The sequence below is a fragment of the Magnolia sinica genome, chromosome 4, assembly GCF_029962835.1.
Source record: "Magnolia sinica isolate HGM2019 chromosome 4, MsV1, whole genome shotgun sequence".
NCBI classification, from domain to species: Eukaryota; Viridiplantae; Streptophyta; class Magnoliopsida; order Magnoliales; family Magnoliaceae; genus Magnolia; species Magnolia sinica.
The window spans coordinates 79,154,971-79,227,059 of NC_080576.1; the positions used below are offsets into that span (position 1 = coordinate 79,154,971).

At 38.6% G+C, this 72,089-nt stretch overlaps 1 protein-coding gene across 7 annotated transcripts; it reads left to right on the forward strand.

Annotated features, from left to right (window-relative positions):
* The first annotated feature begins 8,778 nt into the window (after window positions 1–8,778).
* LOC131243264 (protein ACTIVITY OF BC1 COMPLEX KINASE 8, chloroplastic) lies at window positions 8,779–56,947 on the forward strand. 7 transcript variants are annotated; one of them, XM_058242474.1, is made up of 23 exons: window positions 8,780–9,401; window positions 11,115–11,250; window positions 14,135–14,301; window positions 19,021–19,141; window positions 19,298–19,398; window positions 19,745–19,843; window positions 22,560–22,670; window positions 22,768–22,847; window positions 22,990–23,059; window positions 23,757–23,830; window positions 23,953–24,022; window positions 36,455–36,543; window positions 36,681–36,805; window positions 37,003–37,083; window positions 37,172–37,232; window positions 37,360–37,414; window positions 37,517–37,616; window positions 37,746–37,835; window positions 50,441–50,500; window positions 50,599–50,722; window positions 55,928–55,964; window positions 56,166–56,366; window positions 56,494–56,947. In XM_058242474.1, the coding sequence occupies exons 1-17, from the start codon at window positions 8,916–8,918 to the stop codon at window positions 37,559–37,561; spliced, it is 1,971 nt and encodes a 656-aa protein (XP_058098457.1). In that variant the 5' UTR covers window positions 8,780–8,915; the 3' UTR covers window positions 37,562–37,616; window positions 37,746–37,835; window positions 50,441–50,500; window positions 50,599–50,722; window positions 55,928–55,964; window positions 56,166–56,366; window positions 56,494–56,947. The 7 variants fall into 7 exon arrangements, with proteins under 7 accessions (XP_058098460.1, XP_058098457.1, XP_058098456.1 ...); XM_058242473.1 differs by lacking the exon at window positions 55,928–55,964 and having other exon boundaries at window positions 56,227–56,366; XM_058242475.1 differs by lacking the exon at window positions 55,928–55,964 and having other exon boundaries at window positions 56,243–56,366.
* The last annotated feature ends 15,142 nt before the right edge of the window (window positions 56,948–72,089 follow it).

A 72,089-nucleotide genomic window follows, 5' to 3' on the forward strand; every position in this document is an offset into this window, starting at 1 on the left:
ATGAATAGTTAAAGAAATGTATTAAAAGATAGAAAAATATTTTTATATACTTATATATACATATTTACTAATTATGTATCAGCGACAAATGTGAGGGGGAAAACTTTTCCTTTTACGGGCAAAAAATCTGCCAGACTGCCGCCTGCAGTAGTGCCGCGGGGGTCTCGCCTTTTTCTTTTTCTTTTTTTCGTGGAATCCTGTTGTTTTTGTGGGTCCCATCATGAGGTCTGTGTTATATCCAAACCGTCCATCTATTTGGCGAGCTCAAATTAAGGCTTAAGACGAAAAATAAGACAGATATAACTATCAAGTGGACCACACAGTAAAAGGCAGTGGGGAATTGAACGTCTACCATTGAAACCTTTTTAGGGGTTACAGAAGTTTTGGATCATTATAAAATTTGTTTTTCCTTTTCATCCAGGTCTTTGTGACCTTACGAAGAGATCTGATGGAAAATAAATGTCATGGTGGGCCCTACAAAATTTTTAGCGGTGAAAACCAATTTTACTACTGCTCTTTGTGATGTGGTCCAGTTGATCTTTGGATATAAATTTTTTTTTTTTTTTTTTGTATAATGCTCCGAAATGATCTCAAAATATGGATGAACGTTGAGGATATAATAAATACATAACTGTGGGCCATGTGACTTTGATTTCTTTTGAACCGTTCGTACAACTCGGAGTTCAAGGAGCGTCAGCGAGCACCAGCCGATCCGTTGAAGGAAAGGCAGGGGCATTTTCGACCTAAAAAAGTTGTCCGTACAGAGGGGGCTTGTTCTCGGGAGCTAAAAATAAGCGGGCTAAAAAGTGAAATGGGCCATAGGTCGTACAGTTGGAAATTTCTCACCCTTCAATCTCCACGTTCTTCTTGAGAAAAACTTTTATGCTCTGGCGGTTAATGATGGATGATACGCATACACTTACAAATTGCATACGTTGGATTCAGTTAATCCAAATTAAACCGTTCGAATCATACGCAACAGTTTAGATACATCATGAGCCCGAAATTACATTTATTTCATTGCATGACCATTGTATTAGTAGACATTTATTGGACGGCTGAAACTGAAAAATATCCAATGGCTTATAGATTATCAGAGGTAATTATTCTTCAACCACTCTGATTTTTGTGACTGTAACTTAGATAAAGTGGGATCCACAACTTAGTCTGTTTACTATAGCACGTATACAGTTCTGAGTCCCTGAGTATCAACCGTCGTCCACCGCCAGAGTATCAAATTACTCCCATTTTTTATTTTCGCAAAAAGTGCCGAAATAATCCCTTCGAGAAATTTACGACTGTGGGCGCCACCTTTTATCCATTGGATATTCCTGAGACAATACAAACTTAACATACGCACTTAGACCTCTTCGTACGGACGAAAAATTTCAGGACGAAAATACCCCTCCCTTTCACGGAAACGGATTGGGTACGCCTGCTGCCACCGCCAATGGCGGATCATCAGTGGTATGTGGGCCCCACCATGATGTTTGCTTTTCATCCATGCCTTCCATATATTTTTTCAGATCATTTGATGGTATGAGACCAAAAATGAGGTATATCCAAGTCTCAAGTGTACCACATTATAGAAACAGTGTTGAATGAGCGTCAGCCATTAGAAACTCAGGTGGAGTGCATTGTGATGTTTGCGAGAAATCCTCCCTGTCTAAGTTCATTCATAGGGTCACAAAGACATGGGTGAAGAGGAAAAACAAATTTCATCATGATCCAAAACTTCTGTAACCCCTGAAAGGGTTTCAATAGTAGACGGTCAATTCCCCACTGTCTTTTACAGTGTTTTCCACTTGATAGTTAGATCTATTTTATTTTTCGTCTCAAGCCTTAATATGAGCTCGCCAAATAGATGGACGGTTTGGATATAACACAGGCCTCATGATGGGACCTACAAAAGCAACACATAAAAAAGAAAAAGAAAAAAATAACAAAGACTGCCGCAGCACTGCCGCGGCAGTTTGGCAGATTTATTTATTTTTTTATTGGGAGAACTTTTTCTCCCTTACATTTTTCTCTAATACATAATTATATAAATATGTATATATGTATATAAAAATATTTTTTTAATCTTTTAATTCATTTCTTTGTCCATGTATTCAACAAGCATATCTCCTAAACTACAATGATTTGTTTTTTTTTTTACACACGCACACACACCTCCACACACTCACACTAGTGGAATTTCACCACCTATGGATACTTGAACGCTTGACTGGGTGTTGAAACTCCTAAGAGTCTACCACTCGAGTAAGAGTAAGGATCCAAACTAGAATGATTTGCTTAACGTACCATATATGATTTTAGGGTAGGAGAAGCTAATTTAGCGGGGCAAGCATGAAATTCAGCGGGGCAAACATGAAAATGAGCAGGGCAAATTGAAATATGAGCGGGGCAAACTAGAAAAACAGCAGGGCAAACTAGAAAATCAGCAGGGGAAACATGAAAAGCAACGGGGCAAACTAGAAAATCAGTGGGGGAAACATAAAAAGTAGCGGGGCAAACTAGAAAAACAGCAGGGCAAACTGAAATATGAACGGAGCAAACTATAAAATCAGAGGGGGAAACATGAAAAGCAGCGGGCCAAACTAGAAAATCAGCGGGGGAAACATGAAAAGCAGCAGGGCAAACTAGAAAAAAAGCAGGGTAAACTGAAATATGAGCGGGGCAAATTAGAAAATCAACGAGGGAAACATGAAAATCAGCGGGGCAAACTAGAAAAATCAGCGGGGGAAACCTGAAAATCAGTGGGGGAAACTAGAAAATCAGCGGGGGAAACATGAAAAGCAGCGGGGCAAACTAGAAAAACAGTGGGAGAAACATGAAAATCAGTGGAAGAAACATGAAAAGCAGCAGGACAAACTAAAATATGAGTGGAGCAAACTAAAATATGATTTGGATTATTTGTATACCAAGAGTCATACTAGAAGGCCCTTATCTCTCTTTTTAAGATTTTACAAACACCTATATGCAACTGTTGGAAAAAAACCTCATTTTTCATGACATGCTCTCTTTAGTTTTTTTCTTCCCTCATCAATATAACAAATTCATGATACACAAACTCAATTCCAACAAGCTACCCGCCGACAAGTTCACAAAACCATGATCCCTATATCTTGGAATGCTAGCATGGAAAGCCCGTTGTAGAACATCAATCCAAGCTGCAAATATGGACTCTTTTAACTGGGCCCACTTGAGGATTTACTGATTTTTCCAAAAGGAATCATAAGGTTCGTGCCCAACTACGCAAGTTTGATGGATCTAACTGTGACAGCACCCCAAACTCACATAAATTTTAAAGTTGCTACTACCCTCAAACCTTAGACACTTTTTTAGTGAACGTTGACCATTACATAGTTTTATGCCACTAATTAGGACATTAAGATTATCCTATTGAAATTTTTTACACTACTCTTTCTGGAATGAGACTGAACAGACCAGTCTAAATCATGGATGGACGATGTGGATTCCTCACAAACATCACAGTGGGCCCCACCTAGCATCCGAACTTCCTCCAAAGGTCTCTCATAATCCGTGCTCGACCTCAAATCCCAAACCGTTCTCTCGCCCCAAACCCTCAACTCTTGTTCCCCCTCTCGTTGCGCCTCAAAGCCCCGAAGCCTCAAACCCTCTTCTCTCTCTCTCTGTTGGCGTTTTCCAGGTATTTTCTTTATATGAGCTTTGATTTGTTTTCATTTTCTCTCGAAATTGAGGGATTTGTCTTCGCCTCTTCGATTTTCAGCTAATGAAACCCTCTTCTTTCTTTCTCTCACTGGTGAATTTTCTCTCATTTTCAAGTTTGCCCTATTGATTTTCTAGTTTGCCCCGCTCATATTTCAGTTTGCCCCACTGATTTTCTAGTTTGCCCCGCTCATTTTCATGCCTGCCCCGCTCATTTTTCATGTTTCCCCCGCTCATTTTCTAGTTTGTCTCGCTCATTTTTATGTTTCCCCCGCTGATTTTCTAGTTTCCCCCACTTTTTTTCTAAAAGGAGGGCGATGCCCCTAAAACTTTTGATAAATGAATAGACGATGTACAAGGAACATTTTCGGGCGGGCTCCACAAAAAACATCGGGCCTCACCTATCATATCTGATATTAAGAGAAAGAGAAATGAGAAAAAACGTGCCAAGCTGCCCCTCAATGGGCATAAACACTACCAGAAAGACACCAACTCACTCACCAACAACAAGGAGGTAAATCCGACTCCTCCACTCTTCGACCTTCTTAAAATCCCACGGACCGAAGCGACCACTCTCCCTACCTACAATATTCCACTTATACAAACCAACCAGCTGCCTATACCACTAACTCAAGCAGGCCACACCTTCCCATCCAACACTCCCAACTTTTGACCATAGACCATAGTCTGCTGCTATGATCTTACATCCAAGACCCTAAACCAACCTTAATGACAACACCTCCAAGGGAAGGTCCACCACAACAACACATAGGCAGCATCCACTAGAAGAAGTAGAGAAAATAGACTGAAGCACAAACTGAAATAGAGGACGAAGGAGGCAGCAGCTTCTCAACAGCAAGCTATGTTTTTCCAGCACCATATGAGAGAGGCATCCCATACCAAGATCAGGGAAGCCAATCAGGAGGATCACCTGCCACGGCCTCCCCAAACACCGAAAGCCCAAAAAATAGGAAAACAACTTGTACACTATACATGAGAGGATCTAACAGAGCCTAGCCATCAACGTTTAACTTCACCGTAGGCTCCCCATTGAAAAGGACAGAGAACCAGCAATTTCCCCAACATGCCTCCATCAAGGAAATCTATTTGTCACTAAAACCAAATCGCCTCATCACCTTCTTGAGAAAAACTTAATCCACCCTTTCATAGGCTTTCTCAAGGTCAAGCTTGAGAATGAGATTGCCGCCTCTAGCTTTCCTGTCAATGTTGTGCATTGCCTCAAGCGCCATAGCAACATTCTCTGTAATAGACCTACCTTTCACAAAATCCCCTTGCTCCATGGAAATAAGCCTAGGGAGGATCTTACTCAAGCGGGAAGCTAGGATCTTTGAGAAGATTTTGTAAATAACATTGTAAAGGTTAATCGGCCGGTAGTCTACAAACCCTTTAGCGGTCGGATTCTTTGGGAGAAGACTGATCAACGATGCCGTAAACGCTCTATGCATCTGACCTCCTTCCATGAAGAAACACGCTGCCTTATGAATATCATCCCCAACCACTTTCTCATGTTTCCCCCGCTGATTTTCTAGTTTCCCCCACTTATATTTCTAGTTTGCCTCGCTCATACTTCAGTTTGCCCCGCTTATACTTCAGTTTGTCCCACTGTTTTTCTAGTTTGCCCCGCTCATACTTCAATTTGCCCCGCTGTTTTTCTAATGTGGTCCACTTGATAGTTAGATCTATCTTATTTTTCGTCTCAAGCCTTAATATGAGCTCGCCAAATAGATGGACAGTTTGGATATAACACAAACCTCATAATGGGACCCACAAAAGCAATACAGCGGCAGTCTCTGTGTGTGTGTGTGTTTTTTTTTTTTTGGAGAACTTTTTCTCCCTTACATTTTTCTCTAATACATAATTATGTAAATATGTATATATAAGTATATAAAAATATATTTCTATCTTTTAATTCATTTCTTTGTCTAAGTATTTAACAAGCATATCTCCTAAATTAGAATGACTTTTTTTTTATATACACACGCACACACCCCCCCACACACTCCACACTAGTGGAATTTCACCACCTATGGATACTCGAACGCTTGACCGGGTGTTGAAACTCCTAAGAGTCTACCATCTGAGTAAGAGTAAGGATCCAAACTAGAATGATTTACTTAACTTACAACATATGATTTTAGGGTAGGAGAAGCTAATTTAGCCAACCAACCTAGTTATTTTTCAAGATTTCAGCGGAGCAAACTAGAAAATCAGTGAGGCAAACTAGGAAATCAGCAGAGGAAACATGAAAATCACATTGAATGTATGTAGTATATCCATGCCGTCCATCCGTTTTTCCCTCTAATTTTAGCGGTTTAGCCCCCAAATTAAAGCATATCAAAAGATCAAGTGGATCACACCACGGGAAATAGTTGGCATAATGATTTCCACCGTTAAAACATAGTGGGCCCAACAGTGATGTTTATTTGTTATCAAACTTATTCATAAGAACATATAGACATGGATTAATAGAAAAAACAATTATAAGCTTGATCCAAAACTTCTGTAGCTCCTAAGAAATGATCAACAATAGAAGTTCAATTCAAAATTTCATTTGGTGTGGTCCATTTGAACATTGGATACGTTTAGATTTATCGGCTCAATCCATGAAATTATCTGTTAAGTTTGCCTCGTTGATTACCTAGCTTGCCCCGTTAAATTTCATGTTTGCCCCACTGATTTCCTAGTTTGCCTCGCTGATTTTCTAGTTTGCCCTGTTAATTTTCTAGTTTGCCCCGCTGATTTTCTAGTTTGCCCTGCTGATTTCATAGTTTGCCCCGTTGATTTTCTAGTTTGCCCCACTGATTTTCATGTTTGCCCCGCTGATTTTCTAGTTTACCCCGCTGATTTTCTAGTTTGCCCCACTGATTTTCTAGTTTGCTCCGCTGATTTTCATATTTGCCCCGTTGATGTTCTAGTTTACCCCGCTGATTTTCTAGTTTGCCCCGCTGATTTCATAGTTTGCCCGGCGGATTTTCTAGTTTGCCCCGCTGATTTTCATGTTTTCTCCGCTGATTTTCTAGTTTGCCTCGCTGATTTTCTAGTTTACCCTGCTGATTTTCTAGTTTCCCCCGCTCAATTTCATGTTTGCCCCTCTGAATTTCTAGTTTGCCTCGCTCAATTTCATGTACGACTGAAAGTTGGGCAGGTTCTACCCGGCCGACCCGTGACTGACCCGACATTGGGTTAGGCTCGGGCAGGATATATCAGGTCTGATCTCAAGCTTGGGTTATACAAACACCAACCCGATAAAACTTAAGTTGGGCTTGGGTTGCCTGACCCAACCCGAACCCAATCAATATATTAGTTACTTATAAATTATAATTGAGTGTGGATTGTTTGTGTAGAAGGTACATTAGTGATGTCGGGTCTCATTTGTCCACGTCATTTCTAAGGACTCAAGCTAACAAGATATGTCGGATTTCTCTCTCCCAAATAGATTGCGTCTATGCTACATGACTTTTTAAAGGAGTAGTCTTATATTTTAGCTTGGTTTTTTAAAGAAAAAAAAATGAAGTTCTTTATGATGAATAATTACGTATATAATTAATAAAATCATTGATACAAAAAATAAGTCTTATATTGAAATATAATAAACTAATGTAACAATGAAAATATTAGCACGTATACACCCGACCAACCTAATCAACCCGTCGAGCCCTCTTTGGTTGGGCTTGGGTTGAGAATTCCCAACCCAATCTGTCAGGGTTTAGGTATAGGAACCTTGGGTTGGGTTAGGGTTGAGCACCAATCCGAACCAACCGGCCCGACTTTCAGCCCTAATTTCATGTTTGCCCTGCTCAATTTCATGTTTTACCGGCTAAGTTTCTAGTTTTCCCCACTCAATTTCATGTTTGCCTTGCTCAATTTCATGTTTGCCCCACTGAATTTCCAATTTGACCGCGAAGTGATTGAAATTGACCACGAACTGAATGAAATGGATTTTTGACCATTGACCCGATGGAATCTTGGAAAATAAGTAGGTTGGTTGGCTAAATTAGCTTCTCTTACCCTAAAATCATATGTGGTATGTTAAGTAAATCATTCTAGTTTAGGAGATATGCTTGTTAAATAAATAGGCAAAGAAATGAATTGAAAGATAGAAAAATATTTTTATATACTTATATGTACATATTTACTTAATTATGTATTAGAGAAAAATGTAAGGGAGAAAAAGTTCTCCATGTAAAAAAAATAAAAAATTCTGATTGTCGTGGCACTACCGCCGGTTCGGCGGCGGTAGTATCGCGACACTCTGTTGATAAATTTTTTTTCTTGCGATGTTACTTTTGTGGGTCCTATCATGAGATCTATATCATGAGATCTATGTTATATCCAAATCGTCCATCTATTTGGCGAGCTCATATTAAAGCTTGAGACGAAAAATAAGATAGATCTAACTATCAAGTGGACCACACTGTAAAAGGCAGTGGGGATTTGAATGTCTACCATTGAAACTCTTTTAGGGGTTACAGAAGTTTTGGATCATTATGAATTTTGTTTTTCCTCTTCATACAAACCTTTGTTACCTTATGAATAGATTGGATGGAAAATAAATGTCATGGTGGGCCCTACAAAATTTTTAACGGTGAAAATCAATTTTCCTGCTGCTCTTTGTGGTGTAGTCCAGTTGATCTTTGGATATGATTTTTTTTTTTTTTTTTTGATAATGCTCCGAAATGATCTGGAAATATGGATGAACGTTGTGGATATAATAAATACATAGCCGTGGGGCCACGTAACTTTGATCTCTTTTGAGCCGTTCGTACAACTCTCGGTTGGAGGAGCGTCAGCTTTCGTCTTCGAAAGGAAGGCAGGGGTATTTTCGTCCTGAAATTCCGACGCCGTACGAGGAGGTCCAAGTGCGTATTCTAAGTTTGTATTGTTTCCAAAAAACCGCTGGATAAAAGGTAGGGTCCACAGCCGTAAATTTCTCTAATCCCTTGTGGCCATGCCTATTCCACCAATCAGAACTCCCGGAAATTCATACACTCATCCTACGAATGCCACTTGTCACGACGGCAGCCACTCCTCACCCCTTCTAATTTCCTTCATGCCATCTGCAGCTGCTGCTGCTCTTCAGCTTCTCTCAGTAAGAAAGCCAAAGCTCAGAAAACTCCAACCTCTCTCTCTCGCTCCTTCAAAACCAGCCCATGAAAATCTAGGTTTGATCAGACACCAAAAATCAAATAAAAACCCTAGCAATGGCGGCTTCTTTAGCTGCCTCTTCCCCTCGTCTGCCAGACATTGTATTCCTCCGCCCGTGCCCCGGCCCGAGACTCCTCCGAATCCCCGCTGTCAGATTCTATTCTCCGAGTCGACGGTGCAGATCAACCTTTCGGACCTTCATCAAAGCAGAGTCCACAGAGAATCCGACTGCAGTTGTGGAAGTGCTGGAAGAAGCAGAGGACGGAACAAAAGGACCGAATGCTTATAATTGGAACGGAAACGGAAGTAGCTACGGTTATAACGGATCGTTAGAGGGATCTAACGGCAGTCTTAAGGGGGTTTTGAACGGAAATGGAGCGAGTAATGGGAGTTTAATGAAGTATGTTAACGGGAATGGGGCAAGGGTGAATGCGGCAGATGAGGTTTCGACGGAGAAATCAGAGAAGAAGCAGAAAAAGACAGTGGAGGAAATTGGGCAGGAAGAAGCTTGGTTTAAACAAGGGGGAAAGGAAAAGATTGAGGTAGATTTCATCCAATATCATATTATATTTTATACTCACATTTTCCTGTTTCCAAAAGTGATAGTTTTAATTTTCTTTTGTTTTAATCCTTTTATGAGTTCAATTCTATCAACCATACAGACGACAACTATCAAAATTGTTTGAAAACCAGGAACTCCCAACTCAACTCCTGACCAATGAGTCGAGACTCAGAACAGTCAACCTGGTGACCCGGCCGACAACACATGTATGATAACAATGGACTGTTCTTGTCTGACTATTCACATTCACCATACATGTGTGCCCTGCCTCATGATTGGACAAGCTTGGTTTCTGTGTTAGAGACATTGCCCATTATATGATCACGAATGGAGACATGTAAACAACCATGGGTCTCTGAGCTTCTTCCTAATAGAGCACACTGAATTTCAATTGGAGCAGTAAAGGAAACATGTTAGATACATTAGAGTTATTTATTTATAGGGGTGATCATGGTCTACTGTTCACTCCTTTGTGGCACTGGTTGAGGTTGCTAATGCAACAGTGCAGAAGTTTTGGCCCTGAGAGATGTAATTAAAGTCACCAGTGACTTGATGTTTCATCCTTCTTTATGGATGAAGTGAAGATTCTCTAAATATTATCAAATGGGTGAATAATGATCATTGACAATCCTCTTAAATATGAAACATGCCAAAGGTTAAAAAATTTAAATCATGTTGATGCATAAGAACAAGTTATTGTATGATGTGGATGCATATACCATGATTAAATGTACTATTTAGGAATTTACATAAAATTTATTTTTTTTATATTGAATCTAGAGCTTTGCTAAGCACACATGCGTGTGCAATAAAGCTCATGCACACACCACATATGTGCCAGCATGGTATGGGTTCAAGATCCAGTCAATCCATCAGAAAGGAACCACTACATGTATATGTATATTTGTATATTTTTCGAAGGGCAAGGAACCACTATATTGATTCCCTAGCCCAAGAATCAGGTTGATCCACTGCTCAGGTGGGTCACAGTTTACAAAACAAATGTACAGCTTTGGAAAACTTGACTGAAGTTTTTTAACCCATCCACCTGTTTCCAACACTGAGGGCCACATGCTTAGGGGAATGATTTATTTTTGGGAAAACATGTAGAAGGTCGGACCAACACGATGGATGGATTGGATCTCACATCTGTATGCCATGTTGGCACATGTGGTGTGTGCATGAGCTTTATCGCACATGCATGCACTTAACAAAGCTCTTGAATCTCTCAATATTGAACACTGGTCACAAGGAAAAAAAATAATCCATAATTCCATCTTAAACATGCCCACTCGTGCTTTTCACTCCTTGCCATCAGTGCTGTAGTTTCCACTCTCCGGCAATGTCATTCTCCTTTTTGGCTTCTAAGCTTTAAAACAGTGTTGGTTTGTCTTGAATCTAGAGCAATAAATTATGAGGTTGCTGCCATAGGTTAACTCATTTGAGGGCCCAAATTGCTCATTCTTATTGATTGCGCTGTAATTTAACTTTTAACATCATTTATGGAATTGTTCATTTTTATCTTGGTTATACAATGGCAAATTTTCTCTGTTTACTCTTTTTAGGGAAATATTTAGAATTCTTATTTTGCATGAGATATAAAATTGCATGGATCCAATAAAAGAGTCGGTACATACCCTGCCTTCTTATAGACTAATGCCCATATATTTATATAATTTATTTATTTGTGCAGGTTTCTGTTACTCCTGGGGGGCGCTGGAACAGATTCAAAACCTATTCGACAGTACAAAGGACTATGGAGATATGGGGATTTGTTCTAACTTTTCTTTTTAAAGCATGGTTGAACAACCAGAAGTTCTCTTATCGAGGTCAGTCAGTCTCTTTTCAATACCAAGACTAGCAGAGCACATGAAAAGTATGATTTTGTTTACTGAGTAACTTAAGAAGAAATATCTACTTTTCTAGTATCATGTGAAGTGTCACAAGCTTTGGTGCTACTTAAATATGAAGCTTGGCCAACTGATTTGGACTTTTAGATACTTCAAAGAAGGGAACTGTTACAATATAGTGGCAACTTTGGATGTGAAAGCTAGGGTCCCTCTTCACATTATCTTTTGTCCCATACTATGCAAAGAACTGATACAAGCCTACTTCTTTAAACTGCACATCCTCATCTTTCTTTCTTCTCCTCCTTCGTCTTCATTTCTCGTAATAGATGTTTGACTCTCCATTACTGAAGCTTGTGAAGTTTTAAGGTGACGGCTTGAGATCTCTACCTCATCTTGTACAGGCTTGGAATGACCATTTGTAGCCTGATGCACACCCTTTGTCTGTTTGATGTCAGTTGACTGCAGACTTACTATGGTTATTGCGCATAATTTCTTTCCACACAAACTGGGTGCATGTCTGTCATTTGTCCATTATCAATCTGTGAAAAACTGCATATTGCGTAGACACCTACGAGTTGCTAGTAGATGGAGGATAGTTTGGTAACTTTTTGTTCTTCTAGATTGCGAGTATCTTGTTCAGGGGAACAGAGCCACCATTTATACTCACAAATTTTGCTTGATTCATGTTCTTTAAAAAAAAAATAAAATTAAAAAACAAAAAACCTTTGGCACTGCAGAACAGAGCCACCATTTATACCCACAAATTTTCCTTCATTCATGTACTTTTTTTTTTTTTTATATTTAAAAGCAAGGGTCTGTTTGGCTTACAATGATTTATCATTCTAAATGGAATGCTGCTATTCAACTATAACTATATGAAGAAAGAGGATGGGAATATTTTTCCTAGATATGAGCTTGGGCGACAGGATTTGACCACCAATCCGCTCATGTGCTGATTCATCTCACATGTGCTGGATCCGAATGATTGATCATATGCATTGTGTGGTGAAACTATTCAGGCCCTGAAATAAACAATATATGTTCTTCACACGGGCCATGCTGTTTGGAGAAATCTAAAACATTTTTTTTTTTTTTGTTGAGGTAACGACAATTTATTAAGAAGGCGTGCAAATCACGCAAAAGAATACAACTAGGCTACAAAGCGAAGAAAGAGGAGAGGTCAACTGAAGAAACCTCTTTCAAACAAGAGGCCCAACTCATAACTATCATCTTAATTCCCATAATAGCCTCCTGAACGAAGGAGAAATCTGAAACATTGTTCCAAATATCGGTGATATTATCGATAATATTGCGAATATTATTGGTATTGCTAGGTCAACAATGTTGAAACTGCTGGCAGTTTAAAAATTTCCAAATATCATTGATATTTGGTGATATTATTGATATCAACGATATTTTGTTAATAATTTATAAGAGTCCCTAGGTATCAGCGATACCATCGATAATATCCCTGATACCAACCATAATATCTGCAATACTAGGGAAACATCCATGAACAAGTGAAAATTGACAGAAAATTTGGAAAATTTTGAAAAGCTTAAAAAATCTCTTTAAATATATATATATATATATATATATATATATATATATATATATATATATATTTGGATTTATTTATTTTTGTGGAATTCTGTTCCTTAGGTAATTCTAGTCACTATTAGTTTTTATTGATGCAAAGGTTGGATTTTCGGAGAAGTCTTCACTTGAAATGAAGATGAGCCAAAACTCAATGGTGATGAAAAGTCGATAGAAACTTCAACTTTTCCCCCCCAAATGTTAGCATGGATTGCAGTGGAAATCCATGTTTATCCATGATTCTCATGCATTGACATATATTTGTAGCGAAAAAAATTAACATTTAAGTGGAAATTGGGGAAAATTGCTGCAACCCTAACTTTTCCATTTTTTTAATTTTATATTGAAAAATGTGTTTTTTATTGTTAATTAATGTGAAAATTTTATATATTAATGAGTGTTGGCCGATCCATTGATTGGCTACAAATATTATATATATTTATTTTATACTGGTTTTTTGATAACACATGGTTAGGCCCCTATAAAATGGAAACTTATTATGTATAGATGTTTTTTGCAATATTTTAATTCCTACATGGGTAAACATGTGTTTTTCAACATCTCATGAAGTGTCACTGAAGAATTCCACCTTTTCCCAATGTTTCCCTCAAACAATGATATTTTTCCGAGTATCGGCGATACCGATACATGTTTCCGTATCCCCAGCCATCAATACATGTAACGATACTAATATGCTGAACACTGATCTGAAGCACACTTTGAGTGTCCTGACAGGTGCTGACAGTAGCACCTGGCAGGTAAAAATGAGGGAAAAATCATTTTTTGAGTGTCTCCCAAGCAGGCCCTCATGTAGAAAAGGAGCATACCTCTAGCCGAGTTGGACAGTGTTATCTATTGTCTATGGGTATGTGAAATGAAACCTGGTTTATAGACAATGGCTTCCTCATGGGAATGATATAGGGAGACTCCTTTAATCATTATAAAAAGAAAGTAGGGAAGAAAGAAAGAAGGAAAGAAAGAAAGAAAGAAAGCCTTCTGATTGCAGACATTGAGTGCGGCTCACTAACATGATGTTAGCTGGTTTGGTTCATTTCAGTTGGATCCAGCTGTTTGTTACTATCTAGATGGCAACTTTCTTGTGTTTTTATTTATTTTTTAATTATAAATTTGGTGAGACAAGTCTCCTTATAACTGTTTACCAACTACAATTATTTTTGTGCATTCCATAACATTCTAAACAACATTAAAATCTGTTATGTAGACTTTTGCATGCCTGTATTTTAATGAATGATTTCAAAATTTTCAGGAGGAATGACCGAAGAGAAAAAGGTTCTAAGGCGGAAAGCTCTAGCCAAGTGGTTAAAGGAAAGTATTTTGAGATTAGGACCGACCTTCATCAAAATTGGACAGCAGTTCTCGACAAGGGTGGACATTCTTGCTCAAGAATATGTTGATCAATTGTCCGAACTTCAGGTCAAAACAACTACAGTAGGAAAAATCATTTGAACATGACTGATTTCCTTGTCTTGTGACTTGTATTTTAGTTTTTCTACAAATATTTCTATTCAATTGTATTGCTTCATGGCGTTTCTACCCCATGCACAAATCAACTCCATTGAGGTGACCAAAGTGATGGGAGGATGGTGGAATCTCCTACAACTAATGGAAATGTTTTAATCTCAGGGAATTCACTTAGATGGGTCTTCTAGAGGATTTAAACAAAATGATATACTAATAAGGTTGGGTCTAATTTTTATAAAACGGTGGAGTTCAAGTTCATCTTGGAACCCATTGGTTTACAGGCTTTGGATGAGGAATATGAACATGGAATTTTCTAGGCTTCTATTGCACCAAAAACCCATCCAAATGCCCAAGAATCGAATGCCTTATATATAGAGTTTGAGCTCCAATGGTAAAAAAGGGGCAGATTCGGCTCCTGTCCTTCAATCGATCGAGCGATGCCTTTGATCGATTGAACACCCTTTCAATGGGATCGAGAAAATTCAGAAATAGGCAGATTGGTTGCTGGATTGTTTCTTCGATCGGATCGATCAGGTCTTCGATTCTATCGAGACCCATCGACAAGCTGTCGATGCGATAGAGGACCACTCGAAAACTATTGTTTTGGGCAGATACATTTACAACAACTTTGCACATCTTTTAGTCTTAACATGTTCCAATTGAGCTTCTAAGGCTAAGGGATGATCACTAATGGTTTACCTATTAAGTTTAGGATCATCTAGAGGTTTAGGGGTTGTATGAGGTTAAGGTTAGGGTCACCAAAGCACCTCATATACCTGTTCTTCACTTCCTTGATACTCCAATCTTCACGTGTCTTCGGTCTTCAACTTCTAGGGGCTTAATCGACTCCCTGATATACAAACGCACGTGATTAACAAACAAGGTGCACAAATCAGTACACTAACAACTTTGCCACCCCCGAGCTTCCAATCTTCATCCCACTTTCTCGGAACACCCTAATGCTTCTCCCTCTCAATCCAGATTAACTTGTTCTTATCTCAGACCGCAATGGGAATGGATTGTAGGTCTTTCTTCACTCTCTTCTTTCGCACATAGATATTAACAACATTGACTTCCTCTCCCCCCTTTTGGTCTCTGAATCAGCAACGACTTCTCCCAAGCACGAACCCAATGCTATAAAGGTTTCCTTGAACCAAAGCTCTGATTAGACACCCTAGAATAGGAACCACTTTTGAGCTGAAAATGGAATACTCTTTCCACTTGCAAACTAAAAGCATCGGGCCATTAATGAATAGGACTACCGCCATTACCACCCTATCTGGATTGGCTTCCGGTCTTAAAGAGAGTCATACCTCATTCTCCCATAAAGCTTTCATAGTAAAGTCCTCCCTTTTCAACTTGCAACAGGCATCCGACCATGCTGAGATCTCTTCCAGCATCGTTTCCTCTCTTGTATGAGCAACCAAGGACGATTGCAACACCCCCAAAGCATTTGCAACTACTCGAGGATTAACCTTCACCTCTAACCTCGAGCTCGTATCCTCCTTCCATACCCATTTGAAATTTCCCGCCTGAATCTCCTCTTTCGATTTTGATTCCTCCACGTGGGGATTTGGATTCGAACCCTTACAACCACATCCTTGAAGGATATGCTCCCTTCCCGGTTTCCACCTTCCCAAAGTCTTCTACTCGGTTTGATGCCTCCAAAGCAACTTTTGTCTTCTGCTTAATAGCTCCCCCTCCATTACTACGCTTCTTCTCATTTGAAGAGATCCAATTAATTAAACCTGGGTTGTACCTCGCCTTCTGGACTGAGAGCTTCTTCCACCAAAGCCCTTCCCATTCAGCGCAACCATAGCACATGATGCGTCATCTGGCGTTTCCATCCGAACAAAGGCGAAACCCTGGATTTCGGAAGTCTTCAAATCTCTAGGGATGACCACCTTCTTCTTTCCTTCACCTCCCCTGCTGCTTGAAAGACTCTAGAGAATTTTAGATCGTTCCACTCCTTTGGGAAGTTCTCAATAAACAATGTTGGGTGCTCTGACAATAGATTTGCTACTTGCGCTTATCTTCCCTTCCTGGATGTCTTCTTCTTCTTTCCTACTTGAATCCACCGTGCTTCTTCTTGCTCTCCTTTTTGGATCTCTCTCTCTCTCTCTCTCTCTCCCTCCCTCCCTTCCACTACTCCTTTGTCTACCTTCTACCCCATCACCCTTCTTCACCCCTCTCCCTTTCCTCCCCATCGTGATTCCTCACTTTTAACTTCCCATCCCTCTCTAACGAGCCCCTCTTCTACCTCACCCAACTCCTCCCAGCACCCCTCGCACCTCCTTGCTCCCCCACTCCACTCCGTATCTTCGATCTTCCTCTCTAAATCCCATCCCTATTTCGAACACTCTCCCGATGACGATCCTCCGCCTCCCTTGATCTTAGATCCTCCCTCCTACCCCCAATCCAAGAACTACTTACCCCTTGATTTCTCCTCTCTCCCCTCTCACCCCTAGGCCCCAATTTCCCTTCCCTTATCTCATTCACCCTCACGTTCAACCCAACTGTCCCTCCCCTCTTGCTTGATTCCCCCACCTCAAAGTCCCTTTGTCGTGCATTTGCTTTCACTAGTGAATCTTGATAGAGGAATTCTTTTTTGGATTCTTAGATGTACATTCTTTCTAACCTTCAATTTTTTTTTTTTTTCTTTTGAGAAGGTAATGAAGATTGCATTAAGTTAAAAAGGGGAAATAGAGTTCCAAACAACAACTAAGGACAGAATGCCACTATAAAAGCTAAAGAGTCTAAAGGATCACTACATCCTGACTCCGAAAAGGCAAACAAGATAGCCCATTGAATAAGGATCTAATGTCTGAAATTACATCCTCGATTGCCCAAGAACAAAGCCTAACCCCATGGTCCATTGCAACGAAGCCAGATTATCCATAACAAGCCTCACTGACAAATGCGAGAAATGAGACTTTTCAATTTTTAAAGACTCAACGTATCTGGTTGAATCATGCACTTGGCCTAGCCTTGTCCCAAGGGTCAGCTTCATGAAACTTATTTCACCAATGGCAAGATTTGAAACAGGAAATCTAGTATTCGTAATCATTTTGTTTCAAATCTAGTGTTCGTAATCATGTTTTGTAACTTTTAAGTTATTTCACCGTCATCTTTGTCATTATCATCTATGAATGTTCACAAAAAAAACCCTTGTGGTTATCATCATCACTGCCTTGTCCCAACTATTTGCTTTCGGCTTTACGAGACCTGATAGATGAGTTCATTTGTGGATTATTTGGATGTCCGCTTATTTTGCACTGTACTAATCTTCATGGTCATTTCGCATTTCTTGGGTTTGAGTTATTTCATCATCAAAATTTCGCCATCATCAAAAGCTGGTTCCAACTATTAGGAATTCTCATGATTGATTGGGAAAAGTTTGGCGACCAGCTGCCCACTTGACATTAACCCTCCTTTAATGGGGCTTGGGGACCGGCTTGTGCGTTGCTAGCAAGTGGCGTGCAACGTGTATCATCTTCATCACCATAGCTTATCCCAACTATTTGGGGTTTAGAATCTTCTTTCACCAATCATTCATATGGCCATGTCCTTGGTAAATGAACAAATTTTGGTATCGCTTGTAATTGCCTTGGTACTTTTAGGTCTTCCTTTCATCCTCTTTTCAACCTCTTCAAAACTGGTTATAAAATTCATTTGTTGTAAATATTTCCGGACAAGATAATCTTGCAAATTTGTATCTTTGTGCTGAGTGCTGGCACATGCAGCAGAAGGTTGTTGTAGCGGAAAAACATTTTCTTGACATAGTGATGGTAATTTCCTTGTTAATATCAAGTGAAAATTTACTGTGCCCAAGGAAGTCTTGGTGACTGTACAAGTCTTGGTATTAATGGTTATTTGTGAGACTGGTTATGCTTATGCCCTACAGTGCATTTGATGACACAATGCACTTCCATTTCAGGTCACGGTTACTTGAAATCATGTTATTGTTGTGTCCTCATGCCCTGACCGGAAGCAAGTGGGATGCATACTTCAGTTATCCAGACCATTGATTTGATGGGGCCTTCATGGATGCACCATAACCAAAAAATATCTCAGATTGGAAGATCCTAGTGATGCCTCCATTCTTTGTCCTTCTTTCCTTTGTGTGGACCATTGCTGTACTTTTTTAACCATCTATTGCAGGGCACCAATTGAAGGTTTTGGGCGGGATTTTTAGGGTCAATATATGGCTGGGCCCATCAGATTAACTGTTTGGATCAAGGATTTTATAGTTCCTCTTTAGTTTTGTTGTCCATTTAGGCTAGAGCTTGTCACTAATAGTTTTAATTTTTTGTTTTCCCTTTTCATTATTCTATTTGTATTCATCATTCTATCCATTTTTTTTTCCTTATTTTCTTCCATAAACTGAGATTTTTCTTCATGACTTCTTTCAAATCGAAAAGAAAACTGTTATTGCCTGGTAGCAAGCAATTTCTTTTATAGTATGCTAATGCTGTAATAAATCCACCCAGTATCGGCACCAGCTCATCCTGAGCCTGGAAAAGTAGGTTTTTGTCATCTAGGCAGTCGTTCATTGAACTTCCACCCAGCAATCATGGAAAAAGAAGCCGATACCAAATAGCTGGGATAAGGATCTGATGATGACTTTTCTGCTGATATGAAGTAATATGATTTTTTATATTTGAAATGCAGGATCAAGTTCCTCCATTCCCATCAGAGACTGCAGTGGGTATAATTGAAGAAGAACTTGGAGCCCCCTTGGATGGTATTTTTGATCGATTTGACTATGAGCCTATAGCTGCTGCTAGTCTTGGTAAACTTGATTTATTTTTAGCCATGTTGTGAGAAAGAATTATATGTAGCCACCAAATTCTCCCATATTGGCCTTTTCTTATTTAACAACAACCTTATATAGTAAGCATATGGACACTGCAAAAACTTTTTTCTTCTTTTTTCCTTGTTGGTGCAGGTCAGGTGCATCGTGCAAGATTGAAGGGTGAGGAGGTTGTTATTAAAGTACAGAGACCTGGTCTTAAGGATCTTTTTGACATTGATCTGAAGAACCTTAGGGTTAGTATCTTAATTAGTAATTGGTTTGTGTGTAAACCTCCTGCACTGCTCTACTTGATAGTATTATGGCTATAAAAAACATATTTGTAGCTCTACATCATGGGTAACAGGTTTTATGATTTCTTCTCACTTGGTTTAACCATGTCAATATGTAAACACTGCCTACGTGAGATGCATCTTATAGGAATCTGTTTATGCTGGCAGTTAGAAGTGTGTTGCAACTTTATCTTCAAAAATTCAATCCTCAATATTTTTAACATTACCAATACCCATCTTGGGTCATGAATAGTCATGGTTTTCTTCTTCTTCTTCTTCATCTTCTTCTTCTTATTTTTGGTTCCTCCAGGTTATAGCTGAATATCTTCAAAAGGTTGACCCTAAGTCAGATGGTGCAAAGAGGGACTGGGTTGCAATTTACGACGAGTGTGCAACTGTCCTATACCAGGTTTTGATCCATCTTGGATGTTTCTTGGCAATTATATGATGCAACAAATACATTCGAATAGTATGAAAGCTTGTCAACTGATGTGTGCATGATTTCTTTGGGTAAATCTATGTATGTTCAATCTTCAATGTTGGGAGCATAGTGTGTGCATGTCTTTGTGTTGCTTCCTAAGATAAACAACAATTTGGATGCTTGCTAATTGATATTTTAGGAGGACTTAAGCTGAAATATGTGTTGTATCAACGTATACATAGTGCATTTCCTGCACTTGTCCCGTTATAAGTCTCTATATTTTGAATTTTGGGATTTCGTTTAACCATATCCTTGTTAAACCATGATCGTGCCAGCTAGGTGTGCAACTTGAGTGGGTTGGGTCGGGCTGAGGGTCAACCTGAGCCTGACCTGACACCAGGAAGACCTAAGACCCAACCCGAGGTGCCCAACTCAATTTCTCTATACTCAAACCTCAACCAATCCAACCGGCTTAGCCCGACCCAACCCAACCCAAATATATGCGATTATTCCCAACCTGACCTGAATTTTCTCAACCTGAACCAAACCCAACCCAAATATATGCGATTATTCCCAACCTGACCTGAATTTTCTCAACCTGAACCCAACCCAACTAGAATTTGTTCAATGCAGACCCAAACTAATTTCAAATTGGGTTGGAGATTTCCAACCCTAATCCGGCTTGTGGACCCTGACAACCCAATCCAACCCGACCCTAACTCGGATTTGGTCAGTCGGGTTCGGGTTGACCTGAACCCAAGTTGCAGCCCTAGTGCCAACATGTGGAAACATAATTTGATAATTGGAATAAATTTTCTTATGGATTTATGGATGCTAAATAATAAACTCAAGTTGTTTCTTTGTAGCTTCTTTCACTCTTACGTAATAGAAAACCAATTAAATTTCAAGGACAACCTAGAATACTCATAAAAGACTGAATTCTGATTCTCTACTGAAATCAAGGTATTCCATAACAATAACGGTGGCCATAATGGCCACCGCCATTACCATTACAATATGGGCTGTAATGGCCATGATTTTTATTTTATTTTATGAAATAACCTATTTTGGCCATGTAATGGACCATTATGGAAGTTACATGACTGTTATGGGCCGTTGCAGGCCATTATGTGGCTGTTATAGGTCAATTTTTCTGTAACGGCCATTACAGAACCGAAAATGCATAATGGTTATCACTGATACCATTATATATCCGTTTTAGAATATCTTGACTAAAATACATAAAATTATTGATATGATCACAAGATTATTCTTTATTTAACTGTAGGATTATGTAATCATTACTTATTCTTGTTTCTAAGTCTCTTAAAGGTTATGTTTATGGTCATTTGTACTTTTCCTTACTAAATGGGAAAATATAAATGAAAATAAAGAAATGCGTATAAACTTACAATCATATTTAGAGATGAATGAAATTTTTTCTTTTTTTGGGATTAATAAATTTTCAGTTTGTAGAAGAGAAAATATTCTCAAACAAACGAGTTCTTGTTGATGTTTTTAATGTAGCCATAATATCACTGAACTGGATGATGTTTTTAACGTATCCATGATATCACTGAACTTGCTGTCATGGCTGACTTGTATCCATTGCAGAAGTATTTTGGGAATTCAGTCAAAGGCTTTGCATTTTAGTTTACGGACCTATGCAACCGGAAATCTAAGCAGCATAAAGTGCATTATTTCCTAGTTTGATTTCTTTTCTCTAGGTTCTGTATCATTATTTATCATGAATATCTGATAGTAACCAATCTTAGGTAATCCGCAAGATCAGTGATTTATTTCTTGCTTCCATGTCTGGTTTATGTTCTGGCACTGCACCTGTACTGCCTCAACTTCTCTGGTAATATTTATCGACAATATAGACATTATCAAGCTCCAATGGTTTCTACCAGTGTTCCCAGTATCAATAATATTGTTGTTAATATCAGAATTGCTGGATCAACAATATAGATACCTAGGGCAATTCTAAAATTGCAGTGTATTGTGTGATATTATCGATAATATCACGATATTGCACGATACATGAGATATTGCTCGATATCGGTAAATCTCCTTTGCATAAGTGATCAATAGGATGCATTTGGTCACATTTTCACCTTCTCTCTCGATATGTTTTTGATATTAAATCAGCAACACATTTGGAAATAGAACTGGGAATATGGTGCTTATCAGTTTTGTGACAACCATGAACAAGGTTAATTGAAACTAGGAACTATGTTAATAATCGAGATATTGCCATATGTCAAAAAATATGAATGCTGATTTTTCCCTTTAGGGGCCACGATGCAAACGGGTTTTCTGGCTGGCAGTGGAATGTGGATGCCAAAATCATGATTAGTGAGGGTGATTAATTTTACATAGAATTAGCTTCTTAGCTCAGTGGCTAACACTCAATTAGAAAAGCACTTCATTTCTCTTTCTTTTCTTGTTCCCTACATTCATCCAGGATGAGCTGAATGCAGGCTGTAGCATGACATCACATTGCTCTCGTTGCCTAAACACTCATTTAATGTTTTGCAATGCTGATGGAGTTTTGTGTGCTAGGCAGTATTTTAGCATGAATAGTTTCTAAATTGCGGGATGCTGCTTTCACTTTGAGGCAGTATGTTAGTATGTTAGCATGAATAGTTTCTAACTTCTGCGCGGGAGTCTACTAAGTTTTTAGAGCTGATGATACTTTCAGGAGATTGATTATACCAAAGAAGCTGCTAATGCAGAATTATTTGCAAGCAACTTCAAAGACATGGATTATGTAAAAGTTCCGAGAATATACTGGGAGTACACTACACCACAGGTTTGTCCTTTGGGTTCTTTCTGAGTTTCAACTAGTACATGTTGCATGCTGGATATCCTGACTTTTCCTTATTTAATACCTCTTCCTGGGGTTGTAGGTTCTGACAATGGAGTATGTCCCAGGGATAAAAATAAACAGAATAAGAGCGTTAGATCAGTTGGGTGTTGATCGCCAAAGGTAACCTTGTGCGATCCTTTTTTATGGAATCATGCAGAAGGGACTGAATATAATTCTTCCGTTTAATGTCGAAAGGATGAAATTGCTGTTCTCTTTCCATTTGGTAAGATGACTCTGGCACCTAGGGTTGCTGTGTCTGCAGGTTGGGACGATATGCTGTCGAGTCTTACTTGGAACAGATTTTATCTCATGGCTTTTTCCATGCCGACCCTGTGAGTTCCGTTTAAGGCTTTTACTTGAAAATTGAATGCTCGAGCAGATTAAAACTAGCAAAGGACTTAGTATGGACCAATTTCTTGTCAAGTTGTGAAATTACAAAGTGAAAACAAGTTCAAGTAGGTCTTTAGTAATGCGTCATAGCATATATGCATCTTAGCCTCATAAGAAAAGACAATTAAGAATTAAAAAGCTATTCGATAACTTTCTGACGATCTAAACACTACCAGGGAGAACTGAATCCGACTCATGTCCTATGAACTGAATCTGGTTAAATGAGCTTCAATTTACCTTAATGTTAAAGGTGTTTATTCTTGTTTAGACATTATTTTATTCCGTGAACCAAAGTTATGTTTATGTAAATTTATCCTTTAGGAAATATGAGCTGATCTGTTGATTATCAGTCATATGATTTGCCTACTTAGAGGCCACAGGTGGCGAGTTTTGTCCTGGAACATATATTGGTTGCATCTTTTGGACAGAGTAGCTGTAACATGTTGGAAAGAATAAGCTGGAAATATATATCGATAAGAAAATGAAGAATTGAGTGTTATATATAATTTCAAGTCCAGATACTGTGGTATGTAGAGTGACCTTTGGTCTGCAAGAAGATTTCTTTTACAATGTCAGACACTATGATTAATAAACACATCTAATCTAATTTACCACTCACCAGCCTTTTTTCCTTTGCAGCATCCTGGCAATATTGCTGTAGATGATGTGAATGGAGGAAGGCTCATCTTTTATGATTTTGGAATGATGGGAAGGTGGTTTCTAGTTTCATGTCGCATATCCTCTAGATAGTTATTAACTGAGTCACTTTTCTGAAGTTGAATTGAGCAATTTTCTTTATAAATGTTGATCTCAATTTGTTTTGACGTGTTTGCAGTATCAGTCAAAATATTAGGGAGGGCTTGCTTGAAACCTTCTATGGAGTTTATGAGAAGGATCCAGACAAGGTAGTTTCTTTTTTCTTTTCTTTTCTTTTTTTTCCTACAAATTTCCTCTGAATTAATACACATGATGCAGGTAATTTTTAGCCTCAATCAGAATCTTCATACGTTATCATGGCTTGTAGTCATGCAATAGTGTTCAGGATGCTCAGCAAATGCTAGATTTATGGCCGTTATGGTTCCCGGTGTGAATTCTCATTTTATTACCAAAATCTTCATAGATTTCTCTCTAGTCTTTTATCCAAATTTGAAGTGTAAATGAAGTCAGCCCTCTAGATCTCTAAGCATCCGTTCAAATATGATTCCCTCCCCGTGCATCTATCTAAAATATGGAAGATAGAGTTTCTTTCATTCTGACAAAAAGATGAAATCATACCTCAGGATTTGTGAAAACTGCTTTCAAATTGTTATCGAACGTGAACATGCGCTGTTATATGGTCCATTCCTAGGCCTATCTAGGATTAGGACGTAATGGTATTTTTGCTTTTGTTATTAATGGCATTCTTTTAAATATTGAAAACTATGTGCTAATAGACTCAAGAGAGGTGGGGATGTGAGGACCCTAATCTTCATTCTCTTTTTCTTCTTCTCTTTCCTCCATTTTCTATCTGTCCACATGGTACGAGAGCAAATTTGATCCGGGCATCGATCTCTTCCTTCTTAGCGTTTCTTCTTCTTCTTCTTCTTCTCTCTCTCTCATTGTTTTGAGGTGAAATCTAAGGTCGTTAGGAGTTGATATACTCGAATCTCTCCCAAACACTGTATGGTGGGCCGTGTAATCATGTCTTGTGAATGTGTGTGAGGCACACTTTCATATAGATCTATCGTGATGGACGAAAGTGGGACATCATGTGTTTATGGCTAGATTTGTGATCAGATGATCGAAAAGGTGTTAAAGGTGAGCATTGCAAGGGTTAAAGAATCAATTTACATGTGAAGGTGTTAAAACAAGAAGTTTTATCAAGTAATTGTGTTCGTTGATATACATCGGTTTCTGAAATACATGCACGGTGAGTTAAAGTTGTTTTTTCCTCATTGCATGTTTGATTTCTCTTTAATCAACGGATGTGGAGGATGAAGCCAAGAGTCTTTTTTCTGAGTCAATGAACTTCCAAATTACATCAACTAAACTCAATGGGGGCAAATTACTTATAGTGGGCCACATCAGTAGAGGAATTGCTCAACAGTAAAAGGAAATTAAAATATTTGACTTCTCCTAGATTCGACGAAAGTTCAATAAAGTATGGAGATTGAGTGACAGTGGATGCCCAAATTGGGTCTCAGTATGGAATAGTATGGAGCCTTAGTTTAGTGCAAATGTTGTCTTTTTCAAGACAATGAAGTCTGGGCATCTGGGATAACCTGAAGGAGATCTATTCAGGGGAAAAGAACTTAACTCGGATATATGAGTTACTTCAAATTATTTTTGCTCTTCAACAAGGAGATAAGAGTGTCAGAGAGTATTATTCTGCCTTGTGAGGCATGTGGGAGGAACTAAACTTATAGTAGCCTCTATTTACAAATTATGAGCCTATGCTATGATTGGGAGAGGAATTTCGTGTTGTCAAATTTCTCTTTGGTCTCCATCCTAAATTCAAGCATGTCTGAGCTTAGATGCTTGGATGTAGTGAGATCCCATCTACTATTGAGGTTTTTTGTTTGTGTTCAGGATGTGGTCAATGTACAGAGTTCATCTTTGTTAGATTGTTTTGCATTTATGTCTACATCTGGTAAAAGGAGATGGGGGAAGTCATGGTGGTCATTTTGGTGATAGAGATACAGGGGGAGGCCACTTTGGAGACTGAATAATTGGGGAGGCCATGGTATAGATTACAGTGGTTGTGGCAATTGACAATACACATTGTGGTCTTAGTAATCACATGCTAGACACATGTTGAAATCTTATTGGTAAGCTTTCCTGGGCGAATCAGGTTTGTTCCTATGATGATTGCACCAAGGGTTGCCTCCAAGCATATCTACTCCATTTTTGATCTTAGCATTTCAAGTGATACAATTATATTGTTCAAGGAAGAATATGCCGGGCTTCTAAAGGATCGCTCCACTCACACACCATCATCCACAACTATTTTTGTGCAGTCAGGTACCATTTTTCTTGCATTGTTTGATAGTCTGCATCATTGACTCAAGGGCTTTTGATCATATAATTGGTAAGCATAGTCTGCCAGCTTAGTTACTTCAGTTGTCATCCATGTCTTTTATCACATTAGTAGATTGTACTTCAACTCGTGTATCTGGGTTGGCTGCAGCTTGTCCTAACCCATTGTTTTCATTGCCATCAATACTTTATCTTCCTAAATTTTCTTTGAGTTTGTTATCAATAAGTAAGCTAATCAAGTCCTAAAGTTATGGCGTCACATATTATCGTTCTTATTGTGAATTCGAGGATCTAAAGACAGGGAAGATGTTGATGGAAGGCATGAAGCAAATGGACTCTATTACCTTGATTGTGGAATCTCCGGAGCTGCATTGGAGACATACATCTCTCCTTATCAATGACATTCTTGGCTTGATCATCCCTACTAGAGTAGTTTGAAGAGTCTTGTCACATTGATGTTGCATGTGTCTAGGTTGAAGTGTGAGGCTTGTGAGTAGAGTAAATACCATCGATCCTTGTTTAGACAATAGAAGTTATAAACCTTTTTATTTAGTACATTATGATATTTGGAGTCTAGATCATCTTATAGGTTTATCTGTTTTCAAGTACTTTGTTATTTTTGTCAATGGTTATTCTCGTATGACATGGATATATTTGGTGAAAGATCGATCATAAATGTTTTCTTACGTCAAAGAATTTCATATGGAAGCACAAGCTCAATTCAGTACTAGGGTTTGTTTTTTGCATTCAAATAATGCTAGAGAATATTTATCTCATGAATTTAATTCATACTTTTCATCTTATGACATTATTTACCAAACTTCATATGCGCACACACATCTCATGGGGTAGCGGAACGTAAGAGTCATCATTTTCTTGATGTTACTAGAGCCTTATTGTTGAATATGAAGGTTCTGAAAATATTTTGGAGTGATGCAGTCTTAACTGCATAGTACTTAATAAATAGGATGCCTTCATTTGTCCTAGATGGAAAGTCACCTCTCCTAAAAGGAGTTAAGTTCACATGTACGAGTGATCAATAAAGCCATGTCATAATGCATACTGACAGTTTTTCGATATTGGCAAAGTTGAAGCTTATCCAAGAGTCGCACAAAGTTGCCTCCCTCATTTGGTGTTTGATCATTGGCAATAGTCTTTGAAACCTATTATTTGAATCCTAGGGTGTGCCTCTTTTCTAATTTGAGTTTATATGGTTAGAAGAGGCTGAATTTCTGGAAAAAGTGAAGGATTGGTGGAGATAGTTGTCAACAAAAGGATGGGTGGGTCATTCACTAATGATTAAACTTTGACTATTAAACGCAAAAATATTAGAATGGAATAGATCACATTTTGGGAATGTGGAGGCAATGATAGCTAGTATAATGAGTCAAATATAAAAGCTTGATAGGAAGGATGATGGAATTTCATCTGAGGAGGAGAGCAGGGGGGGGGGCGTGTTTGGAATAAAGAAACCAAGAGAAATTAAGAGAGAATACTAAATGGAGACATGGAACAAAAGCTTTATGGCCAAAAGAGGGTGATAAGAACACCAAATTCTTCCACATGGTGACCAATGCTAGAAGGAGAAGAAAAGGAATGTAAAGCCTTACTGTTGAAAGTGAGAGCAGAAGAGAATGAAAATCTGAGATGCAATAGTGGACTATTATAAGAACCTCGTGACAGCCAAGATTTGGAAAATAATCAACTCTTGACAATTTACGGTTCAAACATATATCAGATGAAGATGCAATGGTTGGTGTGGCCTTTTACAGAGTAAGAGGTCAAAACAACAATGTCAGGATTGGGCATTGTCAAGGCCCCTAGCCTGGATCATACATTTTAGCTTTTCTCCAAGTACTTTGGGAACACATGAAGGTACTTACTTTATTTATGTTCAGAGTTCTTCGAGCAAGGAGCCTTTCTCAAGTCTTAGACTCTTTGGGGCCTCTTTTATTGCCTCGATTTCTAGGAAGGAAAGTGTCTAATTTATCAAAGATTTTAAGCATGTCAGTCTCATTGGGACTCCATATAAAGTTCTAGCAAAAAATACGAGCGTCAAGGTGAAGGTGTTTTGATCAAGGTCATTTCTAGTTCTCAAGGTGTGTTTGTGTTGAGCAGACAAATTTTGTAGTAGGCTTCTTTAATAGTGCATGATTGTGTTGGTTCCAAATATAGGAAGTTAGGTCAAGTGCCATAGGCAAGATGGACATGGGAAAAAGTGTATGTTCATGAGGTGGGGCTTCTTAAACTTGATGTTGAGATGGCTTGATTTTACGGTTGGGTGGAGAGAATGGAAGCAAGAATGTGTGAGGTCAGCTTATTACTAAATCTTGATAAACATTTCTCTAAATGGCTTTTTCAGGTTCTAGGGTTTTGCTACAAGGGTATCTATTGTCCCCTTTTTTGTTTGTGGTAGTGGCCAAAGCACTTAACAAATTGATGACTAAAGGAAACGAGGAAGCACTGCTCAGTGGGTTAAGGTAGAAAAGCAAATGTCCAAATACTTGACCTCTAATTTGCAGATGCTATGATCCTATTCTGTCATGCATCCCATCAACAAGTTGAAAACATGTGGAAGGTTGTGAGGTGGTTTCTGGCTTAAAAGTTATCATTTCAAAGAGCAAGCTTCTAGGCATCATATTAATAAAGAGGGAGAGGAGGTAGAGCTCATGAGCAGATTCGGATGCAATGCATGTATGCTTCCAACCACAATTCTTGGTTTGCCCTTATGCATTAGGAAGACCACCCCAAAACACCTTTGGGTCGCAGGCGTAGAAAGAATGGAAAGAAAGCTATTTTGGTAGAAGAGAAGATATTAATCATTGGGAGGTTGAATTACTCTCCTCCATTCAACCTTAGAAAATATGCCTATTTATTTCATGTCCCTAATTTAAGTGCCAGTGAGTGTAATTCAGAGACTGGAGTGAATCCAAAAGTATTTCCGTTGGCAAGCAAAGAAAGCGAAACATTACTTCTGTCTAATTAATTGGGAGGAGTGTTTTTTTTTTTTTTTGGGGGGGGGGGGGGGTGGCATCATGCCACTATTTTCATTGAAGAGAAGAACATGTACAAAATCGAGGGGGCTCAGACAAAAAAAAACCCCAAGACCCTGGGAGAGACGCTGCACATTCGGGAGGGGAGGCAGGCAAAGAGGCCCTCCTATCATATCGAGGAGAAAGGGAAAGAAAAAACCTATGATGTGCGCACCACGCCAATCCCTGTCTTATCAAGGACGAGCTCCCCACGGGAAAGGGGCCGGAGATCAGAAGGCACCTAGAAAATCTTGTTCTGCTGATTGTTACTACCCCAGTGGGCCAAACTGTCAGCCACCCTGTTAGCCTCACGAGGGATGTACCTTATGGAAATATCACCCGCAGAACTAATACGATCAAATTGATATTTCCAGTAAATCACATACCAAGGGGGGGTGGTAGATTTGGAAAAAATATTCGCCACAGATAGGGAGTCGCTTTCAACCTCGATTTTGGAGAAACCCTGTTCAATGCAGATGGAGAGACCGTGAACAACCGCTTTCATTTCCACCTGGAAACTGGATCCGACACCATACCCTTTAGCGAAGGCAAACTGAAAAATTGGGAGGAGTTGGTAGAAGGTGATTTGATGATTATAGTGTGGAGAAAAGAGGAGAAGAGTGAGAGAGGAGAAGAAGAAAGAGGAGAGTTTGGGAGAAATGTTGTGTGTTCGCTAAGATGCCCTAACACACAATGTTTTATTAGAATAGAGCATATAGTACACTGCAGGAGAAGAGGAAATTGTGCACATGCACTTACATTAAAAGAGCCAGTAACCACACATAGTATACACTAACACTCTCTAGACTCCCTCTCAAGTTGGAGCATAGATGTTGATCATGCCCAACTTGTCACGAATTCGATGAAGAGCATCTCGATTCAAGGACTTTATAAGAACATAAGCAAGTTGATCCTCGGATCGAACAAAAGGGGTGACGATTTCCGTAGAGGTAATTTTCTCCTGAATAAAGTGACAATCGACCTCAATATGCTTGGTTCACTCGTGGAAAACCGGGTTACAATCAATATGGATGGCCGCTTAGTTGTCACAATAAATAGGAATAGGAGTCGAAGGAGGATAGCCAAGTTCTTCAAGAAGGGTGCGAAGCCACACGAGCTCACACATCGCATGAGCCATAACACGATATTCTACTCTAGCCGAGGACTGAGCAACAACCGGTTGCTTCTTGCTCATCCATGTGATAAGATTGCCACCTAGGAAGGTACAAAATTTGGATGTAGAGAGACGATCATAAGTACTACTTGCACAATTAATATCGGAATAGCCAGAAAGATGAAGATTACCATGTGACTGAAAGCGGAGGCCAAGACCTAGGGCTGATTTTAAATACCGAAGTATGCAGTATACAGCCATGAGATGTGAAGCACGAGGAGCTTGCATGAATTGGCTAACAACTCTCACTGCAAAGGAGAGATCTGGGCGAGTAATAGTCAGGTAAATAAGCCGCCTTACAAGTCGTCGATACATCCCGAGATCAGAAATGAGAGCACCATCATCTGGTCGAAGCTTCACGAAGTATCCGTGGGGGTGGTAGCGGGTTTGCACCCTAGCATGCTGGTCTCCATGAGAAGATCAAACACATATTTTTGTTATGACCAGACCAACCCCGATGAGGAGCGACCAACTTCAATTTCTAGGAAGTAACGAAGATGACCAAGATCCTTCATATTAAACTTGGTCTTCAAAAATTATTTGACCTCCCGCATTCCAACTGAATCACTACTAGACAAAAAAATATCATCCACTCACAATCAGAACCACGATGCGTATCGGTCGACGACATATAAAGAGGGAATGATCAGCATGACTACGAACAAAGCCGAACTCCAAGAGAGCTTGACTAAATTTTTTGAACCATGTATGCGGGGATTGTTTGAGTATATATATAAAGAGCCTTCTTCAACCGACATACAAGCGCAGAGTTGTGGGAAGCAACAAAGCCATGAGGTTGATGCATGTACACTTCCTTTGCAAGGTCCCCATGGAGAAATGCATTCTTAACGTCAAGTTGAAACAAGGGCCATGATAAATTAATGACCAAGGAGATCACAACACGAATCGAATTAAGGTTAGCCACCGGAGGGAATGTCTCGAAGTAATCCACACTATGAGTATATGTGTAACCCCTAGCAACAAGACGGGCTTTATAGCGATCAATGGAGTCATCTGGAAGGAACTTGATTGTGTAAACCCATTGACATCCAACATGTTTATGCCCTAAAGGAAGAGGCACGAGCTCCCAAGTATGATTCTTCTCAAGAGCAGACATTTCTTCTATCATCACCTTTGTCTAGTCGAAACTTTAAAGAGTATGTGAGAGAGATCGAGGAATAGTCTATGATGAAAGGGAAGTTGCAAACAACTAAAAAGATGGTGAAAGATGATCATATGAAACGAAATTACTAATGGGGTGTTAAGTACAAGATCGTGACCCTTTGCGCAAGGCAATGAGGAGATCTAAACTCGAGGTAAGAGAGTCACCCGAGCCAACATACAAAGTGAGTGGAAGGGCGGATGGCTGAGCGAGTGAAGATTTATCTCGATGATGATACACTCGCAGAGGCTTAGGGTCAATCAAATCACCAATAGGATGTTAAACTAAGGGGAGAGGAGTTTCCCCGTGATCACTAGTGGAAAGAGGAAGAGGATAAGAGTCATGCTCCCCTTAACTTGCAAGAAGATCACAGAGGGATCGACCTAGAGCTGAGAAAAAAAAGGAACATTCTCAAAGAAGGTTACATCGGCAGAGACATATTGCTTACAAGTCAAGGAGTCATAACATTTAGACCCTTTCTGACTCCAAATGTACCCTAAGAAGATATTTAATTGCCCTAGGGCTAAGTTTATCATTATTTCCATCCAAAATTTGAACAAAGCATGTGCAACCAAACACTTTAGGTGGTAAAGGAAATGGATTATCATGAGGATACAATATAGTAAAGAGGATTTGTAAGACAAGATACGTAAGTGTATACGATTAATAAGAAAAGTAGCAGCTAAAAGAGCATTACCCTAAAAATGTTTAGGTAGGTGCATACCAAGGAGAAGGGTGCGGGCAACTTCAAGAAGATGACGATTCTTTCATTCTGCGATACCATTTTGTTGAAGTGTGCGAGCACACGACGTCCGAGATAATATACTATGCTCCTGCAAGAAGGACAAAAATGCGGTAGACATGTATTCTCCCATTATCCAAATGGAGGGTTTTGATGGAATATTGAAACTGAGTACACACTTCATGATAAAACACTTTAAATACATCAAACACTTTACTTTTAGATTTTAAAAGATAAACCCAACTCATGCGTGAATAATCATCAATAAAGGTCACAAAACATCGAAATCCAAAAGTGGAGGTAATCGGAGCTGGTCCCCAGGCATTTGAGTGAACCAGAACAAAAGGTTGAGGTTTCCTCTTAGAAGAGCTAGGAGGAAACGTAGCACGATGATGTTTAGACAATTCAAAAACATCACAACATAATGGTTTAGTGATAGATAAGGAGGGAAACAAAATTCCCAATCTAGCTATAGATGGGTGGCCTAAGCAACTATGCCACCGTGTCATGGACTCTCGATCTAGATAAAGGGTACTAGAAGCGGCAACGGGTGTATCATCGAGAAGATAAACGCCTTCTCGCTTATGCCCCCCACTAATCACTCTCTTCGTCTATAAGTCCTGAAATAAACAATAAGAAGGGAAGAATGTAATGGAACAATTTAATGATTTAGTAAGGGAATTAACAGACAATAAGTTTAATGGAAAACGAGGCACATGCAAGACTAAGGACAGAGGCAAGGAAGGAGATAGAGAGATGAAACCAATCCTAGAGATGAGAGTTTGGGTTCCATCTGAGATTGTGACATACTGAGTATGAGGAGAAGGAGAATAAGAGGAAAAGAGTTGTGACTTACCAATCATATGGGGGGAAGCTCCAGAGTCTATGACCCATGAGGTATGAGAGGATAATGTAAGAAGAGCAGTACTTGACTGGGCCGAAGCTGCGTGAGAAGGCTCAAGAATATCACGAACATGAAGCCGCATCAGGGCATTATATGCAGCCCGAAAAATGATGAGAGACTCCCCTGAAGACGACTGCTCAACTGTCGGGGTGGAAAGCTGTCCCTCAGGAGCAATTCTGGAGGCAACAGAAGCAGCGACACACGTAAGACGACCATGAAGCTGCTAACAATAATCAGCAGTGTGATTGGTTCCACCTCAATGTGAACAAATGCAAGAACTATCACGTCCTCGTCCACCACGACTACGAAGATTACGATCGCTATGACTGCAATCTCCCTCGTAGCCTTTACGTTGACCACCATAACCAGAAATGCGCTTTAAACTCAAGGATGGTGCCTGAAGGCTAAGAGAGTATTGATCACCTGCAAGATGTGCCGAACACTCTGGTGGCACAAATGAATGGGAAGGAAGAGCAGAGACAGTAGCGTGCTGGCACATGGCATAGATTATTGTCAATGGAAAAAGAGGATCTTGCATAACAACCTGATCTTGAACATGAAGATAATCAGAGTTCAACCCGGCTAGGAATTGCATGACTCGGGTATCATCTTGCTGCTTATGGGCATGTTCATGATCCTCTTTATATTTGGAAGGAAGAGGCTGATACAGGTCCAACTCATCTCACATGCTCCGAAGTGTCAAATAGTAATCTTTTAATGATCATGAATTTTGTTGGAATCGAATAATTTCCTGAATAAGCAGGAATACCCGTGAAAATTCTGAGACTCCGAGAATATATCATGAAGCGTATCCCAAATGCCTTTAGCCGAGGATAAAAATATCACTGAGTGGCTAATCGAAGAATCCATACTATTTAACAACCATGCAATAACTTGGTAATTCTCCTTTGTCCAAGACTTGTATGTAGCATCTGTAGAGCTTGGAGGATCATTCAAAATATACGACAACTTCTCATGGGCTCCTAAGAACACTTTTATAGATTGCACCCATTGAAGATAGTTGTCACCATTTAACTTAATGGAGGTAATCTACGAGGGGTTGGATTCAAGAGAGCCCATGCCAAGAGATGAAGGCCCTTTGTTGTCCATAGGAGACTCCAAGTAAGAAGAATGGATTCAAACAACCCTTTCTCACTTAATCCTTCAAGGGAATGAGAGATAAACCTCAAACAATTAACAATTGTCCAAAATAACAAGAAATCTGGTCAGATCTGACGCAACCGAGTGAAAAGCAGCCCAACCGCACGTCCATTTGGGGTTAAAACCTACTCAAACATGAATCTTAGCTAAAAAAATCCTCGATGAGTAGCTTGGGAGGAAGATTTTGGTCCATATTAAGCAAAGAAACCAAAGAAAAACCTACCTATTTGAGGTAGATCGAAGAAAAACGGATGAGGGACCCGATTGTCGAATTTCTCTATTTAAGCCAAAACACCATAAAAGGAGGTCTAAAAAATTCTGAAAAAACCATGACAAATCTTACAAAATCAAGATCTATCAAACCCCTAAACTTTTAGCTCCAAGGGGGTCCATGCGTCCGTACAATGCTGACATCGGTTGTATGGCTGCTGACATCAGCAAGGTGACGTGTCGCCTCTCAACTCGTTGGATGCGGAATGCCCTGATCTATGCTCTGATACCAAGTAGAAGGTGATTTGATGATTTAGATTGTGGAGAAAAGAGGAGAAGAGTGAGAGAGAAGAAGAAGAAAGAGGAGAGTTTGGGGGAAATGTTGTGTTAGCCAAGATGCCCTAACACACAATGTTTTATTAGAATAGAGCATATAGTACACTGCAGGAGAAGAGGAAAGTATGCACATGCACTTACATTAAAAGAGCTACTAACCACACACACTATACACTAACACTCTTTGGAGAGTTCTGTAAACCGAAAACCAGGGAGGGGCTGGCATTAGATCACTTAGAAATATGAATATTGCCTTACTTGGTAGATGGTTATGGATATCTGGAACAGAGAATGAAAGTCTGTAGAAACAAGTCATCTCGAGAAAATATGGGACTGGTCTCAAAGGGTGGCCCACATAATGGGTCTGTGGAAAGCAGTGTTTCAGAAAGAAGAGATGCTCTCCAAGGCAATAGCTGGGAACCTTGGAACGGGAGATTGTATCAGTTTCTACGAGGATTTGTGGTGCTATGATAATGCATTCTGCAAAGCCTACCTCAAATTGTATCATCAGCTGGCTTGTGAAAAAGAGATAATGGTTTATCAGGTTTATTATAGCCTGGCATACAGATAGTGTAGATGCAGACTTTTGGGAGAAATCTTGATGACAAAAAACTTGTGAAACACATGCATATGATGGAATGCTTGAGCAGGTACACACTAAGGCCAAGTGTTAGGGATGAATGGAGTTGAATTGCTAGAGTAAAAAAAATGGAGAATTCACTGTAAAATCATTTTAGTCAGTTGGGGACTCATGGGCAAGTACACTGATGATGCCATGCTCCTCCTGGGTTATCGCTTTCACATGGCTTTTTAGCAGCAACAAAGTCCTAACGATAGATAATTTTGGGGATGAGATGTGATCATTACAAATGGTTGCATTTTATGCATTCGGAATGAGGAGATAGTTGACCATTTATGTCTGTGTTGTGGGTTTTCTCAGGTAATCTGGTATAAGTTTCTGGATCAATTCAAAATGGATTGGGCAATGCCTATTGCCTAGCGAGATCCAAGATTCTTCCGAGCATCAGATGGAGTTTGGTTGGGAAAGAGAACATAAATGTTTGGAGACTTTCGCTATTGTCGGCAATTTGGTCGGTTTGGAGGGAACGCAGCAATAGAACATTCAGGAACAATGTGGAGCAGTTTCAGGAGAGATAGGGGAAGGGGGATACAAGTTTCCATTAAATTAAGTGAAAAAAAAAAAGAAAAAAAAGAACACAAGGGCTACAGTTGGAATCGGGGTTTTATGGGCCCTAAAGGCCAACGCAATACCAGGGTAGTCTTAGAAGAAGAAAGGGACTCATAATAATGGTTTATTTTAAGATGCTCCCTCATCATCTTTCTTTATTTACGATATTGGCTTTAAGATGTACATTTTTGGCTCTTTGAGCCCAATCAATGAAAGCAATGTTAATAGTAAAAAAATTAGTGGCACAACGATAGAAGTATTTTCTACATTTAATGGCCATCAATTCTATCCCGAAACACATACTAGCTAACTTTGTATGCCTAATAACTCCCTGTTACCACCAATCAAATCTGAAATGATAATTGTTGATGTACTGAAGACAACTAGATTGACAAGTCATTCGTTTGTGCAGGTGCTCCAAGCCATGATTCAGATGGGTGTTCTTGTGCCTACTGGAGATATGACGGCAGTCAGAAGGACAGCTCAGTTCTTTCTCAATAGGTGATTTAAAATTAACAAAGATGGAAGAAAAAGGAAAAAGAAAACATGAGAACTGATTCTCAAGCTGGACTTTGAAAAAAAGTTGATTGTTGAGCTCAATAATTTTTACTGATGCATTTGATGTTAACTGCATACAGCTTTGAAGAGCGCCTTGCAGCCCAAAGAAAAGAGCGAGAGATAGCTACAGCTGAACTTGGATTCAAAAAACCACTCAGCAGGGCGGAAAGAATTGAAAAAAAGAAACAACGCCTAGCTGCAATTGGTAAGGCATTCCATGCTCCTCTTGTTCAAGTAACCATTTGCACTATGTCCTCTGTAGGTCGGATAATTGTGCTTTTTTCTGCTATTGGGTAGTACTTGTAGATCTTTAAAATTTCCCAGTTCTGTCACTTTTAATGAATACTTCACAATTTTGTCATGGGATGTTGTTTATTCAAGATTTTTGTATTCTGTTAACAGGAGAAGATCTATTGGCCATTGCTGCCGATCAACCTTTCCGTTTCCCTGCCACTTTCACATTTGTTGTTAGAGCCTTTTCAGGTATAGGAGTTAGGAAAGCTAGTCAGTTCATTGCTAGATATCATTATATGTAACTTTTTACTCAGAAGAGAAAATTTCATCTGTGCAGTATTAGATGGTATAGGGAAGGGCCTCGACCCTCGATTTGACATTACGGAGATTTCCAAACCGTGAGTATAGTTTTAAAGATGTTTTCATTTTTCTTTCCATTGATACATAGGAATTCGTTTGAGGTTAGTGGCTGGTCATGTTTTTTTGAGCCTGACATGCACTAAATGCCTGACCTTGTATTGCTAGCTATGCAATGGAATTGCTAAGGTTTCATGAAGCAGGATTTGAAGTAATTGTGAAGGTAAGCTTATTGAATTACTTTCATCAGTACCATGATCCTGTCCACTACAAGTCTATGATGATATGCTTCTCATATTTGGAATCAATCCTGTGCTTTTTACAGGACTTCAAAGAAGAGATGGGAACGACAATCCCGTGCATTCTATAACATATTTAGATAGGCTGATAGAGTTGAAAAGCTGGCTGAAATTATTCAACGATTGGTAGGAAAAGAAAAGATTCCTTCACCTTGATTGGCCATTCATCCAAGTGGTTCAAGTTAATGTGGTGCTCCATCGATGGTTTTGTCCTAGTATCAACTTCCTTGAACTGCATGGGCGTCTCTTTTGCAGGAGCAAGGTGATCTGAAGCTTCGAGTGCGAACACTGGAATCTGAGAGGGCTTTCAAATGGGTTGCAGCTGTTCAAAAGACAGTTGGAAGTGTGAGTTTAGTTGCACTCTCAAGTCTCACTTTGTACCATCATTGTCTTTAAGCACATTCTCTACTTGTCCATCCACCGTGGGGTCCATCCGGTAAACGAATTGGATCAGTGAATAATGGGGCCCACTTTTAAGCCAAAGATATTATGAATATCCTCGGACCTTGGGTCAAGGATAACCCCTCCACAAAAACCTGCTCCTTATATTATGTCAGGGGAGCACGAAATAAAAGAAAATTTACAAGAATACCTTTATGACTTTTAAGTTCTCTCCACGTCTACACAACCCACTACTAACATAATAAACACGTGGCCTTAAAGATAGGGCGAGTCACCCAAAATCATGAATGTCCATCACGGTCCTTCAACACCCCCACAAAGCTGGAGCATAGATATCATATATGTCCAGCTTGGTAAAAAGATCATCTAAATGAGTTTGAGTGTTAATGAATATATCTACCAGTTGGTCTGGAGACCTCACAAATGGCATGCAAATCTACTTGCTGACAACTTTTTCTCTCACAAAATTATAGCCAATCTCAAAATGCTTCTCTATCATGATAGACTGAATTATTAGGAATATGAGATGCAGCTTGATTATCACAATGAAGCTTAATTCTACTTTCAACGTTAAAACCTAACTTATTCATCAACGTATTTAAACACATGAGTTCAGATGTGGTATGTGCTATTCTCTTGTACTTTGCTTTGCACTCGAATGGACTACCATACTTTGCTTCTTGCTTCGCTAATTGACCAAATTACCTCCAACATAAGTAAAGTAGCCTGTAGTTGACTGCCTATCCAAGGGAGAACCAACCTAGTTTGCATCAAAACATCCCTCAGTTCTAAGGTGACTATTGTTCTTGTAAAGAATCCACAATCGGGAGCACCTTTAAGATATTTGGAATTTGCAATGCCACTTTCATATGAGGAACATGAGGAACTGTATAAACTGGCTAGCTACACTTAAGGGAAAAGTAATATATAGTTGAGTGATTATTAAATACATCAATTTAGCGATAAGAGGATGGTATCTTCTTGGATCATCAATCAAGTCTCCTTTATCTACATTCAACCTTAAATTTGGATCCATGTGTTTCAACTGGTTTGGCACCAGAAGACCAGTCTTGACTAGTAAGTCCATCACATATTTTGTTGCAAAAAATTAATGCCCACCTTTGTTCTGACTACTTCAATACATAAGAAATACCACAATTGGCCTGTCTTTCGTATATAAGTGCTTCTGAAGAAACTCCTTTAACTTTCCAATGCTTGCATCATCACTACTTGTTACAGCAATGTCATCTGCATACACCACTAACATAGTGATGCTTGTGTGACCATGCTTCACGAACACTGTGTGATCAGTTTAACCTCACTTCATGCTCATATTCATTTGCCACTTTACCAAAATTGTTGGACCTAGTGTTTTAAATAGCGGTAGCGTGTTGCGTAGCGTTCAACCCTCCGTAGCGTGTAGCGTAAGCTACACAATACTTCTATTTTTTAATAAAAAAAGAAAAGAAAAATATGATAAATATTAAATAGTAACAAAAAAGCAAAATATATAAAAGTCACATTCTTAAAAAAAAAAAAACATGCATTACAGTGGACCCCACGCATGTGGGCCATGCCATACACACACCATAGTGGACCCGCGCATGTGGGCCATGCCATACACACACAACAGTGGACCCCATGCATGTGGGCCATGCCATACACACACCACAATGGTCCCCACGCATGTGGGCTATGGCCGCGCATGTGGGTCATGGCATAAAACACCACAGAGGACCCCCACACGTGGGCCGTGGCATAGAACACTACAGTGGACCCCACGCATGTGTCCCACGTGATGGTTGGATGAGTCAAATCCATGCCATAGACACCACAGCCCCCATAAAAAGAAAAAAAATTGAAAAAATAACACAACATTTCAGTATAAATAAAAATAAAACTCATTAACAATGATTAAAGGGCTAAAACATACCTTGAATAGAGATTTAATCAACTGAAAATTGATTTTTGGGAGTTACGTGTCCGCGCGGCTGCGAAAAGAGGGATACGCGATTTCTCACTTGTTTGGGCTTCAATGCTTCTGAAATTCCAGCAAGATGATGCTCTTGTAATTCCGATTGAACTCCAAAAATCGGATTTGAGAAAGGGCTCTTCGAAATCTTGGAATCAAAGCTTCAAAAATGAGGAACCTGCGGCTGCTGCGGCACCGCAATAGGGTTGTTCGAAAGCCCTAATACGATTGTTTTAAGTTTAAAAAAAAAAAGTCTTATAATATGAGTCTAACACCACTTACTCAAAAGGAAAGATGGCCAGTCACCACCATTTAAAAGCAAGTTTTTAACTAAAATGACTTTTATTTTAAAATTCTTACGGTAGTCTTGAGGCGTACGCTATATACGCTACACGCTACTTATGTGTAGCGTACGCTACAGCCCTGGTAGCGCACGCTACTGCGTATTTACGCTATTCCGCACGCTATGTAGCGTTTTTTGTACGCTACGCTACGTAGCGTACGCTACACGCTACGCTACCACGCTATTTAATACACTGGTTGGACCAAACTGTAGGAGACTGTTTTAGGCCATAAATTGACTTATTAAGATGACATATCTTATTTGAGTCCCCATGAGCAACAAAGCCTAGTGGTTGCTTCATATACACTTTTTCAATGATATCTTCATGGAGAAATGCGTTCTTAACAACTAGCTGATACAGCGGCTATCCCACATTTGCAACAATGAAAATAATGACATGCACATAATGGAGCTTTGCCATGACAGAGAATGTCTCAAAATAGTCGATATGGAGGGTCTGGAAATACCCTTTGGTGACTAATTGATCCTTAATTGCTTCATTGAATCGTCAAGGTTGTGTTTGACCATACACCCATCTACATCCTATGGCGTGCTTTTCAGCAGGTAACATAGTTAACGTCCAAGTGTGATTCTAATGTAGAGTGACCATATCTTCTTCCTTAGCCTTTCCCTATCCATCATGACTCGACACCTCCTGAAAGGAATGAAGAACAAACTACAACAATAAAGCCAAAGCAAGAGTACAAAAAGAAGAAGATAAACCAGTAAGAGAGAAATTGAGATATGGAATATTGGGCATAGTAGCGTTTACTCTTATGAAGAGCAATTGGTAAGTGAGCTTCACTGGTACTCGAGGAAGGATTGGGAGGATGTTGATCTTCAGATGGAGAGGATTGATCAGATATGGTCACGATTGGTGGCACAACATTACCATGGTTGCATCGTCTAGTATACACTTTTATATTGGAGCTGAGCTTTGTACAGTTGTCTCCCTTTCAGGGGGTAAAACTTCAGGTACTGCTGGGATGGCGGTGGGTATTTCATTAGACTGTAGCATCTTACCATCCTTAGAAAACTAATGTGTACTCTTGAAAGAGGTAACATCAACTGAGACATGTAGTTTTCGTGAGAGCGGGTTGTAGCACTTGTATCCACGTTTGGTATAAGAGTACTCAAGAAAAATACATTTGATGGTTTTAGGTTCAAATTTGTCACGTGAGTGATCAATTTGATGTACAAAACACACAACTAAACAACTTATGAGGAATAGAGAATATAGAAATGTTCAGACACAAACTAAATAAAGGGTTTGACTATTCAGAACAAACGAAGGCATTCGATTGATTAAATGACATGTTGTCAGGATAATATCACTCTAGAACATTTTGGGAACCTTCATATTGAACGACAATGCACATGTTATCTCAATTAGATTTTGATTCTTACATTCGACAACTCCATTATGTTGCGGGGTGTACACACAAGAAGTTTGATGAATAATACCATAAGAAGACAAATATGACTCAAATGCATTAGACACATTCCCTAGCATTATTTGAACATAGTACATAGATGTTAACATTGAATTGAGTTTACACTTTTATATGAAATCCTTTTAAAAAAAAAGTGAAGACTTCAAAACGGTCTTTCATTAAATATAATCAAGTCATGGGAGAATGATCATTTACAAAAATAATGAAGTACTGAAAATCAAACAAACTAGGAATACATACAGGCCCCCCCACATTAGAATGTACCAATAAAAATGTAGTTGCACTATATTTTTCCACTCAAACCAAAAGGGAAATTTTACAGGATAGCTACAAGACCAGTCATACTTTTTGGGACGGAATGTTGGCAAGGTAAGGAACATCATGTTCATAGGATGAGTGTAGCTGAAATGAGGATGTTGAGATGGATGAGTAAGGAATGATAGCATTAGAAATGAATGCGTTCGAGGGATCTTAAGAGTAGAACCAATAGGTAATAAGATTAGGGGAGTAGACTTAGATGGTCTGTTCATTTGCAATGGAGACCAAAAATCACAACGACTAGGAGTGAGTTGGTACAAATTGAAGGCTCTAAAAGGACAAGGGGAAGGCCCAAAAGGACATGGATGGAGGTAGTAATAAGAAAGACTTGATGACCTATTATCTAAAGGTTTGGCCTTTGATAGAGTGGAATGGCGGAACATGAGTCATGTAGTTGTCGCCAATTAATTAGGATAAGGCTTAGATGACGATGATCATGTTTTTTCCACACAGGGGGGGAAACTTAACTCTGTTATGCTTGCCTAACTCGCAAGCTTCACGTTTTAGTTTAGACACAGAAGATTAGGATGAAACTGGACTTTTTAAACTACTCAAGGGTGGATGAACAAGCCTGCAATGCTAGTGAACCAAGGAAACTTTTGTCCGTAATGTAGCGCCAACCTTTCCATTATCGAGATAACAAAGGTTGCTAGCTTCAATCATCCATCTTGTCTTTAAATCTTAAAATATGCAACAAGAATCTACTATCTAGGGAAGATTGGGTGAAGCCACTGTTGGAGAATTCGAGGTTTGATAAGATTTCAGATGCAGATGTTGTATCTATGGAGAGGCCTTTTTCTGAAGAGGGAGTTAAAGCTATGGTGAATTCTCTGGGGAGGGATAAGGCTTTGGTTCTAGATGCATTCCCGGAGGCCTTTTTCTTAGTGTTTTGGGACATGTTCAAATAATGTGATGAGATTCATGTTGGAGTTTCATGAGAGGGGTTCAGATTTAAGGCTTTCATTCATCGCTATCATTCTAAAGGAAAGTGTGGATTGTCTGAAGGAATTTAGACCAATTAGTTTAATTGGTGGACCGTACAATATCTTGGACAAAATGCTCATGTCTAGGTTCCAGATGGTTTTAACGGGGGTCATCTCGAAGGCTCAAGAGGCGTTTATAGTGAGAAGATAGATTTTAGATATTACACTTATTGCATGTGAATCCATCGACACTCAGTATAAAGTGGGCAGAAAAGGCATAGTATGTAAGTTGGACATAGAGGAGGCATGTGATCATGTTGGTCGGGGCTTCCTAAACTACATGCTTAATAGGTTTGGATGTGGGCAAAGGTGGAGAAAATGGATGTTGGAATGTCTTTGATTGGCAAGATTCTCGATGTTGGTTAACAGGTTTGAAAGGCTTCTTCAAGGCTTCTAGAGGGTTATAGAAGGGTGATCCGCTTTCCTTGTTCTTGTTTGTTGTTGTAGCAGAAGCTCTCAATAAAATGTTGGATAAAGGTCAAGTGGTTGGCTTGTTCCAAGGTTTTAGGATGGCCGATGTGGGTCTCCAGATCTCTTACCTAGTGTTCGAAATATCGATACTATCGGCCGATCTTATCGTTATCGCACCCATGCGAGACGATACACCCCCGATAACCCCCGGAAGATACCAAAAAATCTCAAATTCGATATTTCGACGATATCGCGCGATTTCCTCGAAAAAATCGAAACTATAATTTTCCAAAAAAATCGAAAAAAAAAAACAAGAAACTAGATTTCGGTACCTGTACAAGAGATCGTCATCATCGAAAGCTTCCATTTGGTGGGCCATTCCAATCGAAGTTTCTTTCGTAGGTTAGTGGAGGCAAAATCTTTGATTTGGGAGAGAAATCCGTCAAAATCCGAAGAAATCCGGGTATTTGGGCAACATCGGGGGAAATCCTCGTCGAAATCTGGAGAATCCTCGCCGGAATCCGAAGATTTGGGAGATTTTGGGGCCGGAACCCTCTCTGCCTAGGAAAAAAAGGGCGTTCGGCCCTGGTTTTTGAATAGGGTGGCGTACCGCATGAAATCGGATTGCGTACTGAGTTACTCAGTACACTCTTATCGTACTAAGTAAACTCAATTGGGCCCACCTTGAATGTATGTGGTCTATCCACGCCGTCCATACATTTTTCCGGATCATTTTAGGGGTTGAGACCAAAACCGAATTATATCAAAAGCTCAAGTAGAACATACCAAAGGAAACAGTGGAAGTATTGGTTTCCACCGCTGAAACATTTCTAAGGCCCCCAGTGATGTTTATTTGTCATCCAAACTGTTCATAAGATCACGTAGACATGGATGAATAGAAAACACAAAAATCATCTTGATCTAAAACTTCTGTGGGCCCCCAAGAACTTTTCAACAGTAGACTTCAATTCACACCATTTCAAGTGGTGTGGTCCACTTAAACTTTGGATATGATTAAATTTTGGTTTAAAGCCCTAAATTTATATAATGAAGCGGATGTACGGAGTTGATACAATGCATGAATGACGGTGGGCCCCACAGAGTTTACTCAGTACGCTTAGCGTACAGAGTTACTTAGTACGCAATCTGCTTTCGTACCGCACACCACCGACTGGTGTGTTGACGTCGTCACCCAGTTCTGTGGGTCCCATCATGAGGTATGCGTTATATCCAGGCGAGCTTGTCGTAAGACTTGAGCCAAAAATTAAGACAGATCCAAAGATCAAGTGGACCACACTGAAAAAAGCAGTGGAAGATTAAAGGTCTACCATTAAAACCCTTTTGGGTTCACAAATTTTTTGGATCGATATGATATTTGTTTTTCCTCCTCATCCAGATTTTTGTGACCTAATGAATGGATTGGATGAAAAATAAACGTTATGGTGGGCGTTATGGTGGGCCCTACAAATGTTTTAACGGTGAGAATCAGTCCCCACAACTATTTATGGTGTGGTCCACTTGCGCTTTGGATATTACTCATTTGATCTAAAATGATCTCTCCAGATGCATGAACGGTATAGATATAATAAATACATTACTGTGGGGCCCATTTCACTTTGAACCGTTCAAACAACCTAAGCAGGAGGAACGCCTGTGACGGACGCGGATTTCCTGCGAAAGACTTTCGCATTAAGTTCCTGTGCTGGGAACCAGGTGGGGCCCACTATGATATTTGTGAGAAATCCTACCTGTCCATCCATTTTGTGAGTTTATTTTAACACATGATGCCAAAAATAAACCGTTTCCAAAACTCAAGTGAACCGAAAACATGATAATTGAATATCCATAGTTGAAATATTCATGGGCCATGAAAGTTTTGAATCATGCTGATATTTGTGATTTCATTTCATCCCAATAGGAATGAAGTTATTAATGGTATGGATGGCACGTAAACATCACTATCGAACTCAGGTAGGTTTCAACGGTAGGAACTTCCCGAACCACATTTTCCTTTAGCACGGCCCACTCGAGCTTGGTTCATTTTTGGCATATTGTCCTGAAATGAACTCACAAAACTAATGGAAGGGGAGGATTTCTCACAAACATCACAGTGGGCCCCATCTGGGTTCCCAGCGCAGGAACTCTCTGCGAAAGGTTTTCGCAGGAAATCCGCGTGCGTCTGGGGTGGGAATGACGTAGTGAGTAAACTCTATGGGGCCACTATAATTCATGTATTTTATCTGCTCCATCCATCCATTTTACCATATAATTTTATGATTTTAGCCCAAAAAGTGAAGCATATCCAAAGTTCAAGTGGCCCACTAATGGTCAATCACCATTGTTTCCTATGATATGGTCTACTTGATTATTGGATCTGCTTAATTTTTTGCATAATGTCCTAAAATGATATAGAAAAACAGATAGACGGGGTGGATACTGGATATAGTTGTCTTAGTTCAATCGGATAGCGCAAAGCTTAGGACCCTCTACAAAGGAAACCTATTATGTGCCATACTTTTTTGAGATTTTATGATTTAAAAGTGTGTATGGAGGTCTTTTTTAACAATCCCCAAAGTTTCATTAAAAAATTCAACCATTTTCCCAATGTTTCCCCCTGTTTCCCAAGAAGTGCGATAAACTATGCGATACAAACGATATATCCCGTGTAATAACCGATACGTATCTGTTTCCCAAGGGTGCGATACATTGTGCGATACCGATATTTCAAACACTGCTCTTACCTTTAATTTTCGGATTACGTGATTTTATTTTGTGAAACGGACAAGGTAATGGTGGATAATTTGAGGAAAGTAGTAAGGTGCTTTGAAGTAGTATCAGGGTTGAGATTCAACATCCACAAGAGCAAGCTTCTAGAGGTGAACATGCTTAAGGAAGAGGTGGAGGAGCTAGTGATAGTTTTTGGATGTAGGGCGGGGTCTTTTCCATCGTCGTAGATGGGCTTCCCTCTATGTATCGGTAAACCGGCTAAACGCATTTGGAACAAGGTCATTGAAAGAATAAAGAGGAAGTTATCGAGGAGGAAGTCTTGTTACTTGTCCTTAGGTGGGTGGATTACTCTTATCAAAGCAGGTATATCCAATATGTTGCTTATTATATGTCGTTCTTCAAGTGCCCCAACTCGGTGTTGGATGAAATAGATAGGATGCAGTAGGAATTCTTGTGGAGGAGGAATGGGGAGAAGCAAAAGTTTTTATCTCCTTAGATGGGACAATGTGTGCAAGCCATATGATGGAGGAGCAAGGATTGGAGAGTTGCAAAGCGTAAACTTGGCCATGCTTGGAAAAATGGTTGCAGAGATTTAAGATAGAGGAGGGGAATCTTTGGAGAGATGTAGTAGGTGAAAAGTATGGCATCCATGATGGACGGTGGGGGGTAAAGGGGTCCTCTCCTTATAAGGGGTCAAGGTTCTGGAAGGCAGTCTCAAGTGTGGCTAGAATGTTTTGGGAGGGAGACTCTTTATAGGGGATGGGGAGAGTCAGATTTTGGGAAGATGTGGGGATACGGGATGGTCCACTTAAGTCAGTTCCCCAATCTAGCTAGCTTAGGCCCGAAGGCCAATTTTCCAGTAGCGCACTGCTTCACCTACAACGGCAGGGTGGTAGTTTGGACGCCTCCATGCCAAAGGAATTTGCGAGATGAGGGGCGGAATTTATTAGGCTTCAAGTTAAAATTCAAGGTTGCAACCCAGTATTGGGAAAAGGAATTCTATAGTTTGGAAAAATGGTAAGTCAGGTTGGGTCATGGTCCGTTCTCTCTACAAATGCTTTGAAATCCTTCTAGGGATGCGCATAATAGTCACATAGCTAAGATTAGGTCCTATGCGGGGGGAGGAAGAAAAAGTGGTGACATTTGTCTGGCTTGTGGGGAGGAAGAAAGTTCTAACTATTGACAATCTTAAAAAGAGATCATTGGTACTTCCTAACATATGTCATGTGTATGGCTAATGCGGAGCCCATACATCTATTCATCCAGTGCCCTTTTGCCTAGAAGGTTTGGGATGGATTCCTTGGTTTTTTTTGTTTTTTTATGGAGTAGGTTTTCTTGTAGTCAAATGAAGACCACCTTTTGGCATGCATGGTGGAGTTGGGAAATATGGTAGGATGATTTGGCATTGGTCCGCATGGCAATCCTTTGCGGGTTATGGAGGGAAAGAAATAGTCGTTGCTTCCAAAATAAAAGTGGAACAGCAGGGGAAGTGGTTAGGAGGGTCAAGGTTGAGATGTTGCGGTGGGCTTCATGCATTAAGTTTTGTGATATTTGTGCATAGGTTGTTTGCTTTGTAGTTTTATGCCGATTTTGGCGTGTTTCTAGTAAATTTCTAGTTGTCTTTTAGAGGGGAAAAAAAAAAAAAAACAAACAATTCCATGAATTAGTCATCTTTCTTACAGAAAATAGACTTCAAGGAAATTTTGGGATATACATTATGGATGATTATGAAAGAGAAGATGTAGGGTGAGCATTACCCAACCTAGACACATGGGTTGATGTACTATCAACTAAGGAGACAAAAGAAATAGGAGTGAGAGACCTAAACTCCAATAGAATACCTAATTCACCAGTCATATGATTTGAGGCCCCTGAATCAAATAGCCCAAGTTGCATTTGCAGAGGTAGTAAGACACATCATACCTAAGTAGCAAGAGTAGCAATGGAAGGGGATGCTTGATTACAATGGTCCTTTAACAATCTTGCACGCTCATCCTTGGGCAGTGTAATTATATCACTTGCCGTACTTAGTTCAGAATGAGAAGTAGGCCTCAACACATGCCTTCAGAAGTATGATAAAAAAATCTGGGCTTGATTTTCCCAAGTTGGCTTGCTAGTGAGATCCTAACAAAAATTAACTATATGTTCAATAGGACCAAAGTGGGTGCAATATTGATTTCCACAGCCTCTACCACGACTGCCACTAAAATCTGGACCTCTGCCTTACCAAGGGTTTCTATCACCAAAACGTCATCCCTTTGTATCTCTACCACCAAATCGACCACCAGCATTACCACGGCTATGACAATCAACACCACGAGGATTTCCTCCATCTCCTCCACTGGAGGAAGAAGCTAAACTAAATTGATCAAAAGAAGATAAGATCAGTAAATTGATCAAAGAAGATAAGCTCAGGGTGGGCACACTTATTGCACGTTGAACACTTGCAAAGCCTTCACTGGCAAAAGGGATTTCACTGTCTCTAAGAATCTGGGCTTGCATGGGCTCAAACTTGAGGCAGAGACCTGGAAGAATTTTGCTACACAAAATCCTTCTCACTACCTCCTCATAATCTCATAATCAATTGACAAAGGTTGATACACATTCAGTTCTTACCACATACCTTGTAAAGTCAAATAATATTCTCCAACACTCTTATCATGTTATTGTAATGCGAAGATATTTGCTATAACTCATAAATACGAGTTAGATATTTCTCATCAAAATATGTCTCCTTTAAATAGTCCCACACTTCACTGTCTTGAAATAAATAATATTGGCACTAATATTTTTTTCCATTTTATTCCATAAGAGAGCCTGTATTTGTGCATCTTCAGCAATCTAATCATCATACCCTGTGAAGTTTTCATTGGGTTTTGTGTTTGCTAAATACTTCGACTCTCTCCTACATGTGATGAAAACTTCCACTGATGTGGCCCATTGTAGATAATTCACACCATGAAGCTTACTCGATGTGATTTGAAGATTCATGGACTCATTTTGAGTCAAAAGACTATTCTTGGCATTCCTTTTTTGGCTCCATTCAACAAGATGCAGGAAGGATAGAATATCAAGGGAAGAACTGAAACTTGAAATCACCTAACAATGGCTACTTTGAATCATCACGACTTGGTTTATGAAAAGGGAGGGAGAGAGAGAGAGAGACTTCTCATTTGCTATCAACATCCTCTGGAACTTTTCTTGAGTGAACACATTTCTAAGGGAAAATAGAACATCTTGTAGTAGTACTTTGTAATGATTTTCAGTAGACCCCATGGTTGTTCAAGGACCCTTTCACGTGTTATGTCAGATATAAAGGAAAATCAATTCTGGCTTCAAAGGGGATTCATCTTCTGATGAATAAATGGAAATATCACCTTGTTGGAAATGTCATTTTTACTTGTAGTCCCAGCTGGACTTCTTTTTCTTCTCATTGGAGTTATTTCATAATGACTCGCCATGGTAAGAGGGGAGGTGGGGGTTTGGAACAAGAGCACTTGGAGAGCGCAGTACAACGGAAAGTTATATGCTGTGTTCGGGAAGGATGAATCACACCCGAAAAAGAATCTATTGATTCTCTCCCAATTGGTTGGATCGTAGGTGCAATGATTTACTTCATGGGCAAGGTCTCTAGTAAAAGTCTAGGGCGACCCAGCTACGCCAGGGAAAGAATCGAAGAAAGAGCACCCAGGATTTTAAAACCGCTCTGCTACCCATAATCATTAAGAAAAGAAGGGGAAGAGAACATGGGACAACACTAAATAAAAGCAAAATTACAAGAATACTTTCATGACTTTTTAAGTTCTCTCATAACTACACCTACACTTACTCAACCCTCAACTAACATAAGAAATGCATGTCGCCTATTACATGGACCATTCCAAATTTCTCATCATCCACCAACAAGGTGGGCCACAATAATCACGACTGCCTGTCATGGTCCTTCAACATAGACGCCTGTTTATTGACCATCTGACCTGATTCCATTAATCCATACCGTGGTCAAGTGCTCACATACAACAGCGCCTGACACCAAAATTTGCTAAGCTGTTTTCATCTCTTTTTTTCAAATATTACTATTACGAATTGTATAACAGGACAGTTCTATTGTGAGACTTTGGAATTTAGAGTTTGGATTTTTTATGACAAAACTTTATTAAAATAAGAGAGTTTTAGTGCATGATTTATGACCATGTTGAAAGTTCTCAGCTTTTCTATTGTCATATGATCTTCCATCATGCACTTTCAGATGCTTAAGAAATTTCTGCCAATATAAATTTTCTCTTATTACTCTTGAGTACTCAACTCATGACTGAGAAACTCTCTGATTAAAATGACAGGCGGTAGCTGCAGGAAGCCTAATAAACCTTGCTACAGTTTTGTACCTAAATTCTATTCGCGTAAGCAATTTCATTTGAGTTGTATCATCTCTCGAATTATGAATCAGTTTCTCTTTGGTTTTCATTTCTTGTTAGTGATAAACGGTTTCCTTGCTTAGGTCCCTGCTATTGCTGCATACACAATATGTGCATTTTTCAGCGCACAAGTTCTCTTTGGTATTCTCAAAGTTAAAAAATTAGATGAACAGGAAAGACTGATAACAGGCACTGCTTGAACAGCTGGTGAGTGAACGTTGTTAATGTATTATAATTTTTGTATCTCTATGCTTTCTTTTTATTCTGTTTAGCCTTTTCTTAATTGCTAAGTGCATGTTTTCATATGTATTTGATTACTTCATGATTGAATGGAAATTTGTAAATATCATGTTCAAGGAAAGTGTTTCTATGATTGTCATTCTTGTAAGCAGACACACAGTAAAATATGCCAACTTTAAAAATTTTAGGAACGAAATTACCTCGAACATGTAACCACAATCGTCTTTTTTGATGCATGGGGACGAAGGAAAGCCCGCCAGAAATGTTGATTCTAAGTCACGAGGGAAGAGAACACTAAATACACTATAGGATATTCAAATTTGGTGGATTGGGGTTTCTAGGAGGGAAGTGATTTTTTTAGGGCTAGGGTTTTAAAGGAGAGGTATATTAAACAAAATCCCTACACCTGTATTTATATCTCGTAGAGAAATCTCAATTAGAGTTAATAACTTTAATCTCTTATGTTACAATGGTAATGAGGTGTGCTGAATTACCGTGCTCCCTCTTAATAAGAAAACTTGATCTACACCTTCCAAAAAGATAGATCTATTGTAAGTTCTCTAAAAATATTATCCTCCTAGGTGATGACATTGTACCAAATCCACAAGTGGACCAGAACCAATTCCCAATCTTGAACTGCTTGTCTTAGACCATTGATCTTACCTTAGAATGGATTGATTAGTCAGTTGTAGAAAACTGGTCTCGTGGCTCGTGTGGCTCAATTCACACATTATGAATAATCAAGTATTTGTCGCTTATACGATCATCGCACGGGATCTAACCGATCAACTAATGATTCATTCCGATTACAATATATATAGGCTTACATGATCTGACTGGGTATGGAGCGGATCGTGCTGATTTGTGTGAGATTTCATCCTGATTATCTTATAAATCAGGGTGGAGGTACATCTCATATGTACATACATTTGAATATGCATTACTCCTACTGTTTATACCTGTCTAATGGTCAACAAACATATCCCATTTAGAGGTATTACTAATGGCGATCGAGCCCTCAACGACCTGCTTCCTGGCAAAGTGATACCTTGTCTTGATGTGTTTTGACCTTTGGTGAAACTTGAGATCTTTTGCAATGGCTATGGCTGAAGTATTAGCGCTGTAGATTTGGCCAGAGAAAATAGTAAGGGTGGAAATAAGAGAAAGGGGAGAGAGTTGTATCTCCTCTCCTCTTAAGCACTTTATTTATAATAGAAGGAGATAACTATCATTTGAATTAAGCAAATCAAGAACAACTAAAAGACAGATATTGTTGTGTACACTTACGATTATGGTGCTTTGCATGTACACACAAAGCTATGTACTCTAACACAATTATGGTACTTTGCATGTACACACAAAGTTGTGTACACTAACAAAATTATGGTGCTTTGCACGTACACACATAGTTGTGTACTCTCAACAGTCGCAATATAAAGTAATAGGCTTTCATTAACCATATAGCCTCCCAAGCTATAATGTTGTAGGCAATGTACTCTTGACTCCATAGGTGAGAGACCAGTAGATGTTTGTTTTGTCCTTGACCAAGAAATAGCTCCCCTGTTAAGAAAGAAAATGTATCCGGAAGTAAACCTACTGCTATCTTCATCTCCTTCCTAATCAGCATTAGTAAATCCATGTACTCCTAGATCACCTCTGTTATAGCATAAGTTGAAGTCTCTAGTGCCTGCAATTCATGAAAAATTATCTTGACGGATTGCTAATGAGCAAACCCCATGTTTGACCGTAAGCGACTGACTTAACTGACGGCATGTACTGGGATGAGTGCACAACATAGCATATATGAGACTGTCGACTGCATTAGCATAAGGAACATTATGTGTTTTCTATTTTTTTAGATCATTCTTAGGACACATACTCCTACTCAACTTGAGACTCTTTTGTGTTGGCATAGCCATAGATTTGCAAACTTACATTCCAAAGCGATTGAGAATATTTTCTATGTAAGTTTGCTGAGACAAGCCCTTAAATATCTTAAGAACGATTCTTTTCACTTTTTTACTCCGAATATATAGGTTGTTTCCCTTATGTCTTTAATCTCAAAATTCATAAACAACCAATGCTTGGTAGCATTTATCATCTCCAAATTATTGCCAGCAAGAAGAATGTCGTCCACATACAAGGACAGGATTAAGAATGTATTTTTGGATGTCGTCACATAGACACAATGGTCTTCCTCGTTCATGACACACCTAAAGGCAATAATTGGCGAATGGAACATTATGCACCATTACTATTTTAGCCTGTATATTGATTTATTAATTCTGCATACTTATTCTCGTGACCTTCATCTCATAATATACATGCTGCGACTTGTAGATTTCTTGATCCAAGTCACCATTCAGTATTTGCAGACTTTACATTTGTATAGAATAATTCTTAATGGAAGTGAAGTTCGCTATAGGATAGAAAGTCTCCTCATAATATATGCCGTGAATTTTGAGGAGATCCTGATGCAGGACACATGATTTAATGCTAGCATACAACGTGGAGATAATGAAAGAGTCCGTAAAGTTATTCAATTACCAAAAGATGCTAACCCACCAAGTAATTAAGAGTAAACAATAGGAAATAAAATCTGATTTAATCTAAATTACATTCTCACATGCTAAGAAATCACATAAATCAATTAAAACTAGGCCCGATGGAATGATAAAACTTCCAATTTAGCATAGGCATGTTCCACACTCAAGAGATAAATTTGTAGGTTTTACGATTAGGGTAAGGAAGGGAAAAATCTGTAATTTGAAAAATTAGGGTTCATGGGAATTGGGGATGTTGGAATTAGGGTTTTTTAGAAATTTGGAAAAATATTAAATTGAAGATCTAGGGTTTAGAAGGTTGTAATGGAAAGGAAGAGAGAAAGACAAGAGAAGAAGAAGAAAAATACCTTTCGAAGAGGACAAAGAGGAAGGATGTACCTTTGGAAATCCACCACCAAACAAGCTTCTACCCTTCCACAATTTAATTGGAATGGAGAGTTTCTCAAAAAACTTTAAAAATTGAGGAAAATTCCTTCACACAATAGTGCTTTTCTCTTCTTCTTTTTTTCTTCTCAAATCTCCACTAGGGTTGGAACTCCATCCCCTTGTGCTTTTATAATTAAAATTCAGAATTAAAGATTTAATATAATTACAACTATGCCACTCACTTAAGTGAAGTGGACCATCATCCAAAATAAGAAAACTAAAACATTTATTATCAATATCAACCATCCATAACTCCTAAAAAATATTATTTTTAAAAAAAAAAAACATAAAGAAAGTAAAATCAGAGTCCAAGGGGCCCAAATCTAAAAGACTTGGTGGCCCGATGGCTTGATCGATAAGATCCAACAATTAGATCGACACGAAATAGAAATCCTATGACTAAAATGATCTCCTAAGCACCTCATATGCATCATCCCAAAGTGGGGTCTTCCTTATGCATGTCCAATGCATGTGGGGTCTTCAAAATGGCCCGACGTGCCCCATCTAAAACTCGTCTCCTATCCACAAAGAAAGTTGCACTGATATGGGTGGTCGTCTCCATCTCTAGTACACTCGAGTAGGTCTTTTGATGTCCCCATCAGATCCCTTAACAACAAGTTTGGCCTTAAACTTGTTAATGTTTCCATCAATTTTTCTTTTTATTTTCCAGATTCATTTGCTACCAACAAATATATTTTTTTTCTCTAGTGTCAGGTCAACTAGTTCCCAGACCTTGTTTTTTATCGTCGAATTGAATTCCTTGTCCATGGATTCCATTCATTTACTGGCAAATGGTGATGCAAACACTTTCTGATAGGAACTAGGTTCACTTTCATCAACCACGACGATATTATAGCATTCTCTGTCAATTTAAAAAAAAATAATAAAATCCAAATTCTACCTCGTGCTCTCATAGGTTGAGGATCCCCAGAGCTCCCACTGTCATTAACAGCCGTAGGATTGCTCCTACAGTCGTGAATAATGGGTAGAGTTGTCCTACTCAGTGTAGGAACCTCAAGTAGCTCATTTTGCTCAATTGCCATCCTCTGCCTTTTCCTAGTAGGATATTGATCTTCAAAGAAGTTGGCATTGTAGATTCAGTCACGATGATGGCTCTATTTACATCGTAGTATATTACATATCTGAGGGAGTATTAGCGGTAACAAATAAACGTACACTTAATTGTCCATGACTCTAATTTATCTCTACAATGTGAAGGGATTAATACATGTCCCATGGATCCCTATGCTCTCATATAAGATAGGTCAGCTTGCAGCCTTTCTATAATTCATATGAAGTAATGAGGACCGATATGGTGGGGACCTTGTTTAGGATATATATTGTGATGAGTAACGCACTCCTCTAGAATGATTCGGATAGGTTCGCATGTGACGTCATTGATCTCACCATATTCAGTGAGGTCTTGTTTCCCCTTCTAGCAACTCCATTTTATTGAGGGGAATAAGACATGGTCAGTTGTCTCTCTATTCATTGCTCATCACAAAAGCTTTTAAACAAAGTAGAGGTATACTCTCACTCTCAACTAGTTCTAAAAATCTTGATCTTTCGATTGAGTTGGTTCTTAGCCAACATTTTGTCTTAAAACATTTGATAACCTCAAATTTATGTGTATATATCAAACCATGTCTCGAATGGTCAATTAATGAATTTCATGAACTAGGTGGTCCCTTGATGAGTGGCATAATTCATCGGACCACATATATCCGAGTGAATTAGATTGAGCAGTTCATCCGACCTAGTTGTCTTGGAGAATGGCTTTTGTGTTGCTTTACCATATACATAATATTCATGTAATAGTAGATCTTTTTTCTTTTTTTTTATAGAGTACCAAGTAATCCTTCTTTGACTAATTTGGCTAATCTATCTTTTTTCCATATGCCTTTAGCATAATCTTTTACAAACTCATATCTTATTGCAATTGAATCATTTGACATTGAAGCATTTAAAGAAATAATAGAATTAATCAAGGTTATTGCAACAGTTTACAATTTATATTAACCATCCATTAATTAAATAAATAAATAAAAACCATGAGCATGAATGATTTCTTGTCCAAGTAAAATAACTGAATCAGCCTCAAAAACTACACTAAGATTATCCCTACAAAGGAAATGAATCAACACTAAAGTTCTTCTTTATGCGAGTATAATGTGTCATGCAGGACTATTGTACAGTCACCGCATACGCAAAGATGATAGGTCCCAACACCTTAGGTTTCTTCATATGCCTCATTTCCCATGTACACGCATGGTTTTCTTGGCCTCATTGGTTGAATCCGTCCCACTGCCTCGCACAGGTCACGTTGCCTCTGAATCCATAAATTTGTCCAAGTTAGAGGCATTGATGGTGAGGATTTATGTGCAAACATTAACTGAATTGAGATTAGAGTTAGATTAAAGAGACTTCATTTTTTTTCTTTGTGCCTGGTGTTGCCACTTTCAACTTCAACTGTGATTCTAGCCATTCTCGGATGCAGAGTTACAATTTCTACTGCCCGCTTCTTCTTCGCCTTACCCTTGTGAGGTTCATTGATGGCCACAGTAGTCAAATCTTTGGTAGTGTGCCTTTGTGCTGCCACCTCCAAATGGTGCATTAGATTTGTGAGTCTTGGCACAGTTGTTGTGTAGGAGTATGTTCTTTTCATATAACTCCCACAAATATGGTAAAAGTCCTAAGCACATCTTGAATCTTCTGCTCATTAGTGAATGGTTGCCTTGCTTCTACCAGATTCAGAGATCATCGATGTAATCTTGATTATGTGGCCTTTCATCGAGGTGTTTGTCGGCATATGATATGCCTCCAATTGCATCAAGGACTCAGCCTCAAAGTGGATACGTCTGCAAACTTCTCTACGAAGGTATCCGTTAATGCTTCAGCAATACCCATCTTCCTAAATGATCCAATGAGATCATTGTACATGTTGCTAAGAGTGGTTTACCTAGCCAAAGTGCCGTTTCGTGCTCACGTATTATAAGTGGCCATAGCACACATACCTCATCACCCTCAGCTGGTTTCACCATCACAAGAGTCAAAACATGATGAATGTTTTGTTCAAAGAGCAAGAATCTCATGTTATGCTTCCATTTTGGAAATTTGTGCCATTTAATTTTCACATATGCAAAAATCCTCGAAAATAGAAGTCATCTTTACAAGTGCATAATAATTTAAAAAGATTTTATCATATCAATTCATAATTATAATGTATAAACACAGAAGGTAAATCGTACTTGTGTTAGATGATCACAAATTACTAATCTTGGTCAGTAATTAAAGGTTCCCGAGCCAAAATATGTGTGCAATGCTAGAAGTCAAGGTGTTCCATTAAAACCATTATTGGCAATGAGTGAGCATTCAGTCGTGATCCTTATCATTGGATTATAAAAACAAGGGTTTTGATCTCATTCTTGGGTGATCCAACCATTTGATTATGGATCTTACCATATAGATCTTCTATTGATCCCTTTCATTGCTTGATATTTCATGTTGGTCGTGTCAAATCCAGTACATTGAATGCTTGATGAGATCATCATGACACGGTCTTCTTGATAACTTGGTGGGCCCCTCATAAGGCAAGTGGAATTAGATTTACGAGTCCACCACTAATCAGCTAATGACATTATTTATGTGGCCCACTACAGTGGTTTCACAAAACCACCTCACGGGTTATTTCCTCTTGATTAATGTGTGAATTTGCACACCCTTGATATGATTTCCCTTAGCGGTCCCAAACAATGGAGAATGATTACTCATGTGGGGTCCACTTTACGCGGCATTGCAAAAAAACGTTGCTCTAAGGAAAAACATACGAGGAGTCCTACATAATATTTTAAATGCATACAGATTCGTTCAGCATCGGGAGCGGATTGCGTCCTGCCCCGCCTGGACGGAAATCAGTCCGGGTAGGGGTTCTGTGGGGCCCACCGTGATGTTTGGGTTTTATCCACGCCGTTCATCCATTTTTCTAGATCATTTTAGGATCTTAGCCCAAGAATGAAGCAGATTCAAGGCTCCAGTGGACCACACAGAAGCAGTGGTGATGATGACGCTCACCGTTGAAACCTTTCTAAGGTCCACCTTGATGTTTAGTTGCCATCAAATCTGTTCATAAGGTCACACAAACCTGGATGAAGATAAAACACAAATTTACTTCTGTAGCCACCAAAAAGTTTTTAAGGGTGAGCATTCAATACGCAGTGTGTGGTCCACTTGAGACTTGGATCTGCCTCATTTTTAGGCTTTTATCATAAAATAATTTGGAAAATGGATGAACGGCGTGGATAAGATCCATGCATGACGGTGGGCCCCACAGCCCCTGCCTGGAACGATTCCGTCCAGGCAGTGGCAGGACGCAATCCGCTTCCTTCACGATCACATCATGGATGGGCTAATGGCTGAATGTAAGTGGGCCTACTGGGCCATATGAAGAAGGTGGGCGGGCTTTCGTACGTCGTCTAATCTAGCTCAGGTTGTATGCTGGAAGATCCAATGCTTGTATATGTACCTTCGTCTTCAATCTTCCAAGGATTGAACACGTGGGTACGGCAGGTGGGCCTGGACTCGAAACTTGGGGCTAGAGTTTATTTTATGGCCATTGGACGGTGGTGATCAATGGTCATCGCTGGCCATGGGTTGCCTCTTATGGAGATGGAGACCAGGTCATCATAACTGGACTGGGTTCCACATCTGTTCAAGAATCAACATGTCACTTTCCAAACCCGCAGGCCCAACTCCAGTGCCCATTGCCATCTAACACTAGAAAATCCGGCAATCCATCCCTCTTATCATACAACACCGCTGCCATTCTTCAACTGCCCTTCAAACAAACGGATGCCATAGGGATTCTGTCCAATGATGTCGGATTCCAGCCATCCCATCGTCCAGTGGTGGTCATTGGAGAGAATCGATCATGTGATGGCCTTCTGCCAGCCTCGATGCTGACAACCATGGTAGAGGTGCCAAATGCAATGAGAGAGAGAGAGAGAGAGAGAGAGAGAGAGAGAGAGAGAGGCTGAAGAAGGTGGGAGATGGCCTCCAATCTCTCTGCCATGGCTAAGTCGGCGACAACTAAACAGTGTTGCTGGCTCTGGTAGTTTGAAGGAGAAGATGGAATCGGATTGTTGCTTGGCCTCGCACAATCAATCTCCACATCTTAGGATGTTGGAATATAGAGTTTGGAAAACTATTTAGACAAATAATATTAAAATGAGAAAAAGAGAAAACTTATTGGTTCATAGTAGTCGAGGCGTGATGTAAGTCACTCGGCTTGAAATGAGTATCACCCGGTCCCAGTGAGTGGACTCACTGTACATAGGCTCGAACCACTCGCAATTTTAACTTGAACTAAAAATACTTAAATGCATTTTTTAAGAGAAAACTTGATTCCTTGATAAATCTTAAAACAAAAAAGGAGAAGTCTATTTATAGACTTTAAAGAGACACCCTTTCAAAAATGGTTGTGACTATTGGGTTTAAACTCAATTGGTGCGACTGTTAGACTTAAGAAGACAAATTTTCAAAACAAAATATGAAAGGGTACAACCCTTTGGACTTGTGTGAAAAGACACATCCGTAGGACATGCATGCACCTATGGCCACGGCTCGTCCCTACGGAAATTTTGAAACACTAATTTGTTTTAAAATTATTTAAAATACAACAATCCCCCACATGTTTCAAAATTTATGATATTTTGGGTTAAGATGAAAGAGTTATGCAATAGTGTCAGTGTCACCATATACTTGAACTGACATCAGAGTAAGCAAGACAAGTCTACATAAATCAGGTGACACCATAGTCGTGAACCTGATTCATTTTGATGTAAATCGCAAGTACATGCCACTCACATAACTTTTCCGTTACAAGTGATTCTGCGGTTCGGTGCATTTCGGTCATGCATCATTACCTGAATTTCATGAGTGCTCTAAAGAATTTGCCTACATTCTTATAGGAAACGACCTCTACTTCCACACCTATATAGGTGAATTCTATCAAGTGTACGTGGCAATTGGATACACCATCAAATATAAGACAATTGATTCATTAAGAGTTCAAAAACTCATCCTTCTTCATTGCTACTCACATTGCTACACCATAAAAGGGGCTCATTTATATCAATGCAATCGTCTATCTCGTTTCTTGTTGTTTAACCAGAACGTATCGCATATGATCTCTACTTGTATAGGTTAGGTTGCCAACAATGGTAGCTCGTATATTAGGCTCAGCCTCATTCTCTTCGATGTATCATTGATTAATCTTTTATATAGTCATTTGGTCAGAGGATTTAAAAGTTTATGACCCGTGGGCTTTTTACCTCCACCGGCATTGCTCCGTCGGACTTTCGCCTATTACAAAAATTCATCACTGCTACATTGCATGTCTTAGTCCCAGAGTGACTAATCATCCTTTCAGACCAGCTACAAATTATCACCTTGATAGACTATTGCCTTACCAACTAGCTACACAAAAATGAGCGTCTAGTTAGGTAGATTCTTCCTTTTGCTCCTTATTCAAGTCTTTGATAGTTAGCTCCACCTCTTTGGCTATTTATATCTCAAGCCAACGCATACCAAACTCTTTTCAAATTTCACAGAGTCACTAATTACGATTCCATCATGCAACATACATTGAGCATCACTTTTATTATGATAGTTGTCGTATCACCAACAACTTTCTTAGCCCTAAATGTACTTTTACCATTCAACCAACTTTACAAGCCCACCATTCAACCAACTGGTGGTAAAGTCAATTAAACTTATTATATCTATAATACAAAGAGGTTGGAGTAATTTTTCATGCATTGACATATGACAACTAAAATAGAGTATAACCTTCATGTAATCATATTGTAACAGTATGTTATCACATATTTCCTGACACATGAAAGGTTGGCCAATTTATCGATAAGTGGTTAGAATTCAATACAATCAATATATATTTGACAACTGAATATAGAGGAGAAATGTCCAAATTCATTATCAAGTATCTTGATCGAGGGGTTGAACAATGGGCTCCATAGGTGTATAAGTTTGGCCATCAGAAAATTATACATTTGTTTATGGTAAAATAATATAGTTCATCAAATGAACTTATAGTCTTATATGAATACCAATCTCAAACGTCCAAATCTAGCCTCTAATGATAATAGAATATAGCATAAAAATCTCATTGATCAAACAATCATCTTGTGAATTCAGACCGCTAACAATATTCTTTCTAACCATTTATTTAATGGCTACCAATTTGATCATTAAAAATATAATCAGTTTAATTCTAGACACTTTGTCTCCATGACCTACAAATCAACGTAAAACATGTGTATATTGATCCATAACATTCAACATATAGTTTTCTTAGTGTAAATCTTCAAATTTTTATGTCAACCCATTTATCAAATGCATAATTGACTAAACTTGGATTCCATGCGTTAAGTGGTTTATCTAAGTGCATCCGAATGCACCTCCACAATTTCAGATTTAGCCTTGATAGATATATCTATGGCCCACCTGATAAACCAATTAATCAAATCTCGAGTTAAGAAAAATCTTTCGTAGAAACTATTATATGAATTGACTGGATCTAATACATGTATCTTAGGCCGGCACATGATCGGATGGGAATAATATTTTCATCGCACTTTTAAACAGGTAATTTTTTTTGGAAAATGTGGTGAACGATGTCAATAGTAAATGTAACTCATCTCATAAATTAGGTATGTGCACTCGTCACCCCTCCCACAATTTCAAATTTTTATAATTAGATCAAGAGTCATATATTTCCTAATGTTTCATGTTATAATGGAAGACTGTATTTTGTACATGTAACACATGAATACAAGATTCAAACAGATCAACCATCAACCCACATAAGATGGATCAAAGGCCATAAGATTCATGCAATGATACAAAAGAAATAATGTGAGTTGTTTATAGGTACATAATGATAAGTAGGCACATGGTCTAATTGACTCGGCCATTAATCTCATCAGAGGTTCAATGTAGGCCTAATATTCTACATAAGTGGATCTCACCTTAGTACTATTTAATCAAATTTCGTCATTTAAGAGATTTTTTATTTTTTATTTATCAAATGGCTAACAATTTTTCTAATTTGGAAAGATTTCACTAGCGCTCACCAAAGTGGTCTAACCTGAAGAGCGATGTGAATCTCCAAAGGTGGCCCCAACATCTATTAAATGTTGGACCAAACAATCAGGTCAGACATCATACATCTTAAGCTATCTCAATCAACATATGCTAGTACCATCATTCTATAAAACTATCAATGGTAGGCCACATCTTGGATGAATCGTAACCACAATTCAGTTCTGATCTAACTGTGAATTTAGACCACCTATTTAGTGAGTCTTACCAGTTAATTGCCTAGTTAAAAACCACCACAGTAGTGATCCAAACCATAAGTGGTTTTTTTTTTTTTTGTTTTTTTTAATTTTATTTTTTATTTTTTTTAATGTTCACCTTTACAAGGCAAAACCATTGTTCATGATATTGCCAACCGTCCATCCTACATCCACCGATCAGTCAATCAGTGCATTTCTAAGATACGACTCATCCACAACAAGGCACCTTGGACCGTCTAGATTACCACACGAGTATGTCACGTGTGAAGATGATGAGTCATCAACATTAGCCTATAAATGGCTAAATGCGTTCTCCACCTTCCTCTAACTACCATCGATTGATGTAACCATTGTCACCACATTTAAATTGATTATATTTGCATCCAATAACTGTACTCCAATTAGGCCTTAAATCATAAGGTTAGAGTCATGATTAATAACCCATTAACTACTTAATCTCTGCCTCAAAACTTTCAAACCTTATGAAATTGTAATTAATAAAGAAGAACATGGCTTGTTTGGTTGGCTTTCAATGTCCTCTTTGTAGCCACTTTTGCCATCGTCAGAGCTTTATACGTATATTTATGGTTGGAGATGGATCGATTGGCTAATTGCTTGCCTCCAAGTGCAGAGGTTCGTAAGTAATATCCCGTGAATACAGGGTCGATCCCATAGGGAAATGAATTGTGAGAAGGAGAAGATCAAATGCAAAATCAACTAAGTAATAAAAACTAAACTGATGATTTGATTTTGGGATTTTTGAATGGATATAATTTAACTGAATTAAAATAACACCCAAGCTTCAAAGTTCCACACAAGCTTTAAAGTTTCACACATAGGTTAATGTTCCAAAATTATGATGACTTGGATAACATAACTAGGATTTGAGCACTATGGTCAGCCTAATCGGAAAATAAAATAGTATAAATATTTTAATAAATGATATAAAAGATTAGAAAATCATGGATTTGCATCATTGATATATATTCTCAAGCGCCAGTGATTTTAAGAATTCAATATCAATGAGATAATGAAAATCAAAGAAATATAACAGGTTGAGAACCTCTCCTATCTAGGAAATCTAATTGATTTAGGGTAAGCCTATCCATCAATGTGGATCTCATATGATGGAAATATATGAATCTAACAAGAGGATAAAAAATAAAACCTAAACAATAGATAACATGCATACACCATTTTTCTCATCATTAAAACAATCAATCATCATAACTTAGAGAATTATTAAACCCATGTGCTTCCTTTCTAGCTTGGGCTAGAAGGAACTTTAAAAAAATATAATTAGAATAGAGAAAGAAAACAATACGAAAGAAGTAAATGCAAATATAAAATATCTAAAAAAATAATAATAATAACTTATAAAACCGAAAACCCTTTAAAAACCCTAAATATTGCTCTTGAATGCTTTTAATGATGCTTAGGAATGTCTTAGGAAGCCCTATTTATAAGTGGGGAGCTTCGATTTTCGTACAAAGTTGGAAAACTTTAGGAACCGTCTCAAATTTATACAGTTTTCCAAAATAGACTTCTTACTGCACAGTTTGTTTAAAATAGATTTTCTGATGTGCAGTTTCCTAAAATAGACTTTAAAACTTCAAAATACACTTTTTCAGGACGATTTCAGGATTCTTTACTTCAAATCTTCGATTCTCTTCATTCCTCACTTGGTTTTCTTAGATCTTTAGCATGTGAATTCTCCAATGTTAGTCTCCTAAAATCCATCTCTTGCCTTGATAATTCTTGAGCATCAAATCCATGCTTTTTAGCACTCTTTTTCAATCCAAGCTCTTAAATTCATCTTGCAACATATACATGAGTAAAATAGAACATTAAGCTAATTCATGTTTATAAAACCAAGATGTAAATGGGAAAAATTATGCATTATTTGAGTCTCAACACACCTCTCAACCGGTATTTTGCTAGTCCTGAGCAAAATAAGTAAAGAAAAATAAAAATAAAAATAAAAACTAATTCTAGAAACAAAATTAAAACAAAAAAAATTCTAACTATATTACTTTCATAAGTAATCTCGATTACATTTAACATATGCAACAAGCCTTTAAACCCCTAGGTTTCCCCTAGTGGCCGAGTTATAGTCTCGTGAAGGTTTCTAGAAATGTTACCCACAAACATTGAAAACATGAAAAATAGTTCAACACTTAGAAATTTATACAATTATGCCTCCATTCATCATATGAATTTTAAAACAAAACAATATTTATCCTAAGTCTGAAGTTAGTTAGAATCTCAATTTCCTAATCCATTACATCCTTGAGTTCAGAGACTTAATTAAAATTTAGAATAGTTATGATCCAATATCCTTAGGTGCTCCGTGACACTAGTCTAACTTTGAGAAATATGCATGCTCTTTATCCTAACTCCTTTCAATCATTCCAAGAATATGAAATTTCTAGTTATCTCATTTCCTTCATGACAGTTATTCTTTTATCATCATATCCTCATTATTATAGACCATCCTTAGATGAAGATTCCCACCAGGTTTGCTTCATAACATAAGGTATCGTACTTGTAATGGTAGCAGTAATGGATATTTAGGTATCCTTACTCCGGATTACTGACACGATTGTTATGGTCATTACATTCATGCTATATAATAAAATTTTATTTTTCAATCACTTTTTTTCTTTCAATATTCTCTCTTTTAGGCATATATAATGCTACTAGTTCATTTAACCTTGTTTGAATTAAAATTTATTATTCTAGTTCACATATCATATTCCTCACTTAGTTAGCTAGGGTGTATTATGAATTCAGGTATATCAAATTATAATTCACTTTAAACTAGTGATTAGATAATTGAACTCAAGTTTATAATTTTCAGTTATCAGAATTCTAACTACTATCAACCTAGAATAAATATTAACTTTGCCTTTGAAATTTGCATAATATTATGTTCACATTCTTGTATATAAACATATTATTTTGAAAATGTTGGAAAAAATTCTCCATAAATCTAAAAAAATAAACTTAAACCTAACTGAAACCTTTTAAAATAATAATAATAATAATAATAAAACCTCACATAGATGATTATCCACACCCTCCAACCTAAATTCTACATTGTCTCCAATGTAATGATAATGTAATGCAAAGAACAATAAAAATAAAAGAAAGAGTGGATAGTACCTACCATGAAGAACTCACCTGCAATGTAACACTAAAAAAATTAAATATGATATAAATCCTACACAAATGCTCCGTCAGACTAGGAGTATCAATCTGAATATTCTGGCTCATGAAGAGGGACAAACTCCTCTCCTAAATGAAAAATTTTCACATAAGGCTTTAATCTCTTACCATTAACCTTGTACACATTGCCATTACATAGATTCTCAATTTCAACAACACTATGAGTATAAACATTCTTCATAATAAAGGGGCCTGTCCATCTTGATCTTAACTTTCCCGGAAAGAATTGGAGACGAGAATTGTACAATAGGACCTTTTGCTAAGGTTCAAAATTCTTCCTTAGGATGTTTTTGTCATGAAAAGCTTTGGTCTTCTCTTCGTAGATTTTAGAATTTTCATAGGAGTCTCTCCCCAGCTCCTCTAATTTATTCAACTCTAATTTCCTTTGTCCACTTGCTTGGTTCATATCAAAGTCTAATTTCTTTATTACCCAGTAGGCTCTATGTTCTAATTCCACAAGCAAATGGCAAGCCTTCTCATACACCAATTTATATGGAGACATTCCAATCGGGGTCTTATAAGCAGTCCTATAAGCTCATAAAGCGTCGGATAGTTTGAGGGACCAATCCTTCCTATCTGGCCGTATAGTTTTTTCTAAAATGTGTTTGATTTTTTAATTAAAAATCTCAGCTTGTGCACTCGTTTGTGGGTGGTATGGGGTGCTCACTTTATACTTGATGCCATATTTCTTCATCAAAGCCTTAAATGTCCTATTCCAAAAATGAGACTCGCCATCACTAATGATGGCCTTTGGAGTTTCAAATCTAGCAAAAATATTTTTTTTGAGGAATCGTATGACCACTTTATTATCATCGGTCCTACTCAAAACTGCCTCAATCCACTTTGAAACATAGTCCACACCAACCAATATATAAAGAAATCTAAAAGAAGATGGAAATGGGCCCATAAAATCAATACCCCAACAATCAAATATCTCTAATAGTAAAATTGGGGATAAAAGCATCATGTTGCGCTGGGATATTTTTTCCAACCTTTGACATCTATTACAAGCAGCACAGAAAGCATGGGTGTCTTTAAACATGGTGGGCTAGTAAAAACCACACGGTAGGATTTTTGCAGTGGTTTTCTTAGCAGAAAAATGGTCACCACATGCTTTCATGTGACAAAAGTAAATAACACTTTAAACTTCATTCTCTGGGACATAACATCTAAAAATCTGATCAATCCCATATTTATATAAATACGGGTCATCCTAGAAGAAGTTTCTAACCTCACGCTTCCTATCTTGTGACTTTCAATGATATGACATTTTTCTCGTTACAAGATAATTCACTATATCCGCATACCAAGACAATTTGGAGGTTGCAAATAATTGTTCATCAGGGAAAGTGTCCTGGATATGCATCTCCTCAGTGGAATCATCTAACACCAATCTAGAAAGATGATTATCCACTACGTTTTCTACTCCTTTCTTATCTTTTATCTCTAAGTTAAATTCTTGGAGTAGGAGGATCCATCTCAAAAGTCTCGGCTTTACATTCTTCTTAGATAGCAAATATTTCAAATCTGAGTGGTACGTGAAAATGACCACTTTGGATCCAAGCAAGTAGGACCTAAACTTATCCAAAGTAAAAACTACTGTAAGTAACTCTTTTTTAGTTATTGAGTAGTTCACTTGGGCCGACTTTAGAGTTCTACTCACAAGATAATTCACTATATCCGCATACCAAGGCAATTTGGAGGTCGCAAATAATTGTTCATCAAGGAAAGTGTCCTGAGTATACATCTCCTCAGTAGAATTATCTAACACCAATCTGGAAAGGTGATCGGCCACTACGTTTTCTACTCATTTCTTATCTTTTATCTCTAAGTCAAATTCTTGGAGTAGGAGGATCCATCTCAAAAGTCTCGACTTTACATCCTTCTCAGATAGCAAATATTTCAAAGCCGAGTGGTCCGTGAAAATGACCACTTTGAATCCAAGCAAGTAGGACCTAAACTTATCTAAAGCAAAAACTACCGCAAGTAACTCTTTTTCAATTGTTGAGTAGTTCACTTGAGCTGAGTTTAGAGTTCTACTCGCATAGTGAATAACGTAGGGCTGTTCATCTTTCCTTTGGTCTAAAACAGCCCTTATGGCATAATCACTTGCATCACACATTAGTTCAAAAGGAAGTGTCTAATCTGGTGGACGCATGGTAGGTGCAGTGGTAAGGGATGATTTAATTTTATTAAAGGCACTTGCACACTTATCTGTCCACTTAAATGGAACATCCTTTCGAAGAAAATTAGTCAAGGGTCTAGTAATGGCACTAAAGTCCTTGATGAATCTTGTATACAAACCAGCATGCCCTAAAAGTGATTTAATATCTCTAACAGTTTGAGGGATAGGCAGATTAACAATAATGTCGAGTTTTGAGCAATCTACTTCGATTCCATTTTTGGAGATAACATGGCCCAAAACAATTCCTTTTTGAACCATGAAATGACATTTCTCCTAATTTAAGACAAGGTGCTTCTCTTCACACCTAGATAAGACAAGAGATAAATTGTTGAGGCATTCCTCAAAACTACCCCAAATATAGAGAAGTCGTCCATGAAAACCTCAAGAAACTTCCCAAATATATTTGAAAAAATACTTAACATACACCGTTGGAAAGTTGTTGGGGCGTTACACAATCCAAATGGCATCCGTCTGAAAGCAAACGTGTCAAATGGACAAGTGAACGTGGTTTTTTCTTGGTCTTCTAGGGCTATCTCTATTTGGTTATATCCGGAATATCCATCAAGAAAACTATAAAAGGAGTGACCTGCTACCCTCTCTAAAACTTGATCAATGAATGGTAGAGGGAAATGGTTATTCTTTGTGACCTGGTTCAATTTTCTATAGTCAATGCAAACACGCCAACCTATGGTGATACGTGTTAGTATGAGTTCATTATTAGAATTCTGCACGATAGTTATTCTAGATTTCTTTGGGACTACTTGAGTTGGACTCACCCAAACACTATCGGATATTGGGTAGATGATTCCCTCATCCAATAATTTGATCACTCGTTTTTTTATAATTTTCATCATGTTTGGATTGAGACACCTTTGAGGTTGTCTAATTGGTTTGGTATCCTCATCGAAGTGGATTCGATGGGTACATATGGAAGGACTTATACCCTTGATGTCAGAAATAGTCCAGCCCAAGGCTCCTTTGTGGTCCCTTAGAACATTCAACAATTTAATTTCTTGATCCTTGTCTAAAAATGAAGAGATCACCACAGGATAAGTTTTATTTTCACCTAAGTATACATACTTAAGTTTATTTGGTAGTGGTTTTAAATTAAGTTTTAGAACATTGGTTGGTGACGGCGGAAGTCACGAGTCCTCGATAAATAGGATTTGAGTGCGCGGTCTCCATTGGTACATACCAATGTCCTGAGTGGTAGTGCTCTCATTATCATCACAAATTTCAGCAAGCAATTTTTCTAAATTAGAATTTTTCAAGTCCCCAATAACTTGAATCAATTCCTTAGTCAAACTAGGTTCCAATTCCTCTTCTTCTATCAAGCAGTCCATAAAATTCAGTTCATAGATCTCATTATTGTCAATGGGTTGCTTACATAAATTAAAAATATTTAACTCTAGAGTCATGTTACCAAAAGACAAGTTCATCATTCCATTCATGCAATTTATTATTACATTTGAAGTTGCTAGGAATGGGCGGCCTAAAATGATGGGAACTTGAGCGCTAGTGTTTACACATGGTTTAGTGTCTAGTACAATAAAATCCACAGGGAAATAAAATTTCTTGACTTGGACTAGCACGTCCTCTAAAATTTCTCTTAGTACCTTAATGGAGCGGTCTGCGAGTTGGAGTGTAATCGTGGTTAGTTTAAGCTCTCCTAACTCCATTTGTTTGTAAACCGAATAAGGTACTAATTTGACACTTGCACCCAAATCTAGCAAAGCATGCTCAATTTAGAAATTTCCAATAATACAAGGAATAGTGGGACTTCCCAGATATTTGTATTTGGATACGACCCTTTGTTGAATGATAGTGCTCACTTTCTCAGTACAAAATGCATTTTTATGCACATTTAATTTTCTCTTTACAGTGCACAAGTCCTTGAGATATTTAGTATATGATGGAATTTGTCTAATGACATCAAGCAGAGGAATATTGACAGTAACATTTTGGAGCATATCCAACACCTCTTGATATTTCATGGGGACAGTTGGATTCTGAAATCTAGATGAGAACAGAACTGGAGGCTCATATAACTTAGTCTCTTTATCCTTTTGTTGTTGCGGCTCTTGAACCATAGCCGGTTCATCATTCTCTTGAGATAGTGGCTCATCCTCCAGTATTTCTACCGGTTACATTATCTTGTTATCGACCTCTTTTCCACTTCTCAAGGTAATGATGACCTTAGCTTGTTCATGATGTAGCTCTTTTGGATTTGAGTCTCCAATTAAATGTGTGTTTCTAGGGTTTGGCACAGGTTGAGAAGGAAGGGTGCCTTTTTCCCTAGCACTTAGTTGAGTCTCAATCCTAGCCACGGCTGTCTTTAATTCCTGATTTGATTAGATTAGAGACTGATTCATTTGAGCTTGAGAGTTCATGAATGCGATCAATGCATCCTCCACAGATGATTGCTTTGGTGGGGACACGTATGGTGCATTGTTAGGTGCTCCAAAGAAGTTGTTTTGTGGAGGCATTTGAGGTGCATTGGGTGCATTAATTTGTGGTCCATTCCTCCAACTAAGAGTAGGATGGTTACACCAATTTGGATTATATGTGTTTCCCATTGGTTGTATAACTAACCTTTTGTAACGTCTCGGAAAAATCTGTACAAAGACCCGAGTATTACCTCAGGCAGAAATCACTAAGGACCAAATCCTTTAGAAATTAGGCGAGAATTAATTAAGTACTAAACCGAATTAATCGGTAGATTAGCTTGAACCCTTTTTATACAATCTATAAGACCCAAAACAAGTAGAATAGCTAACTCTACATTACCTAAAAACTCAGGATCAATCTCAAAACCAAGTTACTCTCGGGAGCATCACGAAACTCCGTATTAGACCTGGACCGCGCGTCGAAAGTCCGAGTACCGCGAAGCAATATGATTATGACCGCCTTACTGGGCATGACAACCATCTTGAAAATCAAGACCAAATAGTATATAGAAACAACAACTTGAGCCCGGAGCGAAGTGTGTGAAAAACGTGAATATCTTTAGAAAATAGACTCAAACTTAAGTGAATTGGGCCGTTCGCTTGCAGGCCAAATCTAAAGGTTCAGACCGTCAGATTCTGACACAACTACACCCTCGAATTAGGGAAATTTCTCAACATAGGTTAGTGTACTTGTGGCCCTGATCGAGTGGCGATGACCGTTGAACTGAAACTGGTCCTCCGCGGTCGATCCGTAAATTCGATCGGACTGAAAACTTAACCTGACATGGATCCATTGTCACGATACTTTCTCCAGACCGTATGCAGGTAATAGGCCTCTAGATGAGCTCCATTGGCCCAAAACAGCCGCCATTTAGTTATAACCTAAGTATATCATGGCCTTGGGGCCATTGAGCTTACTTTTGAGCCTATATAAGGCCCTTAAACCCCCTCTCTCCCATGCCATACGAATTCTGTAAACCCTAGGAGAGAGAAGAGAGAAAAGAGAAGGAGAAAGTGAGGAGAAGTGAGAGATAGTTGCTGGGATTTGATCCCACCGCTTTACGTGCTGATTCGCCTCTCCTGTATCACTTCATCGGGGATTCCGATTCCATTGTTGGGTAAGAAATCCTAACCCTAACCCGTTTTAGTTATCCAAATAGAGTAAATGGTGAAATAACTAACATATTTCATGTCATAGGTAGCCGTTGTGCCGTAGACGAAGGCATAACGTTCGAACTGAGTTCGATACGAGTTTACCGCGAAAGGTGCGGACTATAAACGTTTAGGTTATGGCTTTCAAGGCTTTCAATGTTAGTTAATGATTTATGACTGACTTGATTGCTATCACATGTGCTTAGATACGATGTTTTCCGTATATTACATATATATGTGTATTATGTTGTTTTTAATGCATTATATGTGTTTGTTGAAATGTTTGATTGAATATGGAATTATGATTTGTGCTTGTTATGATTGATGTTTGAGGATATATGATTGTTGTACGTGTGATAACTTCCTTGTGAAAGGATTTGCTATAATACCTATTATAACTACTATATTACATGTATGTTGATATGTGTAGTCCAAGTGTTTGATAAGATGTCTGAATTAGAAAATGCTTGTTGAAATATATTTAATGAGGGTGTTGAGATAAGATTCTCAATTCCCTTATCTATAGTTACAGTTTCCTTTATGTAACCTATCTTACTACCATGTGATCAATGGATGAAATGCTTATGTATGATAACATGTGTACTATTTGTTTGTTAAAATGCTCAAATGAGATTTATACTCAGATTGGTTGTCACATGCTGTCTTTGACTATCACATGTGAGTGCTATTGTTTGGAGTGTGTTTGGGGCTACAATGTAGTCCAGGCAATCGGTAGTGGTTTACGATTGGCGGCCGAACTGTTTTAGCCCTGACGGATACGTTCGATGAATCCAAGCTGTATGGTGATTATCGACAATGGTTAGGCACGAGGGGTGCATATGTGCTCCATGTTGATTAATTCAACGTACGCTCGTACCAGTCGGCTTGTCAAGTAACCCGATTGGCCTAATGTATGTTCACCATGTATAGACGATACTGCTTGAATCTAAGGTACCA

Bases quoted from the DNA above. Each gene is read 5' to 3' on its own strand.
- LOC131243264 (XM_058242477.1), top strand. From the start codon at position 8,916: ATGGCGGCTTCTTTAGCTGCCTCTTCCCCTCGTCTGCCAGACATTGTA. The intron at 24,023-36,454 runs GTAGTTTCTTTT...TCGTTTGTGCAG, and splicing joins ATGAGAAGGATCCAGACAAG to GTGCTCCAAGCCATGATTCA. The intron at 37,415-37,516 runs GTAAGCTTATTG...TGCTTTTTACAG, and splicing joins GATTTGAAGTAATTGTGAAG to GACTTCAAAGAAGAGATGGG.